Source organism: Eulemur rufifrons, chromosome 11 (genome assembly GCF_041146395.1).
Source record: "Eulemur rufifrons isolate Redbay chromosome 11, OSU_ERuf_1, whole genome shotgun sequence".
Classification (NCBI taxonomy): domain Eukaryota; kingdom Metazoa; phylum Chordata; class Mammalia; order Primates; family Lemuridae; genus Eulemur; species Eulemur rufifrons.
The window spans coordinates 1399344-1452185 of NC_090993.1; the positions used below are offsets into that span (position 1 = coordinate 1399344).

General features: G+C 41.0%; 2 protein-coding genes across 5 annotated transcripts in view; both read left to right on the forward strand.

Moving 5' to 3' along the window:
* Positions 1-9401: 9401 nt before the first annotated feature.
* On the forward strand, positions 9402-30602 carry FBXO28 (F-box protein 28). 4 transcript variants are annotated; one of them, XR_011235174.1, is made up of 6 exons: positions 9421-9687; positions 19684-19793; positions 22511-22649; positions 26927-27122; positions 28548-28644; positions 30131-30183. XR_011235174.1 is itself a non-coding variant. In XM_069484503.1 (5 exons), exons 1-5 carry the CDS (start codon positions 9421-9423, stop codon positions 30523-30525), a joined length of 1107 nt encoding a protein of 368 aa, XP_069340604.1. In that variant the 5' UTR covers positions 9402-9420; the 3' UTR covers positions 30526-30602. The 4 variants fall into 4 exon arrangements, 2 of the variants coding, with proteins under 2 accessions (XP_069340604.1, XP_069340605.1); XR_011235175.1 differs by having other exon boundaries at positions 28566-28644; XM_069484503.1 differs by lacking the exon at positions 28548-28644 and having other exon boundaries at positions 9402-9687; positions 30131-30602.
* A 15409-nt stretch (positions 30603-46011) lies between these two features.
* DEGS1 (delta 4-desaturase, sphingolipid 1) overlaps positions 46012-52842 on the forward strand; it is a 7789-nt gene continuing 958 nt past the window's right edge. The window contains exons 1-2 of the mRNA XM_069484597.1: positions 46012-46158; positions 49672-50414. Coding sequence (XP_069340698.1) covers positions 46077-46158; positions 49672-50414 — 825 coding nt within the window. The 5' untranslated portion in view covers positions 46012-46076. The remainder of the gene's footprint in view (positions 46159-49671; positions 50415-52842) is intronic.

A 52842-nucleotide genomic window follows, 5' to 3' on the forward strand; every position in this document is an offset into this window, starting at 1 on the left:
GTATCTTTAGCAGAGAGACCTGTCTGTCTGAAAGGACAGCCCCTCAAGTGACAAGTCCTGATATGACATTAAAAAGATGAGCAAAGTCTCTTTGAAAAGGAACTTCTGGAGGCTTACACTTGGCTTTTGTTTGATTCCCCTTTCTGCCGACCTCTACTTCCTGATTACTCAGCTGACCATTCCTCACCTATTTGTCATGAAAGTATGGAGATCATGGCAGGAGCTCAGTAAGCACCAGTCCCTTCCCTTCTCATCCATTTGGACCAACACACTAGTGTAAAGGCCAGAAGTGTAAAACAGGATGGCAAGTACCAGTTGCACAGGTAGAGCACTGACCGACTAGCCTGTGACTCTTCCAATGCACTCACCTGTGTCTGTGAGCTGTCAGAAACTCACAGGTAAAAGACTCATGTTATTTCCAGCTTTCTAAATTAATTTTCATTCAAACGTTAACAGATATTTAGGAAGCACTTGTTATACAGTAGCACTGCAGAAGAGGCCAGTCAAATATGAGGAAGAAAGTGGTAACTTTGTAAGGTGGAGTGAAAACAGCAACTAAAGTATCAAAGAGGATATCTCCTCTAACTCCAGTGATGTGAGAAAGAGAAGAAAAATCTTAGGAGGACACAGGAGTCAGAGTTCATAGAAGCCATCGATGGACAACCTGAGGATAGACCAGAATAACGAAATCAGGTTGGCAATGAATTCTGAGCCAAGGCCTTTTAAAAAAGTAGTTTTATGGAGACCTCATTGCATAACTGCTGGGGAAACAAAGGGCCGACAGCCAAGAAGGAAATCCCCACCTCCCTAGGTAAACCTGACTGTCAATACCCAAATTCGAAGAATGCTTTCCTGGTCTCCTGTGTTGTGTCATCTGAGACCTGCCTTTTCCAAACACTCTCATGTATTAGGTATCTGATTCAAGAGACAAATTCATTGACATTCTTAGTTAGTGGATGGACTTATGTCTGCTAATATTCATTGGCTGTTAGATTAATATAACATTATCTGCAATTCCTAAAGATTTCTCAGTTGTGAGCAATAGGGATTTACATCTTTTCTTTTTTTTTTTGAAAGGGTAGGTTTGTTTTTTACTTTAGTTTCATTTTTGCAAGATTATTATAGTAATAGGTCTTTGGCATTTTTACTAAGGGAAGAGAATCCTGAAAGATTTCAGAGCCAACTGTGTTTCCTAGTAAGCTCAGATACCAAAGAACCTAGGAAAGAGGCTTGGAGAAAATGAAACGTAAAGTGAGGTTTGGCATAGGGTTGAATGAGGAATAGCAAAGGCTGACATCATTCTCAAGCACCCAACAGCACAAAGAATTTCCTGAGCAATTTACCAAGGCAAGGGTGGCTTCCTTGGCTTTTTGCTTATAAAAATATGCTAGACACATCCTAGAAGAGTGACAGGGAAGTCTGTGCAATATTATTATTATTACTTTTATAACAGTAATAACAATCATGAGTTGTTTGAACTTCTATGATTTGCTATGCAGAATATAAACTAAGATACAAAAGAGTGAGACGTTTCAGCAAATCCATTTTTTAAGTCCTTGATTCATAAGGTGCAAAATGCTACCGCAAGCAAAAGCCCATTGGTCAAAATATGAAAAGATAATTGGTTGCAATTGCTTTAGAAGTCTGACTCTAAAGGAAATATAATCATCTTCTGTAAGAAACAGGCCGGTCTTGAGCTGCAGAGAAAATCAATTAAAAAAAAAAAAGAAAAAAAAAAAAAAAGAAGAAACAGGCCGGGCACAGTGGCTCACACCTGTAATCTTAGCACTCTGGGAGGCTGAGCCTGGAAAGATCGCTTGAGCTCAGGAGTTCAAGACCCCATCTCTACAAAAAAACAGAAAAATTAGCTGGGCATGGCAGCGTGCACCTGTAGTTGCAGCTCTTTGGGAGGCTGAGGCAGGAGGATCGCTTGAGGCCAGCAGTTTGAGGTTGCAGTGAGCTATCATGATGCCACTACACTCTAGCGACACAGCAAGACTCTGTCTCAAAAAAAAAAAAAAAAAAAGAAAACAAAAAGAAAAAAGAAAGAAAACAAAAAGGAACAGATTGCCAAAAGTAAACGATGAGTATGTTCTCACTTCCCAGGATGCTCCACATGTCACCTTTCTGGCAGGATATTGAAGGGATATAAAAGATAAAAGAGGCCGGGTGCAGTGGCTCATGCCTGTAATCCTAGCACTTTAGGAGGCCAAAGCAGAAGGATTGCTTGAGGCCAAGAGTTCAAGACCAGCCTGAGGAAGAGTGAGACCCCTTCTATACAAAAAAAAAAAAAAAGAAAAATTAGCTGAGCATGGTGGCCCACCCCCTCACACAAAGATAAAAGAGCACAAGGAAGTTGCAACCCAAGCAAACCCTGAACCATCTCCAGATACAGGCCGTTGACATATGAAAATGCCATTGCTATTTGATCATTTCTAAGAATATTTTTCATAACTTTCTTTTTATTTAATTTTTTTCAAAATCAGTTACAAATCTTCCTCATGAAAAATTCCCTGAAATAAAAAAATTTATTCCAAGCAACAGCACACACCGAGCCCCACAAATCACCACCAGCTGTACATCTCAGATTCTGATGATGTAGAGCAGAGGAAAGGCTGAGGGCTTACTACTGGAACTCGTTTGCCATCTGCAGAAATCACTCCCTGGATAAATCTTTACCCAGAGAAAAAGCATCCTCTTTGTCCCCAAAGCGAGACAGTCTAACAGCGCACACAGCTCTCTGTACCTCAGTTTCCTCGTCTGCGGTGTCCAGGCACAGTCACACGCGTGCCTTACTACTGGTTTTTTCCATTTCTTTTTTTTTTTTTCTGCCTCAGGACCTTTGCACCTACTACTGGGTTTAAAAGGGTGCTGCCAATATTCAGATGAACTCCACAGGAAAATCTTAGTGCTTGAGCAGTAACTACAACTTGCAGCTGTCCCCTTCAAGAATTAATTTCCCTATCGAATTACTTAAAAGCAAAAGGGCTCTGCAGATTCCCATTGGGTTTAATCCTTTCTAGAAGCAGGAAATGCCAGGATGAATTTAGCTGAAAGCCAATTCTTAAATGCTTGCCTGAGTGTCTGGGAAGGTTATGAGTGTTTCCCTGAGAATCTTTAAGAAAAGAAATTCAGGCCGGGCGCAGTGGCTCACGCCTGTAATCCTAGCACTCTGGGAGGCCGAGGTGAGAGGATGGCTTGAGCTCCAGAGTTCAAGACCAGCCTGAGCAAGAGTGAGACCCCCGTCTCTACAAAAAATAGAAAAATTAGCTGGGCGTCATGGTGTGCGCCTGTGGTCCCAGATACTCGGGAGGCTGAGGCAGGAGCATCCCTTGAGCCCAGGAGTTTGAAGTTGCAGTGAGCTACGATGACACCACTGCTCTCTACCCAGGGTGACAGACTGAAATTCTGTCTCAAATAAAAAAAAGAAAGGAAAAGGAAAAAAGAGAGAGAAATTTGGTCTGCAGAACCCAGTAGTGGGGAAAAAAAAAGATGAAATGAAAAGAAATTTCAGTTTCCTGAAATAGTCCAGGCTTCACGTGAACCTGTTATTCAGGAGAGTTAAACTAAATAACCTTTAAAAGTTTTTTTCCAACCATGGTTTTTTTTCTGTAAATTGTCTTAGGCTTTCCCCTCACCTCTCATTTCAAAGATAATCAGGAAGTCTCGTAGGATAAGGTTATTATATTCAAGTCTTGCCAAAAAAATGTAAGAAAAGAAGCTCCTATATGATCGGATCAAGAGGAACAATTATACTTCCTAAAAATAAAATGAGCCAAAGCTAAGAAAATGAGAAGGTTTATAAAGAAGGTGGTCAGTACTTCTTTTTTGGTCTCCTTTCATCACTGTGTGATTTACTTTAATGGTAGCCTGTCATTTCAAACCAGATGACTCAGTGGCCTGGTCATAGCTTCCAGAGCATTTCATCTCTGGTCACCCATCCGGCCTATGAAGAAATTGATATTTAGTCACTACAAAGAAATGCTACTCACCAATTATTATTCTCTGCCGTAACCTCCTGACCCTCGCCCAGTCAAAAATACTGGAGCTATTCTGCTTTTACCTAACCAGAAAGAGAAGAGAGAAGATAAAATAGGACTTCAATATTAGGGGGTTGTGGCTCACTTCTGACGGTCACAGAAGAAAAGCTGTTTTGAATTTTGCCCCATCAGTTCCTACAACTGCAACAGGGGAATTTATACTCATAACTGCCCTTTACCTATCTCTCAAGAATGAAATTGTTTTCCCCAATAAAAGTTTATGGGAATGAATTAATCGGTGTTTTGGGCAAGGGTGGTATGAGTATTGCTATACAGTTTGGTCCTTACATGGTTAACTAGAAGGAAGTCTGGCATTCTCAGAGCTATTTTCTAACTAAGTTAGCAGACCCTACCGAGAATATGATCCCCTCTCTGATCACACAGCCACAGTGACAAGTGACTGCCAAGTTTATGCCGATGTACTCCCAGATTTCTGATATGACCCAGACGGAGGTTCTCATCCCAGGGTTCTGAGCGCTGGCCACTGGGCCTGACCCTGGTTCCTCGCCATGCGGCCCTGCATGGCATGGAATGTCACCTCCTCTTGTGAACTGTAAGTAATAAATTCTTTCTTCTTTGAAGACAGTTGTCTCCCTGTCTGTCACTTTACCATATCTGATTAAAACAAAACCCCAAGTGTATTTTAAAACAGAGGATGAAGAACAAACTAGAGCATTTGGAACACTCATTGGCACATAGTAAACATCCAGGCTGGGCGTGGTGGCTCACGCTTGTAATCCTAGCACTCTGGGAGGCCGAGGCAGGAGGATCGCTCGAGGTCAGGAGTTTGAGATCAGCCTGAGCAAGAGCAAGACCCCGTCTCTACTAAAAATAGAAAGAACTCAGCTGGACAGCTAAAACTATATAGAAAAATTTAGCCGGGCATGGTGGCACATGCCTGTAGTCCCAGCTACTCGGGAGGCTGAGGCAGGAGGATCGCTTGAGCCGAGGAGTTTGAGGTTGCTGTGAGCTAGGCTGACACCACCGCACTCTAGCCCGGGCAACACAGTGAGACTCTGTCTCAAAAAAAAACAAAAAAAGAATACCAAATGTAAGTATCAGCCATATTCTTTGAGCTGGGACACAGCACCCAAGGAACAAGACCCCCTAGGCAGGGGCCCAGACTTCGGAAGGCACAGGTATGGTGCACTGGATGGCAGAGAAGTTGCTGTGCTGCTGCACTGGCAGAACTTCCTGGAAATCTGCCCTTTGGAATTTACCAGAAATCTGTCCCGTAGGATGCCAGAGAAAGCTGTTCACGGGGAGGTGTCTCACCAGAGGCACCTCACGGGAAGCCATTCAAGGGAGGAGGTGGTGCCAGGGGGAGCTGCTGGCCAGTGGGTGCTACGGACACCCATGCACTGGAGGGCTGGGGCTGGAGAAGCCGCCCCCCAGCCACAGGAGCCTGCCAGGCAAGCACCCCAAAACCACAGCAAAACCCCTCGCTCTTGCAATGTCTCTCCACAGCCCTCTACCGACGTAGCTTAACACTGTGCCATTCGATAAAGGGAAAATATTTATAGGGCCCATATGTATTTTCACAAAGCAGGCAAAAAGGGGGAATTTAGAGCTCAGAGGCAAGAAATTGATAACTGGCACAAGCATTTTATTTTATTTTATTTTTGAGGCAGGGTCTCATTCTATCACCAGGGCTAGAGTGCAGTGGCATGATCATAGCTCATTGCAACCTCTAACTTCTGGGTTCAAGTGATCCTCCTGCCTCAGCTTCCCAAGTAGCTAGGATTATAGGCACATGCCACCACACCCGGCTTATTTTTTTTGAGTGTGTGGAGATGGGGTCTTGCTATGTTGCCCAGGTGGGTCTCGAACTCCTGGGCTGAAGCAATCGTCCCGCCTCTGCCTCCCAAAGTGCTGAGATTACAGCTGTGAGCCTCCATGCCTGACTGGCACAAGCATTTTAAAAATAATTAAAAGCAAAAACAATCACCACTGGTCTACACAGTCATTTCCCTCATCTTCTGGATGTTTACATAGTTCATGCAATTTGTGCTTAGACGGAGTCCACCCAGCCTGAAGTGCAATGGTGTGATCATAACTCACTGCAGCCTCCAGCTCCTGGGCTCAATCAGTTCTCTTGTCTCAGCCTCCTAAGTTGCTGGGATTACAGGTGTGAGCCATCATGCCCAGCTGGCTTCATTTTTTAATTAAGAAAGCCACTGCAAGTATCCCGACATCATCAATCTTCTAGGTTAAGCTGAAATATAGCCTCCTCTGTGAAGCTTTCCCCAATCTTTCACATCAGAATTGACTACTCCTACTTATGTGTTCCCTTAATTTTTTTTTTTTTTTTTTTTTGAGACAGAGTCTCACTCTGTTGCCCAGGCTAGAGTGAGTGCCGTGGCGTCAGCCTAGCTCACAGCAACCTCAAACTCCTGGGCTCAAGCGATCCTCCTGCCTCAGCCTCCCGAGTAGCTGGGACTACAGGCATGCGCCACTATGCCCGGCTAATTTTTCTATATATATATTTTTAGTTGTCCATATAATTTCTTTCTATTTTTAGTAGAGACGGGGTCTCGCTCTTGCTCAGGCTGGTCTCGAACTCCTGACCTTGAGCAATCCACCCGCCTCGGCCTCCCAGAGTGCTAGGATTACAGGCGTGAGCCACCGCGCCCGGCCTTCCCTTAATTTTTGTTTACACACCTTTATGATGGCAGGAGAACATAGCTAGCTGAATCACTTTTCCAGAACAGTCCAGGAAATTAAACTTTTCTTTCTGAATATGCAACATCAGGAGAACTGCATGTGAGGGAATGAGGAGACACCACCAGTCCAGTCTGCCAGGTCAATGGAATCAATTCAGGGGTTCCAGGTGGTGACTGATATTGCAGCCAGATTCACATCTTTTCCAGGGTGGGGAACATTATTCACATCTTAGTATCTTCCCAGTGTCTTACCCCTTTAGCAATCAATAAACACTGAATCGAACATTTAGTGAACTACCTTTCCCTGGAGTCAAAGCTTTAAATTTTTAAAAATATATCTAATAATAGAATTTCAGACATTAGTCATGATAGGCAACCTCTCATTTAGTCAAAAGATGGGTCTTTAAAAATAGTTGACTGCAATCCGTAGAATCTCCAAATCTCTTTTCAGTTAAGATATGAGCTCACCCTTCATTCTTTCTAAATATATTGCACACCTGCAAACAAATTGAGAAAACAATGTCTGGTCTTGGCCTCCTCTTTTTCATATATAAAGCCCATCTTTCTGTGGAGGTGCCATTAAATAGGTTAAATCACCCCTCATCATACCCCACTACACCCAATCCCACCCTATCCCCCCAGCATACCCCCTGGCCAGGAAGGCAGTAGGATAAGGTGGGCCAGGATGACATACAGTGTCTGGGTTACAGCAAATTGACTTGAACACCTTTAATCACAAGAATTCAAAATCCCACCCATTTGCTGTCTCAGTTCATCCTCATATCAACTGTATGAGATAGAAGAAGGGAATAATATTATTCCCTTTTACAAACATGAAACTACTAACACACAAATCTTAAGAAGCCATGTGTCCATCCCATACTTGAGACCACTGTCTCACAAGGGTCCTATGATAGTTTGCTGACATAAAACCACATTCAGAAACTAGAACTCCTCCTTAGAGTTCAAATATTTGTTTTAGTTTCAAATATTTGCTTTCATTGGAAAGCATATCCAAAACAAGCATTGATTTTAATAAGGGAAACAAAGCAGCCATTTGCTCTGAAATTCTGTTTATAAAAAAAAAGTATAGGAAATATAAGGGCACAAATCCAAAATATATAAACAGGACTATCTGAATGAGCTGACTGGCAGGAACTGGTTTCAATCGTTCCCAGAGTTGTACTCTATTGTTAGATCGACTGATCTGTGCGTTAACTAGCTGACCACAAGTGGTGAGTTAAGGGAGTAGAAAGGCTTTTCTCATGCCCACTTGAAGCTGTCTGTGAAGAACAAAAGGCAAAGTGCATTAAAACAAGGCACGCCTGTACTTCAATGTGTCTTTCCTAAGATCAAGGCCATTCTTCTATATGACCACAATACAATTATCCAAATCAGAAAAGTTAATATGATTACAGTTATCTAATATACAGCCCACAGTCAAATTTTGCCAATTATGGCAATAATGTTCTTTAATAGCCATTTCACCTCTAATCCAGGATCCAATCCAAGATCACCCATAGTTTTAGTTTCCATGTCTCTTTAATCTCCTTTAACCTGGCATAAATCCTTAGTCTTTGTCTTTCGCAACATTAATAATTTTGAAGATTATGGTCTAGTCATCTAGATATATCTACCTCAAATGCAGGTTGTGCACTTTCTTGCAAGAACATCACATTATGTTGTGTCCTTTTCAGGGTGTCATAGTAAGGGGTACATAATGTGGGTTCCTCCCATAATTTGGTTCCTTTGGATATGATGAACCAAAATATGGTTAATTTGATCATCTGGTTATGATGGTGTCCACCAAATTTCTCCACTGTAAATTTATTTTTTTCATCTATGTAATTAATATACAATTTGTGGGGAGTTATTTTGAGACACTACAAATATTATGTTCCTCATGACGTTGTCTTCTAGTCTTAGCATTCTTTGATGATTCTTGTCTAAACCAACTGTTTTGTTAGGATATAATTCATGTATAATAAAATTCATTATTTTAAAATAAACAATTCAGGGGGTTTTTGCATATTCACAAGGTCGCGTAACCATCACCATTGTCTGATTCCAGAACATGTCATCACCCCAAACAGAAGCCCCGCGCCCATCAGCGCTCAGGCCCCTTTCTCCACTGCTCCGTCTCTGGCAGCCACTCACTCTCTGCCTCTCTGGACTTGCCCATTTCTGACATCTCGTAAAAACGGAACCACGCAATGCGTGGCCCTTTGAATCTCATTTCCTTCACTTGGCGTGTTTTCGAGGTTCGTTCGTGTTGTGGTTCAATCGGTATTTCGTTCCTTTTTATGTGCCGCAATCGGTTATTACTACGATTCTTGAAAAACGGTGAGACCCTAACTACATTTCCATCTCCACTTGTTGGGTGACATTACTCTCATCAGCCTTTGTCAGGACGCTCTTTGAGAAAACTTCACCAGTGAGATTCATTCTCATAAGCAGGAGTCCCTCGCTCTCAAGTAGCTCCCAATCTTAGAGGAAAGGGTCGGCGACGAGCACCTTTACTGCGGTCTCCAGGCTCTTCCCTCACCTCCACCTCGACAGCACCATGCTGGGCTCCCTCAGCCGGGCACCCCACAGGCTCCTCCTCCTTCCTCCAGGTGCCGCCTCCCCGGGGAGGGGCGGGGCTGCAGGAGGAGGAAGTGACGCACCGGAAGTGTCCCTGTTCCCCTTGCAGTAGGGGAAGGAATCAAACCCCCAAGATGGCGGCGGCGTCGGAGGAGCGGATGGCCGAGGAAGGAGGCGGCGGACACGGCGACGGCGGCTCCTCTTCGGCCGCCGGCTCTGCCCAGCGACAGCCCCCCCCGCCCCCACCCCCGCCCCCGCAGCCGGGGTCCCAGGCGCCCCCGACGCCGGCGCTGGCTCCGGACCAGCTGCCTCAAAACAACACGCTGGTAGCGCTGCCCATCGTAGCCATCGAGAACATCCTCAGCTTTATGTCCTACGACGAAACTAGCCAGCTCCGCCTGGTGAGGCCCCCGCGGGACCCCCGCCTCCCTCTCCCCCGGCCCGAGATCTGGGGAGGGGAGGGGAGGGGAGGGCGTTCCCCGGGGAGGGGCCCCCCCGCGAGCCCCGGCCGGCTCCGGGTCCCGGAGCGCGGCCCTCCCGGCCCGCACTCTTCCTCGGCGTCTGTTAGCAGGAGTGGGCTGGTTCCCCTTGCACCCTCGCTACGGGGCTGGGGGCGACATCCTGATGGAACTCCACCTTGGGGGGCTCCTTGCCTCCTGCCTGGGAGCTGGCCCGCGGCGGAGGCGTACCGGAGTTGGGCTGTCCACCTTCCACCCCGCCGTGCGTGGACCCCCGAGGGGGCTTGTCGCCTGCCTTTTGAATACCGCCTTCCTTCCTCCAGCCCGGGTTGGGGGAGAAAACTCAAAAGTAGGCAGATGATCCCAGCCAGGTTTGGTTTGTTTTGCAAGAATAACGTATTGTTCCCCCAACCACCCCAAGTTTCCTTGTTCGAGACGATAAAGTAGGGTTGCTCAGTTCCGCCAAAAACCTGGTAGGGGTTCTCAAGAATTAGAACGTGTTTCCGTGGCCTTTAACCCCAGCGCCCTAGTTGACCACTAAAGTGGAGCCCTGGGAATCGACCATCCCGGCTTTATCTCACTCTTGACACTTCCCATCCATAGTAAAGCTACTTGCCCCTTAACAGGGGCTTTTTTCTCTCGCAGTTCATTTTGTAACTAGTGATTTTCACCCACCCGCCAGCTTTAGGAGAGATTTATTTGTACCTTCAAATCACAGTAGTTCAGTCCGTGATTTTTAAAAATAATGAATTTGCCATTGGAATTTTACTTCACTCCAGAGGTTTGATGAAGTCTTAGTTTAGTCAGATATTTTGCGTCCTTTCAGTGAATTTATCTTGAAGTGGTAAAATTGAAGGAGGTGGACATTTTGAAGTGATTGCAAACCGATTCTGTGTAGAAGCGAAATCTGTGCTCGAGATTGTTTTTAAGAGGACAAAGACATATTTCTGAATGTGCTGTGTATAGCATTTTCTTATTAATCAATATGCCATATTTTAGGCTTACACTCCAGTTTAAAATTGATCATAATTGCATTCTTGAAGAAAATAATACTTACTTGTAAAAGAAAGCTTATAAATATTAATTCAAACTGATGGCCAATTTTTTTGTTGTCAACATAGCAGTTCAACCATGCCAGTGTGCAGGGATGGAAATTTCTGCAGTTGAAAATAGATATTTCAAAATTGATTCTTCCTGAATTTCCAAAACATTTCTTCTTAAAATTTCATGTAAAATCTTAAATATTCCTTTGTATTTTTACCAAGAATGGTGTTTGATCACAATTCACATTTTTCATTCATGGGGTTTGGAAACTGGGCATAACATTTGATTGAATTGAGCCATTCAGCCAGACAATGGCTTCTAAAAGCTTGGAATGTCCACAGTTCTGTTTTTTAAGTGTTGAGGAAAACTGTTTTTTTTGGTTGTTAGTCATTTGCTTTTTTAAAATTAAAATATTTTTGTTGAGGGGGAATTGTCCTAACCAGAAGTAAAACATGTCCTACCATTTATTAATTAATGGCATCTTTGTCAAGATATTCAGATGCATTCTTAATTTTTAAGCAGTTATCTCTTCTGGCCTTTTAAGGTTACAAATTTATAATTTTAAATGGTGATTTTTTTTATAAGGAGTCCCTTCTGTACCACAGCCCACCCCCAGGAAAAGATTCTGCCCCCAACATTCGCAAATGTGGTTTTTTAGTAATGGGGAACTGTTCTCTTATTCTTTACTTAAGGCTAATTGATAATTCTTAACTAGATTAAGTGGATAATCTTTTTGGAATTTGGAAGCGTCTTTGGTTTGGAAGGTACAATTCAGGTTAACATAAAAGAAAGATGTTCTTTCTTGCCACTAGGTGTCAGCTTTAATTTAATTATGATCATTTTCTGAAATTGGCAGTCCAGACAGTTCCTGGTAGATGATTCTTTCCATGCCTTTTCAAGTGGCCATTTACACCTAAAGAATTGTTTGCCAAAAAATCAAGGGACTTTAGTATATATACTGCTATCTGACACATAAACTACATAGTCCCTTTCATTGTAAGTATTTTTTTTAGTGGCATTAAGGCTGGATATGCTTGGAACGGAGCAATATTAATTAAGAACAGAATTAGTTTTCATAAAGCTAAATGGCAGCTATTTGGTAGCTGATGAGCTAGTTTATGTATTGTTCGGGTGTTTGGTGTTTTTTCTTCCTTACCAGTTTACTCACTAGGACTCAGGTCCTATTGTTAGCACCTAACTTAGGGGACAGGTACACAATCCATGTACTTATTGCTCTGTATTTTCTTTAAAATATATGCTCTAAGTAGAAATTGCTACAATATTTTTCAATTATTTGTGCAGTTTAGTTTATAATAGTCTTTGCTTCCTGTTACTATGAATAATCGAAATTTTACTCCCATCCAGTGTTTCCCAAGGGGCTGTCTGAATGCCTTATTAAATTGGATTTTTTTTTTCCTCTGGCCATTGACTATTGATCCAGAAATGTACCCAGAGCCTGGAACTCCTGGTTTTACAAAAATTGTTTCTTAAATATTTAACTACACCAATGTAAAATTATCTGGCTGAACACAATCTTTGAAGTGACAAAATGTGTACTTTGAATTGTTTTTCCTGTAAAACAGATAAATTTGTGCTGATACAGCTTTAGTATGTCACTCAGGCCCTCTTGACAGGTTTGTGAGAGACTTTGAAACAAGTGGCAAAGGTTAATAAGTGAGGTCCTACCCTTAGGGAGCAGATCAAAGCCAACTTTGAGCCTATAACTTTGCTCATGAGCACAATATCCTTTCCCACTGAAAAATAAGTACAGCAGGCTTTAAAGAGATATTTTGGAGAGATACTATCAAAGTTTTTCCTCTTTGGTTCAAGTGGAACACCTATAAATTTAAAAGAATCCTGTTAGTGCTTCAGAATATGAATTTGACTAAAGGTTAAGTTGAGAATTCTTATTATCTGGGATAAAGTTTTCTATTCAGCAACAGAATACATAAAATATGCTTTTGTCCCAAGATATTTCTCTAGAGCACTCTAGCTAGTTAAATGTTAGCTACTTATAGTTCCTTTTACATCTTTTCTTCAAATATGTTAGAAAATTCCAGTTAGAGAGTGGGGTGATTGGTAGGAAATATGAAGGAAAATGAGGAACCATGACTTCCTTTTGTTTTTAAGTAGGCAAGCTATCTTCCTCATATCTCATTCTGTAGCAAGAGTTCTCAAATTTTTGTATCAGGACACCTTTACACTATAAAAAGTTATTGGAGATTCTAAGAGCTTACCTTAGAAAATTCTAGAAAACACAGAAATATTCCATTAGCTATAAGAACAATAATGTCATCACAGGCCATGTTGCCTCTGGAAAATTCCACTGGATACCTGTGAGAGAATGAGTACAAAAAGCAAATAACTTCTTAGTATTATGAGACTAGTTTGGCTGTGCAGACCCCCTGAAAGGTTCTTGGGAACCCCAGGGGTTGCAGTATTACAGAAAATACACTCTATTGCTGATTTTTGGTTTTTTTCTCTCACCATCTCTTCGTCAGGCTGTTGAGTTTATTAAAGAGTACCTAAGTACAGGTAAGAAATTATAATCTCTTGGGGACAATTCATTGTTCCTGCTAATTCTGGTCTCACAAAGTGAAGGAGTTCAATCCATAACCTTGTCCACAGTATTGTCATTGAGACAGACGGAACACACCTCTCTTGAGTGCACTTAAAAAACCCCAGAATAACAAAAACAAAGAGTAAATATGAGAATGTTGAGGTTGATCCAGGAGGATTTAATTAGGAAAGACTTCCTCAAGATAATAAGTTTTTATTTAGCTAGTAAAGGTGGAAGAACATTCCCCGCAGAAAAAATAATGTATAAATGATGTGTAAAGTAATGAAGTAATTGGAGAAGGGTGACTTAGAGGGACTAAAATGAGCTTGAATTTGGGCGTGTGAAGTTTTAAATCTTTCCCCTCCCTACCCCCCCCAACTTTTTTATTTCACAGACTAGTTAAATTTAAACTGTTTTTGAGAACCCCCAGAGCTGACTACTTTTGGTAGGGGGAGCAAGTAAGGATATTAAAAAAAAACCAAAACAATATAATCATTTCATAAAAGAGGCACACTCTGGTAAACTCCGAGTAGTATAAATTCTTAACAAGATTGAAAGAAGTACTATATTAAAAGGATAGCCTATGTATATAAATCCAATTTCATGATGATTGAGGCTGTGAGCAAAAGATAACCTTTGATAGAAGTTTCTCCCAACCACCTATTTCTATCATCTTGCACTTCAAATTGATTGAAACAGACATCAAGCTCTTTAGTTTCCCAAATGTCTCCAGCCTCTCCAAGCACATTTTTTCCTGTTTCTCCTATCCTAGAAAATATCCCTTCCATATATATACTTTAAATGTTAGTACCTCAATGAAGCCTTCTATGATTTTTCTCTAAAATTTATTCAGGTTGTATTTCTAAGTTCCCATTGCATCATTACTGCATTTACTTATTACATTGGAATTATTGTTAGAAGAGCCTGTTTCCAACCAAATTTAAGCTTCACGAGGGTGGGAACACATCTTTTCATCATGAATCCTTACTGCCTTAGATAGTCTCTGATACAATATAAGTACTCAGTATTTGTTAAATGAATCAAGTAGTTCTTAAAACATTTCACTGCTTTTGAGTAAACAATAGAAAATATATGTCATTGTGAAATAAAAGTGTTTTCTGTATTATAATAGTGCTGAAAATCAGTTGTTTAATATTTACCTCCAACAGATTAGAAATATTTTTTTAATTTTTAAGCTTTTAGCTCACCTCAGAAGGTCTTTAACATGTTACAAGACCATTTTAAGAAAATGAATAAAGAAAACTTTTATGAGAATAAAGATTAACCGATAAGGTGATCTGAAGCCAGTATGTAATTAACAAGAGCCATTTACAATAGTGCATAAGGGCTCCTTTTGTTTTAGTCAACACTCAATTCCTTTCTTCTTCTTTTTAAGAGATGGGGTCTTACTCTGTTGCCCAGGCTGGAATGCAGTGGTGTGATCATAGCTCACTATAACCTCTAACTCTTGGGCTCAAGTGATCCTCCTGCCTCAGCCTCCTGAGTAGCTGGAACTACAGGCATGTGCCACCACAGCTGGCTAATTTTTCTTATTTTTTATAAATACAGGGTGTCACTACGTGGCCCAGGCTGGTATCAAACTGGCCCCAAGCAGTCCTCCTGTCTCAGCCTCTCAAAGTGTTGGGATTATAAGCGTGAGCCACCATGCCCAGCCCTCAATTCCTATATTAATGAGAATAATGGTAGACATTATCAAAAACTGAAAACAATCAGAAAGGTTTTCTATTTGACTTTTAGGGTACATTGTAGGAATCCTGGGAACAGACTTTTCTTCCTAATTATTTTGCTAAGGCTAATATTAAATTCATTTTCTTTCCAAGTGAATATCTAGGGAAGATACCCAGAGAATTCAAATTTTGTTGTAATTCTACCTAAAGATAATTGAGAATTACATATACATATATGTGTTGTATATGCACACACACACACACACACACACACACACACAAAATATGGTAATACAAGTGATCTTAGGCAATCCATAGAGGTAAACAGAATTTTTTATGGAGGATTAAAATATTCTTATGGAAGAAATGGCAAGTTGTATCCATATTTAGGTGAGAGAAATTAAGATGAGTTCACTGAACAAGCAAATAGGACAAGAGAAGAGCCAAATGGTTTTGGCTCATTCATTATTCATTTTTTAAATAATTTTTTCATCCATCATGAACGTTTTGCCACATTTGCTTTATCTCTTTTGCTTGTGTGCTCGCTCTCTCTCTCCCCTAATGTGTTTGTGCACGTATCCCACCCACATGATTAGTTTTACTAAACCATTTGAAAGTAAGATGTAAACAGAGTGATACAGTATTTTACCCCTAAATACTCCTTTTATGTAGTCAGTGTCATCACTTCCAAGGGATTTAACACTATAGTTCATACTTTGATTTCTCAATTATCCTCTAAACATCTTTTATAGTTCTTTGAGGGGAGGTGTCTTGAATCTAATAAAGGATTGGTCTCTTTAATCTAGAACATTGCCCCCACCTTTTTCATTCTTTCATGCCATTGACTTTTTGAAGAATGCAGGCCAGATGGCTTATAAAATGTCCTATGATTCAGATTTGTCTGTTTTTTTTTCCCCCTCATGAGTCACTTTAGTTTTATGAACTTTGGAAGAATTATAGGAAGATCTTGGTCTAGCTCCATTTGTCTAAACATTAGCAGTGTGGGGAGAATGCCTATTAATAGTCCTTAAAGTCCCTTATTACCTCAAGAAGTCCTACTTTTTAGACTGGTACCAACAGTTTCTTTAACAACAGAGACTCTAAGGATAATTATTGGCTTATCCTATGGATCACTAAGGACACAAATTAGAAGACCTGGATTCTCAGTTTGATTTTTGCCACTGAATAGTTGAATGACCCTGGACAAATCACATGATTTCCTAAGGCCTCTGTGTTCTCTCTTTAAAAAGAAAGGAAAGGTTCTGATCTTTAAGCTTCTTTCAGTTCAGAAGTCTAATAAACAGCCTAATCTTTAATACCAGCTTCTGAATTATTTGGAGAAAAACAAAAAGTTCTCAGTCATTTGAAAACTGTAGAGCACCAAATGAATACATTTTTAAAATTGGGTTTCATTACAATATTTCCTTGATTCTAAGATATAAATAGTTTCATATTTTAACCTTTTTGAAATCAGAATGCATCTTTTTTTTTTTTTTTTTGAGACAGAGTCTCACTCTGTTGCCCGGGGTAGAATGCCGTGGCATCAGCCTCGCTCACAGCAACCTCAAACTCCTGGGCTCAAGCGATCCTCCTGCCTCAGCCTCCCGAGTAGCTGGGACTACAGGCATATGCTACCACGCCAGACTAATTTTTTGGATATATTTTAGTTGTTTGGCTAATTTCTTTCTATTTTTAGTAGAGACGGGGTCTCACTCTTGCTCAGGCTGGTCTCGAACTCCTGACCTCAAACGATCCACCTGCCCTCGGCCTCCCAGAGTGCTAGGATTACAGGCGTGAGCAAAAATATTTTTGTTTTAATGAATTGAGATGTTTCTGTTAGTGATCAAGAGAATTGCATCTCATTTTTCTTGGTATTATCCATTGACTTTCGACTGTCAGAGTTGAGAATTTAGCCCTCTCTATTCCCCTGGTTTCACACACACAGACACTCCCTTTTTCTTCTTCCGATAGCACGGCGGAAGTGTATTTTTTTCCTCACATAAAGTTCAATACTGGTGTTTGTGGCAATGTGGTTATTCAGGATCAGGGCACTGGTTCTCAAAATGTGATCCAGGGACCCCAGAGGAGTTCCCAAGATCTTTTAGGGGGTCTGTAAGATCTAAAATATTTTTGTTACAGTATTAAGGTCTTATTTGTGTTTTTCACTCTTATTCTTTGACAAGTATATGTGGGTTTTTCCAGTAGCTATGTGACATGTAATGATGTCATCACACTGATAGCTCATGAAATGTGTGCTTATGTGTTCTTGTGTTTTCTAGAATTTTCTAAGGTGAGAATACATCCATAGATTGAATGCTGAAGCAGATATGAAAATTCACCTGTGTTCTATTAAACTACATATGAAAAAACTTTGCAAAAATGTAAAATAACACCATTCACTAAATATTTTGTTATGGAAAAAAAGTTATTTTTCTCTAAAAATATGTATGTTAATATGTATTGGGTTTATTGGCTTTTTTTTTTTCCCAGTAAACACTGAATAAATGTTGATAACTGGTTTAGTTTAATTAGAAATATATTCTGCCATATTTTAGAATATCACTTATTTTGAAATTGAAAAGAACTATTTTCCTTAATAACTTTTTTTGAGGTTGCTGTGAGCCAGGTGACGGAGCAACACTCTGTCCCCAAAAAAAAAAAAAAAATCCCAACTACATGGGAGGCAGAGGTGGGAAAACTGCTTGAAACTAGGAGTTGGAGACCAGCCTAGACAAGATAGCAAGATCCTATCTCTAAAAATTGAAAAAGATTAGCCAGGCATGATGGTGTGCACCTGTAGTCCCAGCTATTTGGGAGGCTGAGGTGGAAGGATCGGTTTTCATTTCAACAGCTGTTTGTCAAGCATTCATGCTTGGGTGCTGTGAGATGGAAAGAAGAATAAGACAGTCCCTAACTAATTGGCGAAGCCTTGGTAGAATTTTATCTCAGGGTCTTGCACCTCAGCATCCACCTCTGTCCAGTGAGAATTAACCTTCAAGTTGATGACTTTGAGTCTCTGTGGAATATCTCCGTGCTCAAATAGCATAAATATCTTATACTAGATATAATTAAGATAAGAAACATGCTGGGATATCTCAGAAATATAACAAATATGTGGAGCAAACTTTTCAAAATAACACTAAGGTAAAATTTATTAAACTAACAATTTTATATAGCACTTGGAAGTTCACCATGTGACTTAGCGTATTTTCTTTCATTTAATCCTAATGATATCCCTGTGATTTAGATACTATGTACATTTTACAGATGGCGGACACAGGCTTCCAAATGGTAGCTGACTTGCACCAGAATGCATATAGGTTGGACTCAAATTTAGGTGTTCCGAATTCTGATTCTGTGCTTTTTACTATATAAAAATACCATATTGCTTAAGGATTCCAAGTAGTTGATGTTCTTTTTTTTTTTTTTTTTTTTTTGTTGAGACAGAGTCTCACTTTGTTGCCCAGGCTAGAGTGAGTGCCGTGGCGTCAGCTTAGCTCACAGCAACCTCAAACTCCTGGGCTCAAGCGATCCTACTGCCTCAGCCTCCCGAGTAGCTGGGACTACAGGCATGCGCCACTATGCCCGGCTAATTTTTTCTATATAGATTTTTAGGTGTCCATATAATGTGTTTCTATTTTTAGTAGAGACGGGGTCTCGCTCAGGCTGGTCTCGAACTCCTGACCTTGAGCAATCCACCCGCCTCGGCCTCCCAGAGTGCTAGGATTACAGGCGTGAGCCACCGCGCCCGGCCAGTAGTTGATGTTCTGCTGCATGTGTTAAGATATTTTGGAGGGTAAAACATTATCTAATAAAAAGGCTTTGGTCATTATAAACTCTCCATAGTTAACCAAAATCAACAGAAGAAATAAATAAGAATTTGTGAGAGGTTAAACTTAAATTTAGATCTACATTTTTGGCTAAAAGGGAATTTTTCTTTTTTCAAACCATTAAAAACCTTTAAATATGTTGTACTGATCTTCAAGACTATGGTCTCTGACCATAATAGTGGGAATACGTTCAGAAAATTCAACATCCCTGATCACCTAAATACAAATCTGGGAACGACACCAATTGGACATCAGACTGAGGTGGGGGGTGGGGGAGGGGATGGGGGTATGCCTACACAATGAGTGCATTGCGCACCGTTTGGGGAGTGGTAACACTTGAAGGTGCTGACTCGGGAAAGGGGGGGGTGGGGAAAAAATATGAAACTGTTGTTTTTAACTTGCACTGTTCACTTAATAATTTATCATGAATATTTCCCATATTATTTCATATCATTGTACAAGAAATAATGTATACATTATGAGGACATACTGTAAAAAAAAAAAAAAAAGAACTAAAAGAAACTAGTTCTTTTAGTCAACAAAGAGGTAGAAATTATAAAAAAAAAAAAAAAAGAAAAGAAAATTCAACAAACACCTGAAGTAAATGATACTTTTGTGCCTACCCTTTATATTAATTTCTTAATAAGATATCACAGGCGTTAACATGGTATAAGGAACCCACCCACAGATGCTGATTCAAAGATTGAAACAGCACACTGGGGAACAACACTAACACTAAATTTCAGTCGTCAGTTATGGGTCTCAGTTAATTATTAATTTGGTTATTGATTTTTTTTTCTATTCTTTCTTTCCATAGGTTTGTAAAAGAATGGACTTAGTCTGCCAGAGAATGTTGAATCAGGGATTTCTGAAAGTAGAGAGATACCATAATCTATGTCAGAAACAAGTTAAAGCACAACTCCCAAGGTATGTTATGACTAGCAATGACAATAATTTACAGTTGAGGGTTTTGTTTGTTTCTTGATTTTTTTTTTTTAATCTCAGAGTTTACATCGTCATTGATTTTCAAGTTTTTGTAGCAAAAGGCACACAGATCACAATGTGATTTCTACTGTGGTTTGTCCACTGTCACCATTTTGTTGAATATTTTACTGGAGGTTCTAACAAGGAAATTAGGCAAGAAAATGAAATAAAAGGCATCCAAATGGGAAAGGAAGAAGTAAATCTCTCTCATATACAGATGATATGATCTTGTATATAAGGAACACACTAGTTGATTATTAAGGCTGATAAGTTCAGCAAGGATATAGGACATAAGATTGATCTACAGAAATTAATTGTATTTCTGTATACTAGCAATGAACAATCTGAAAATGAAATTTAAAAGACAGTTTTATTTACAGTGGTGTCAAAAAGAATAAGATACATAGTAATAAATATAACAAAAGAAGTGTGAGAACTTACACACCAAAAACTACAAAACATCATTGAAAGAAATTAAGGGAGACTTAAATAAATGGAAAGATATTCTATGTTCATGGATTAGAAGACTTCATATTGTTAAGATGGCAGTACTCCCCAAGTTAATCTAAACATTCAGTGCAGTCTCTATCAAAATCCCAGCTGTCCTTTTTTTTTTTTTTTTTTTGCAGAACTTGACACACTGATCCTAAAATTCTTGGGAGAATATAAGAGACTGAGAATAACCAAAGCAATCTTGAAAAAGGAGAATGATGTTGGAGGACTAACACTTCACAATTTCAAAACTTACTACAAAGTTATAATCAAAACAGTATGGTACTGACAAAGGAATAGACATCTAGAGCAACAAAATAGAACTGAGAGTCTGAAAAATAAACTCTTATATTTTTAGTTGATTTCAACAAGGATGCCAAGATAGTTCAATGGGGGAAAGAATAGTGTTTTCAACAAATGATGCCAGGACAGCTGGGTCTCTGCATGTAAAAGAATGGAGTTGGACCCCTTCCTCACACCATATACAGAAATTACCTAAAAAGGGATCATATTCAGGCCCTGCATTCCAGCGGGGGGGGGGGGGGGGGGAATCATAGACCTAAGTATAAATGTCAGTCCTACACTATAAAACCCTTAGAAGAAAAACAGAGTAAATCTTCATGAACTTGGATCAGGCAGTGGTTTCTTAGATATGACACCAAAAGCACAAATAGCAAAAGAAAAAAGCACACAGATTGGACTTCCTCAAAATTTAAAACTTTAAGCTGAGCACAGTGGCTCACACCTATAATCCCAGCACTTTGGGAGGCTGAGGCAGGAGGGTCACTTGAGGCGAAGAGTTAAAGACCAGCCTGGGCAACATAGTAAGACCTTGTCGCTACAAAAGATTTTTTAACTTTTGTGGCTCAAAGGACACCATTAAGAAAGTGAACAGAAAACCTACAAAATGGGAGAAAATATGTGCAAATCATACATCTGATAGGGGACTTAAATCCAGATTACACGAGGAACTCTTACAACTCAACAATAAAAAGACAACCCAATTTAAAAGTAGGCAAAGGATTTAAATGGACATTTTTCCAAAGAAGATACACTAATGGCCAATAAGCACACGAAAGATTCAACATCATTAGGGAAATGCAAATCAAAACCACCAGGAGATAATGCGTTACACCCACTAGGATGGCTAAAATAAGACAGACAGAAAATGTTGGGGAAAATGTGGACAAATTCGAATCTTCATGTGTTACTGGTGGGAATGTAAGATGGCGTAGCCACTTTAGAAAACAGTTTGGCTGTTTTCAAAAAGTTAAGCATAGAGTTACCATATGACCCAGCAGTTTCACTGCTAGGTGTATACCCAAGAGAAATGAAAACATACGTCCACACAAAAACTAGTACACAGATGTTTTCAGCAGCATTATTTACAAATGGCCAAAAAGTAGAAACAACCCAAGTGTCCATCAGCTGATAAACAGATAAACAAAATGATGTAACGGAATATTATTCAGCAATGAAAGGTACATGCTACAACATGAATGAACCTTGAGAACTGTGCTAAATGAAAGAAGCCAGAAACATAAGGCTATATAGTACATAGTTCCATTTATCTGAAATAAGCAGATCCATAGATACAGCAAGTAAATGAGTAGTTGCCAAGAGCTGGGAGAATGGGAGTGACTGATAATGGTTACGGGCTTGCTTTTTGTGGGGATGAAATGTTCTAAAATTAGATAGTGGTAGTTACTGTACAACTCTGTGAATATACTAAATACCACTAAATTGTATACTTTAAAATAATTTTATTATATGTGAATTATTTCTCAAATAGTTAAAAAAGTTTAAAGGTACTGTATTTTATGGGCAAAGACACCTAGTCTCTTGCCTATATGTCCATGTGTAAACTTTCATTTATATAATTTCTCTGATTCTAATAGTCATTAGGCTCGATACAGCCAAAAAACAAAACAACAAAAAAAATTCTTTTTTAAAACAAAGTTCTTTCCAAATATTTTGTCACTGAATACTAGTTGTTGGCAAGGATTTCTGGGCATAGTGATTCATTCCTCATTACAGTTAAATTACAACCCAATTGTAGATTTCTAAACTAGCATGTAAAAGGCTATTTCATTAAGGCATTTTGATTGCTTAACATTTTAGTCCCACGGTATTGCTTTAATGGTTGCTTTTTTAAATTATTGTCATAGGAGAGAATCAGAAAGGAGAAACCACTCATTAGCTCGTCATGCAGACATTCTCGCTGCTGTTGAAACAAGGCTGTCACTATTAAATATGACTTTCATGAAGTATGTGGATTCAAATCTCTGTTGCTTCATCCCAGGAAAGGTAAAACAGAATTGCTTACCTAGAACAGCCAGATTACCCTGTGTGAATGTATTATGAAGTTATAAAGTGATTTTTGAAATGTTAGAATTGTTCCTGCTTCTCTGAATGAGTTTTTATGAATGGGTTTCTTTAGCTTCTGTACAGTTATCAACATAAATATATATCATTTATGTGATCTTCATATTTGAAATTCTAAATAAGAAACATACAGTAGAAGTCCTAATATTCTTTAGAGAAGTTTTTGTTAAGTGTTCATACTCAAGAAAAAAATTTTCAGCTTTTACCTTTTGTTAAGAGGGTAGACAACATAGGTATTGTCCCTGTCCCTGCCTTCAAGGTTGTTATAATTTGGGGGAAGTGGAATAGGAGGGACAAACTGGGTTTTATTAAGTCAATAAGAACCCCAGCATTCAGCAGGCTACTTGTATCTTCAGTAGTACCCCAGTTCTTGAATTAAGTATAAATTCAGATGAGTTTTGTCTGTATTTTTTTATATGGAAGTGGTAGAAATTAAAAAGCTCATTTTGCTACTTGGTTGATGCTAGCAAAAGATTCCCTTAACATGGTTGGAGCTAATTAATACCTAGTCAAATTTGAATGTTCTCTTTTTGTTATATCCATAGATAATTTACATTGGCAATATTTAATATGTACTTTCTCCACTTTCAGTTTTCTTTGACATTTATTCTGGGAGGGAATTTCATTTCTTATAATTTTATTTGAAATATTCTTTGGTATATCTCATTTTTCCTCACATAACCTACAAATGCTTTTTGTAGGGTACTATAAAAGGGTGACCAGTTAAGAAACTTTAGATTCTGATTCTTATGCCAGATTTTATCCAAATCTGATTTATAGGCCTTAACTCTTAAGTGTTCCTGAAAAGTTTTTGAACCAGTATAGGTTTTATTTTTCTTCTGCAAACATGCACTTAACTGGAAATCACCCCCCAAAAAAAAACCCAATAATTTTTATTTTTATTCAGATATGTGTCCTATCATACTTAATTCAGCTTGGGTTATTTTTTTTTTTTTTTACGTGCCTTCTTTGAAGTTGGGAGAGGGAAAAAAATAGAAAAAAAAAAGTGCCTTCTTTATTGCTTACATATTGTCTAAAACAACATCATGTATACTCAGAATATTAATTTTTATATAGCAGGTACTTTGTAGCTTACTTAGACTAAATTAAACTGCTAACTTAACATGGTTTGCAGTATTTGGATTGTACTTTTCATCCTTAAACTTTTCACGTTCTTTCTTTAAAACATAAGGATGTGACATTTAATTTCCACATGCTGACAAAAGAACATTATACAAAATAATTTTCTTTCAGTCTGACATCTAGTCTTGGTTTAGTATACGATTTCTGTCATAGGTTATTCTTGTCTTCCCCAAGATCTTGCCCCTGGGTTACACTTAAAAGTTCAGGAGCTTTTATATTAATACTTTGTTAAGATTACTCACTTTTGAGGTCTTTGTTTTCTTTTTTTTTTTTTTTTTTTTTTTTTTGTTGAGACAGAGTCTCACTTTGTTGCCCAGGCTAGAGTGAGTGCCGTGGCGTCAGCTTAACTCACAGCAACCTCAAACTCCTGGGCTCAAGCGATCCTACTGCCTCAGCCTCCCGAGTAGCTGGGACTACAGGCATGCGCCACTATGCCCGGCTAATTTTTTCTATATAGATTTTTAGGTGTCCATATAATGTCTTTCTATTTTTTGTAGAGACGGGGTCTCGCTCAGGCTGGTCTCGAACTCCTGACCTTGAGCAATCCACCCGCCTCGGCCTCCCAGAGTGCTAGGATTACAGGCGTGAGCCACCGCGCCCGGCCTGTTTTCTTTTTAATAGCAAGACACATCCCACCTTATGCAAACTTTTGTGGTATTATGTAGAGTATATCCATTTTGTTAAATTTAGGTTTAGGTCTATAGAAAGCATTTTATTTCACAAATTACTTAAGTGAATCTGGTAATAATGACAAGTGATAGCGATGTTATAGTTTAAATTAGATTGCCAGATACGTACCAGAATTTTGGACCTTTAAACTAGTAATTGGAAAAAAGGTTATTTTTAAAATATTCTCTGGTAGAGCAATCATATTTACTCTTGGTAGGTTAAAGATGGCAGATTGAATATAGATTTTCCTCTAATTCCTCTCAAAAGCTCACTCAAATAGAAATGAGCTCATTTTAAAAAGGAAAAGAAAGAAAGCCACATGATTGATGAGATCAGAAGAGACAATAGCAATAAAATTTGGCAAGCCGGAAAGTAGAGGGACAAATGGGAACTGAGAAAGTTAAATTCTAAACTGGCAGCGGGGAAGCCAAGAAGTAACCCGGTCTGCACAACCGAGAGCTCCAGGCCCCTGTGAGAGGGGGACTGAGAACAGGAGGGTTGGTGGAGAGTCTGTATTGGAGAATGATTTAAACCTACAGGTCCCCTCTCCAGTTTCACTGAGTCCCTTCTACTCAGTGAAAACCAAAGGCTCGCTCACTGGAGGAGTTAAAATGGGGTCTCTTGACAGGAAGACTGCATTGATCGTGAGGACGTTAAAGGGAAATCGGTGTAAAGAATTCAGGGATTGGGAGGTTGCCACTGTTACCTAGGGCAAGGATCAGTGGGCTTCTGTGGTTAAAGGCAAGATAGGAAAGACGTTTGGCTTATGGGCCATATGGTCTCTGTCACAACTTTGCAACTCTGAGAAACAGCCAGGGACGGCACGTAGTAAATAAACGGGAATGCCTGTGTTCCGGCGAAACTTTATTTACACAAATAGGCACAGGCCAAATAGAGCCATAGTTGGCCAACCCTGACTACCACATTGATATTCCATTCATCTTCTCTCAGAACTGAGATGTTACAGATTATCGGCTTACTCCTGTTATGTTTCTTGAATCTTCTGTCTGACATGTGGGAGCTGCACTTTTTTACAGTTAAGCTCATGTCAGTATCAGCAGTTCACACATACAGAGGCACAGCTACACGTAACACTGGGCAACCAGCCATTCTGAAAAACAGAAAAATGAAAAAAGGGCCAGGCGCAGTGGCTCACGCCTGTAATCCCAGCACTCTGGGAGGCTGAGGTAGGGAGGATCGCTTGAGCTCAGGAGTTTAAGACCAGCCTGAGCAAGAGCAAGACCCCATGTCTACAAAAAATAGAAAAATTAGCTGGGCCTGTTGGCGTGTGCCTGCAGTCCCAGCTACTCCCCAGGTACTTGGGAGGCTGAGGCAGGAGGATCACTGAAGGCCAGGAGTTTGAGGTTGCAGTAAACTTTGATGACATCAGTGCACTCTAGTAGGGCGACAGAGCAAGACTCTGTCTCCAAAAAAAGTAAAAAATAAATAGAAATGAAAAAAGACATGGACAGTCCCTGTTCTTAATCATTGCTAGTAGCCCAGGTAACCCTTTTGTTCTTAGGGAAACACAGCAGTCTCCAAAAGTTAGGGTTTTTACATCGTGAATGACTGTACAGTACTGAAGCTGGATTTCCCTGAACAGACTTAAAATCTACATGTTAGGTATTGCTGGTTTTTAATGTTTTGGGAGAGAAAACTGGTGGTGGTGTATTTTTTATTCCTTGTTTTGTAATTTCAAATTTACAAAAAATTGCAAGACTAGTACAAGGGATTCCTGTATATCTTTTATCCAGATTTAGCAATTTGCTTTTGTCCCGTTTGCTCTTGTTCTTTATATATACATTTATGTTTTCCTGAACCATTTGAAAGTAAGTTGGAGATACTGTGCTCCCTGATGCCCAAATCAGTGTATTTCCTAAGAACTAGGACATGTTACTTAACCACAGTACAGATAGCAATTGGGGTTTGGAGGATTAAAAATAATGATTGGGTTGGGTTTGGGCAATCTCCAGCCTCTACCCCGGCTCCCGTAACAGAATTTAATTTCTTAATTTAGTCCTCTAGTTTCTTTAGCAATTTGTATGTCCCTGTTTGTGTTACTATCACTTGTCTACACATGTATCTCCCCAGTTACACTGTGATTTCTTCTAGGGCAGGAGCTATGTTTTATTCATCCTCATTTCTTAGCCCTAGCACAGTACCTGGTTCCTAAAAGATGCTTAATAAATATAAGTATGAAGTATTGTAACAAGCCCAGAAGCCATGTGTTATAGATGATAATTTTATCAATGGCCAATACATCGGTTAAATCACCCATAGGTCTCTACAGGAATTGCAGAACAAGCAGTCACTTCCTATATTTAGGTACTTTCTTTTTAAAAAAAAAAAAAAAAATCGAAAGTGCTAATGAGAATTTATTATTTTAGGTGATTGATGAGATTTATCGTGTGTTGAGATATGTCAATTCTACCAGAGCCCCTCAACGAGCTCATGAAGTACTTCAAGAATTAAGGGACATTTCTTCCATGGCAATGGAATACTTTGATGAAAAGATTGTTCCAATTCTAAAGAGGAAATTACCTGGATCAGATGTGTCTGGAAGACTCATGGGCTCTCCTCCAGGTATCTCTTATTTATAATATGCTCACTTTATAATAATGTTTGTACATAGTTTCATAACTTGCTTCTTTTTTTTCCCACTTAACCATACATCTCAAACTTTTCTGTGTCAATAAATATTTATTTGCAACATCACTTAATGACAGAATGGATTATAGATTAGAACTGTTAGGAACATTTGTTGTTTCTAGTTTTACAATATTTAACCTATACTCTGAAGAACAATCTGAACAATCTTATGGCTAAATCTTTGCACATATCCACAAGTATTCACTTATAAAAAATTTGTTAGGCCGGGCGCAGTGGCTCACGCCTGTAATCCTAGCACTCTGGGAGGCCGAGGCAGGTGGATTGTTTGAGCTCAGGAGTTCGAGACCAGCCTGAGCAAGAGCGTGACCCCGTCTCTACTAAAAACAGAAAGAAATTAGCGGCCCAACTAAAAATATGTAGAAAAGATTAGCCGGGCATGGTGGCGCATGCCTGTAGTCCCAGCTACTAGGGAGGCTGAGGCAGTAGGATCGCTTGAGCCCAGGAGTTTGAGGTTGCTGTGAGCTAGGATGATGCCACGGCACTCTAGCCTGGGCAACAGAGCAAGACTGGTGTCTCAAAAAATAAAAATTTAAAAAAAAATTGGTTTCAAGTAGAATTGTGAGTGAAAAGTTATATATAGATGCTCCTTGACTAACAATGGGATTACATTCAGATAAGCCCATTGTAAGTTGAAAACATCATAAATCAAAAATGCATTTAATGCACCTAACCTACTGAACATCATAGCTTAGCCTAGCCTACCTTAAACATGCTCAGAAAACTCACTATAGCCTGCAGTTGGACAAAATCATCTAACAGAAAGCCTATTTTATAATAAAGCATTGACTGTCTCACGTAATTTATTGAATACTGTACTGAGAGAGAAAAACAGGATGGTTGTATGGGTACTCAACATACAGTTTCTACTGAATGTGTGGCACTTTTGTAACATTATAAAGTCAAAAATATCCTAAGCCAAACCATTTTAAGTTGGGGACCATCCATCTGTATGTTTGATTTATGTTTTTGATGAGTTAATTCATTTTTTAAAAACCAGTATACTAGCTAAAACCCAAAAAACTCTTCCATGGAAATAGTCAGTGAATTCAGAGTGTCTTAATGCTGCTCTAAAAGATAGGACTTCATCTGTGGTAGCTATTTTGCAAAAGATCCTAGAGATTTGATCCTCGAGATTTCAGCCCTTATCCTGCTAACAGACTAAATTATTCAGTGGCCTAAACTCTTTAAGTTAGGAAGAACTATTTAGTAAAACTTCTTGTTTTGTTCAGAGTAGTTAACTCCCTGTAATACTCAGTGGGGCCACTGAGTGGCTCTCTGTCGGTTAATAATAAAGCCTACACGTACGTCTAAGCGTTAATGCATCTGTTATTTATTGAGTACCTGTCGTGCGCACAGCACTGTACTGAGTCCTGTGGAGACTAAAAAGAAGTGTAATACGTGGTGTCTGCTCTCGAGGATCTTACTGTTTCAAAAGGTAAGACGTATCCAGACTCAGAGTTAAGTTATCACAGGCAAGAGAAATGTTGTAAGGCAGCGTCCAACTAAATGCCAGATGCGTAGCTAAGACAAAATCTTAAAGTAGATAATATCACTGTGGCTGATCCTCATCTGAGCCTTGGTATGTGAGTAGAAGTTGGATAAGGACAAGCAGAGAGGGAACAAAGAACATGTCAGTCAAGGAAAACATAGTTACCGAGATACGCAAGGAGAAAATTAGCATGATGGGTTTGGGGTATGAATGGATCCACCTGGGTCTTTTAGAAAACCTTCAATAGATAAGGTTAAAAAAAAAAAGATAGGTTCCTAGTTTAAACTGGTGGTTTTTATGCCCATGTTACATTTTGATTATTCCTAAAAGAGAACAGGTCCAAAGCCTTACTGCACCATGTCAGAAATTCTTCATGATCATAATGTGTGATGTAGCCCACTCTTTGATAGAGTCTCCTACTGTTTGGCTAAAGTTGAAGCCTTTGCCTATATAATTAGGTGCAAAGTGAACTTAAGAACATGATACAGGTTGAGTATTCTTTATCAGAAATTCTTGGGAGCAGAAATGTTTCCAATTTCAGATTTTTAGATTTTGGAATATTTGCATCACAGTTACTAGTTGAGCATCCCTAATTCAAAGATCCAGAACGCTCCAGGGAATGTTACCCTTGTGCATCACGTCAGCTCTCAAAAAGTCTTAGATTTTGGAGCATTTCAGATTTCACATTTTTTGGATTAGAGATGTTTAACCTATAGGTCTGTACTTTTAACTTGAATGTTTATGCTTATTTATGTGAATAAGATAGAAAACAATTCTAATTTTACTATTTGTATTCTTACTAGGTCCTAAAAATGTTCTATAATATTTTAAATCCAAGTTTATGCCATTAATGTACTTCTTCATTTTCTGGCATTCTCCGCAGGAGAATCAGAATTTAAACTCATTAATAGTTAAAACAATGTGTCTGATTAACCCATTAGACCAAGTGGATTGCAAAGAAGAAATTATCAAAAGTTGATATCATAAGTATATCCCATTTTAAAATAAGTTTAACTGGCCAGGCGCGGTGGCTCATATCCCTGTAATCCTAGCACTCTGGGAGGCCAAGGCAGGTGGATCGCTCGAGGTCAGGAGTTCGAGACCAGCCTGAGCAAGAGCGAGACCCCATCTCTACTAAAAATAGAAAGAAATTATCTAGACAACTAAAAATATATATAGAAAAATTAGCCGGGCATGGTGGCACATGCCTGTAGTCCCAGCTATTCAGGTGGCTGCGGCAGGAGGATCGCTTGAGCCCAGGAGTTTGAGGTTGCTGTGAGCTAGGCTGACGCCACGATACTCTAGCCTGGGCAACAGAGTGGGACTCTGTCTCAAAAAAAATAAAAATAAAAATAAAAAATAAAAAACATTAGTTTAAGTATTATTGGTAGGGAACCATTTTAAGTGACCCTTTTAAACTACTTCTCCACAGTTCCGGGACCATCTGCAGCGCTGACAACAATGCAGCTCTTCTCCAAGCAAAACCCCTCAAGACAAGAGGTTACCAAACTCCAGCAGCAGGTTAAAACGAATGGTGCTGGCGTGACTGTTCTCAGGCGTGAAATTTCTGAGCTTCGCACCAAGGTGCAAGAACAGCAGAAACAGCTTCAAGACCAAGATCAGAAACTGCTAGAACAGACCCAGATCATAGGTGAACAGAACGCACGGTTGGCAGAGCTGGAACGCAAACTCCGAGAAGTAATGGAAAGTGCAGTGGGAAACTCCTCAGGGTCTGGGCAGAATGAGGAGTCTCCTCGGAAACGGAAAAAGGCCGTGGAAGCCATAGACTCTCTTAGGAAATCTAAACGTCTTCGGAATAGAAAGTAAATTGGAATGTGGTTCTAGCTCCAGAGGAAGACATGGCTGAGTGGCTTAAGCAGTTACGCGTGGCAGGATACTGTGAGCAACAAGGTGTCCCCTAAGGCTTCTAGGCTTCCAGAACCCAGCTTGAACTCTTGCCATTGGGACAGTCTTTTCCCGCTTCTCCTGGTTGAACTGATGCACAGAGTCTTTTTACTTTGCAATAGATTTGTACTAACCAGACCTGTTCTATCATGTTTTGAGGAGTTAACTTTTTTCTGTGCAGATAATGTTTAAAGTAAGTTAATTTGTTTCTGCATATATGCACATTACGTGTAAGGATCTTAAACCCCAGTCTTGACAGACTAGAAGTTAAGTTTAATACAGAAAATGTCCTGTTCACTTGAAAGAAAAGATCTACTTTTTAAATGGACACTATCTTGTTTTTTTTTTTTAAAGTTGTCTTTTTGTTATAAGTGACCTTTGTCTGGAATGTCTGAAGAGTACTTAATGCTTTTTGGTATTGAAGGTAATGGGTAACTAAAACGGACTTGCGTAGTACTGACTGTAGAAGGAGCCTCTACAGTATTGACTATATATTTTTATAAACTACTGGCAAGGGACTTATCCAGTTGTTATATACATGTTTTCAATTCTCTTTTGGGGCCATGTCCTACATTTGCATGGATGGATGCATGCGTTGCCTAGTCAACTCACTTAAAAAGCTCTTGCACTGATACTGATCTTGAACCTCTATACTTCTCCACTTTTTACAGCAGCATCTTAGTTTATTTAAGCACTTAACATCTTCCACCGCAACAGCTTGCCTCTAGAGGAGGAATTGTTGGTCCATTTGTCCTCCAGTTTTATAGGAACAAGAGACTCTTTAAAGCCCGTTGCTTTATCTGTTCTCTGTAAGGTTCAGGTACACTGGCTAAGGCAGAACCCCAAATTCCAAGGCTCTTTTTATCACTAGTGGACCTCTGGGAGCTAGCACTCTGCGTCTCACCACTGTGTGTGCCCGTTGATCAGATGTGAGTGTGTAGGGGACCTGACTTATAGGATGTAGTTTTGCCATGGAAGGAAAAGTTCGTGGAAGAAAATTGTACCATGAAAAAAGCATTTTGATTATTTCATTTCTGGGGGATGACCTGAAGAAAGCTTTTTAATATTAATTTCGAGCTTTTCTTATCCTACAACTTTAAACAAAAGCTTTAATTTCATTTGCACTCCTGTTTTGAGCTTGTAACTGGAAAAGCATGTCTTGCACTGTTCAGCCTTCTGAGTGGTCACTTTAACAACCTCCAAATTGTGTACAGTGGTTACTTTCCCCAGCTGTATATTTTTTGAGACATTTAACTATCACTGTCCTGGTTTTATTTTAATGTACTAAATTATGTAGTTATTTGACTGTTAAGTTCTTTTAAAGAACTGTTGCCTTGGGCTTCAGTTATTTAAAGTAAATTTAGGTATAATATAGAAAATTATCCCTTTCCAGGTGGGAGTTTGACACCTGTATAAAACCTAAGGTTTTGGTAAGTACCTTAGTTAAATAAAAGCACAAGGTCATCACCTTTTTTTATCCGTCCACCATGACATGGTTATGCATCCTTTCGATTAACCTCACCAAATGAAACTTTTTTCTATCCATTTTTAATTATTGTCCTTACCTAATATTGTCCTTAGGTTTTGGTCATTTCTGTGTCTAACTTTGAAATTCCATTTAAAATGTAGTATGTTTTCAATGAAAAACCCTAAAGTAACATCCAAGTGTTTCATGGTTTGTTGGGAAGGTAATTTTAAAATAAAACAATTTCCAAAAAACATTTGTCAGCCAAGGTCATCCATAAAAGTCCCCGTCTGGAACTCATTTTCTCAGCAGTTCTCATTTTTTTAATCATAGGATTTAGCCATATTATCATAACTTTGGAGGCGGCCTACTGGAATACCCATGGCCTTTAATAGTCTGCTTTTCTGGTAATAGGAAGACTTTTTTTTACAAGTATCAAAGTATATATTTACAGGTTTACAAACTGTGATCCTTATTGCATCAAAGGGATATAGCCTCAGATTATTTCTTTCATAGTTGTTAATGAATTCTTAAGTTTCCTGAGTTTCCTTTTAAACTACATCTAGATATGCTAGATGTGTGCGTAGTCTTCCGTTAGTTAACATGAGTAAATGGCTTTCAGAAATAAGCAGTCACACCATAAGAAGGTAGATACTCTGTTCCAAAATCCAAATTTTTACAGCGTACGCTTGTAATGACCTGTCCGTGAAGCTAATGAGTTGCACTTGTCAATACATGAACGTTCCATAGAGTAGAAGAACGGAGCACTACCGTTCAGTTGTTCAAGTCTTAAATCTCAGACTAAAACATTTTAGGATGTCGTCTTCACCATTTATTAGGACAGTGATTTGAGAGCCGTTCTGCTTACTAACGGATAGCATAATGGCATATTTAAGGCTTGACAAATCACAAATTATTTTGATCAGCTAAAACTGACACATGTTAGAGGAAAACTGTAGATTAACCTCCTGAGAGACCTGTCCTGCCCTGCATTTTACATGTTATTTGAATGCTGTGTGTGAATGTTGTATTGTCCTAATGCAACATTTCTCAAAGTATTCCCATCGTCCTCCTTGGCTGCTTTTCAGAGGAGACGTCCCTATTTTAATGGGTCGTTCCCGCGTATAAATTTATTGTGGTACAACGCTACACACAGGCATGAAAATGTGGAAAGGCACGTATAAGAAATGAGGAGGACTGGCCCCAGCCCGAACCCCAAGCGGATCCTCTGCTTCTCTCTCACCGGGACTTGGCTTACTTGGTTTTCACGTATTCTGAGGTTATAGAACCTGTTTTTCAAACTCCTCGTTTGATGTACGGAGCCTGGAAATAATGGGGCAAACACAAATGTGTCCAGAATAATTATACTGTTTTAAAGATGATTGGGGTGCCATCAGGTCTGAAGCCACTGGTTTTGGAAGCAACTTTTTTTGTAAAACGTGTTTTTTGGAGTACTGAACTTTACAGGGGTTTGCCTTAATCTCTACTGAGTAGTTTCAAGTTGTATGCGCTATTATTCTACGTGTTAAAATGTTAAAATATTCTATGTAGCCCCAGAGGTGGGTAAAACAGAGTATAAGTAATGCCTAAATAAATAAGCTAAAAGGTGTCACTACAGCTGGATTTTTGAGAGAGAATGGACATATAAAAATAAGGCTATGTGTAATAAAAATAATGGCACCTTACAATTGCACTATTTTATGCATTATTTTATATGCCATTTCATAGCCTGCACTTTAATCTCCAAAGAAACAATGTGTGATGTCCCAGTTGTTCCTTATTATTAATAAACTTTTTCTTAAGACAGGGCATTTAATTCTATTTTACTATACTGAATTAGTTTCTTGGAGGTGGATTCCTTTTTTGAGTTCTCTATTTCCTTAGCCATAATATTTTCTAGGATCTGGGAACTCCCTATCTTACCTATTTCCAACAGTGTATGACTTTAATTTAATGTAAATCTCATACTTGGTGATCAGCACATTCTTATATCCTGCTCTAGCAATGAGTACCCATTTATTACACTTACCAAACCCTCTAAAAATATATGCTGTGAGTTAAGATTTGAAGCCAGGAATAAAAAGCATTCAGAAAGGAAACGTCCTGTATGATACGGTCTCTTGGAAATGGCTGATTCGGACAAGAAACCCAATTTGATATGCTGTCCAATTCTTTGACTTGGGATCTATCTGAATTGCTTTAGAATACAAAAGGCTAACTTAGAACTATTTTAAACTTCGATAGCCTGCCATATGAGGTGAATTATTTTCAAGAAATACTAAATCTATAAAATGAGACTAGCAATTAATTGCTGCCTACCGTGGTTTTAATTTTAATAGCAACACACTTATATTGGTGATAAATATGACAGACTTGAGTAATGTTCTTTTTGCAGATTCCTAAGAATCTTGGTTAAATTTCTGAAGTTCAAAAATCCAAATTTTTTCTCTTGTGTCTGAAGAGAAACCATGAGATTGAGAACCATATTGGTAATCTGTTAGGTCCATTGCCAACGTATACCGGTCCATATTCAAAGCTATACCTAAAGGTTAGAAGTGTTTAAAATTCCTTTATGTGGTACCATGTCTGTTTACCTATGCTATTGAGCAACGATAAATTCTTAGTTTACCTTCTGGAATTTTAATTGTTATAACCTAATCAATCATTGGAAAGTGAAAATCACCTCCCGGTCACACAACAGGGTACGTAAATAAATGTGTTGTTACCAGTGCTACTTGTTTTCTTTGTATTTCATGCACAAAAGAATGTGGAGCTCTGTTGCTAACATAGCGTATTATGGGCTGCTGTCTTCTGCAGCACCGTATTGTGTGTTTTACACGGTGTGTGTTGTGGTCCTCACAGCCACCTTGTACATCAGAATTGACTCTCCTTGGAGGAAGCTGAACTCAGGCTAAGGAACCTGTCCACAGTGTCACGCATGCAAATGACTTAAGTGGGATTTGACTCAGACCTCATGAGCTTGCTACTGCACCACTTTCTAAAAAAGCTGGGACAGTCAACCTGTCACCTTCATATAAGGATGATCATTCCATACGCCCGCCAGATGCAGTCAGTGCCAGAACCGCCAATGCTAAGAGCGGCATGGGAAAGGAAAACAGCTGGGCTTGCGGGAAGCAACTTTTAAAGGTTTTTGACAGTGGATTCACCCTAGGTGTGCAGGTGGACGATGTTTTAAGGCTTCTAGAACCTGTAGCCTTAACTAAGAGGCAATCCTAGCAGATGCGGTCCGAGGCCACTAACAGGTTTAAAGTCACCTTACTAGAATATATGCTGCTGGTCAGTACAAAAGTAGTGACCACCGATTCTTTTGCTCTGCCAGGGAAGAATACTGGTTCTCTTCAAAATTTCTTCCAACTCCAAAACTAAATACTCAAAATTTTAATGAAATAAAATCATAGAAATCAATTTCACCGATTTCTTAAAGGTGTAACCATGATAGGGAATTACTGAAAAAATTGTCTGGGGAAGAACAAACTTCTCTAATAAGTGCCTTAACCCCATCCTTTCCACAACGTAGATGTTCAGAAGAGATCACACACAACTTTGTGCTGAAGGGTGACGGTGACAGAGTGGTATCAATCGTCCCAACACCATCTCTGCACTCTAGTCATTCAGATACCTGCCCAGAAAAATAAAGGCGGCTGCTGTGTAGACCAGTCTTCAGAAGGTAGATCCGGGTGGAAATCTTTATTTTCATGTTCTCCGGGTGGTTAAGTTGCTGTGTAATGCATTACATTGGTAGAAAACCAGGATCTTGACCAGTATCCTTGTTTTTCTTTAGAAACAAAAATCCTTCATGAACTTCCTCATATGAACCCCTGAAATGATTCTTACAGGCTCCATTAAAGACAATGTTCTTTCCAGAAAAGTGTCCCAATTTGCTGGGATACACGCCTTTGGTTTTTGGTGAATCATTTATTTCCTCAAAGCAAAATTAAAGTGCCAGGCACGGTGGCTCACGCCTGTAATCCTAGCACTCTGGGAGGCTGAGGTGGGACGATCGCTTGAGGTCAGAAGCTCAAGATCAGCCTGAGCAAAAGCCAGAACCCCTCTCTACTAAAAATAGAAAAAATTACCCAGGCATGGTGGCACCCACCTGTAGTCCCAGCTACTTGGGAGGCTGTGGCAGGAGGATCCTTTAAGTCCTGGAGTTGGAGGCTGCTGTGAGCTGGGCTGACACCACGGCACTCTAACCCAGGCAACAGAGTGAGACTCTGTCTGAAAAAAAAAAAAAAAAAAAAATTATTAGAGTAAATTGTAAAAAGCAAAAATTGGAGTGGTAAGTGTTTGAGCAAAAAATACAAATAACTAGAAAGGACATACAAATGAAGGATGAACTTCCCAAAATTCAATAAATTCTCTTCCTAGAAACACAAGTAAATACCTTTCAACTTTCTCAACTTTTCTTTTGTGTGCTTTTAGATGTTTTCCCCCTTTGAATTGGACAAAAGTCAATTTTGAATGAACTGATTTGTGTTTGTGAAACGCCAATGTAAATAGTAAAATTGGCTCCAGGAATGCAAGACCTAAAGGTGGACTGTTCTGTGTTAAGACAAGGAACACCCCTCCCTTCTTAAGGACAAGCAAAAGAGGATTCCTTGGTGGGGGCGGGGCGCAGCGGGATAGCGGGGAGGGGGGCAGACTGCTCCGTAGACAACCAGTTTCTATAACTGCCCTAGCTGCCTTGCGCTCCCAAAGCAGTGCTGAATTGCGGCTTGCGTCCACCTCCTAAGAGGGCAGATGAATGCCAGGGGGTAACAGCGTGTGCCCAGCACAAGGTAAGCATGTAATAAACAGTGGTGGTATCTACGGATGCAGGTATGACTGTGCAGAGACACAGATGTGCACACATGCACACACACTCCACAGGTGGAGGGATGCACGCGTGGCTGGTGGTCTCCAAACGCAGCTGTTCAAGGAGCTGACAGTGCACTGGCTGGCCGCATGGGTTTACCTCAGTCCCTGCTCTAAGCACACTTAATATTTCAGAGTGTGTGTGTGTGTGTGTGTGTGCGCCTCCTGTGGGGTGTCTGTTTTCAGTCCATCTTAACTTCGGCATCTATTAGAATCCTAGAACAAAAACAAAACAAAACAAAACCAAACAAACAAAAAAAACCTTGGAGAAGATTTAAAGTAACTGAAGCATCCCTGGAGTGACGGTGATTTGCGTAAGGCCACACACCTTGGTAACGGGAATTCACAGGACATTTTGCACTTCCCCATACAGCCTAGAGAGCCACAGGGGAGAAAACCGGTTCTTGGAGTGCTCCTCTGCCTGCAGAGCTGGGGGGCCTGGAGGAAGGAAGGGGGACCTCGGGCTGCGGCTGGTAGAAGGAAAAGAGGAGCCTCTCCAAAACTCCCTGCACCTTCAGATGCAGCCCAGGGTGCGGGGTGAGCTTACACGCCCTGGAATCTATACATGGGCTCCTCATCCCGGCTCCACCGTCACCAGCTTGGGACTCAGCGTCCCTGAGGCTCATTTTCATCATTCGTAAAACAGTTCCTGCCTCACAGGGTTACTGCAAAAATGAAAGAATCCCACCGTCAGTGCCAGCACCCGGGACGTAGCGTGTGCCTCACAAACGTCCTAGTATGACAAACTGTCTGGTAGAGGGACAGCGTGCACAAAGCAGCTTAGCTGAGTTTTCCTGCTGCAGATTTTTCTCTCTGGTGAAAAAGCACAGAAGCTCCCTGTGGAGCACTGCCTCTGGCGGTGTGGCCCACGCGCCCACAGCCTCTGAATCACCTGGGAGCTTCTTTGAAGTGGAGACTCTCGGGCCTCCTTCCAGAATCAAACTCTGCACTGTAGGAAGATCACCAAGGGATGCCTTGGCACATTAACATTTGAGAAGTGCTACTGTGGGACAAATCTGTTATTTTGCAACTAAATGCTGTACAGCTCTTAGCTCCTCATCTTTGTCACATTAACAAAGAAAATGGAGAGGGCAGGGGGAGGGGAAGAGGGAGGAGGGGAAAAGAGAGGAGGAAATGAAAAAGTTGGCACGTCCCGGCTATTTGAGACCAGCAGAGGTCAGGACCGTCAGCCAACCCCAGCAAAAAACAATCTCATCGCCTTTGGTGTCATCAAGGAAATTTCTATTAAAATTCCCAGCAGTATTAGACCAGTCACTAGCATTTGAGAAGAAAGAAACTATAAAAAGTATCAAAATATCCATTAAGGAGACGGGTTTCATCAATTGTGATATATCCTCACGATGGAATACTAAGCAGGTTTAAAATGAGAACATTCTTTATATGTTAATATGGAAAGATCTCCAGGAATGCTAAGGGACATAACAAACCGCAGAACAATATTACAGTATGCTAACTTTTGCGTGAAAAAAAAAAAAAAAAAGAGGGAAATAATATAGAGTCCTGCACTGGTTGACAACGTTTTGGTCAACAATGGACAAAACAGTGGTCCCACGGCATCAGAATAGCATATTTTTACTGTGCCCTTTCTATATTTAGATATGTTCACGTTCACAGATACTTACTGTTGGGTTACAGCTGCCTACAGGATTCAGTACAGTCACATGCTGTACACAGTTGTGGCTTAGGAGCAGCAGGATGTACCATGCACCCTGGTGTGCAGTAGGCTATACCATCTAGGTTTACTTATGTACATTTTAGGGTTCCGGGATGTTCGCACAAAGAAGAAATCACCGAACAGTGTCTTTCTCAGAAAGCATCCCTGTTACTGAGTAACTCATGATTGTATTGCTATCTGGTCACATGAATATGCATAAACAAACTCTAAAAAATGCACCAGGAATTAATAACAGCAGCTATAATTTGCAGTTGGACAACAAGCAAGGGGAACAGGAGTCGGGATCACCAGACGTCTTTTGTGTCTTTTCCTATTTTTGAACCATGGAAATGTATTACCTATTAAAAATTTAAAGTAATTGCCAAAGACTGAAAGCTTGTGTTCCCCCAAACTTTGTATGTTGAAGCCTAATTCCCAAGATGAGGACAGTAGGAGATGAGGCCTTTGCGGGGTGATTAGGTCATGAGGGTGGAGCTCTCCTGAATGGAATTAATGGCCTTACAAAGGAGGCCCAAGAAATCTCCTCCACCCCTTCTGCCATGTGACCTTATAACCACAAGATGGGCATCTATGAACCAGGAAGCAGACCCTCACCGGATACTCACTCTGCCAGTGCCGTGCTCTCGGGCTTCCCGGCCTCCAGAGCCGGGAGCAACACATCTCTGTTGTTTACAAGCCACCCAAGGCTATGGCAATCGGGACAGCAGCCCACGGAGCCCACGTGGACTGAGACATTAACAAAAAGAACACACAAGTCATGTTCTTCCTTGGAAAACGGTACCCATGTGCTATCACTGAGTCTTAGCCCAACTGATGTCAGTAATGACGGAGAGAAAAATAAAGGACTTCAAAGGAACTCATGATGCTGTTGTCCTCATCTTTTTTAGCATCATATCGGGGAATGGATTAATAAAATGAAGCATACTCATTTTTAGTGTGTGGTTCTTTAATCTGAAACAACACAACATACCCATGTAACCACCACCACGATCAAGATACAGGATGTTTTCATCACCCCGAATGGGGCACTTTGTTCCTTCCTAATAGATCCCTACTCACCCCAGCCTCAGACAACCAATGACCTGCTTCCTATCACTATGCAGTGGGTATGTCTTTCCTACAGTTTCATATAGAAGGAGTCATATAGGATGCATTCTTTTAAGTAAGTCTCCTCTCGTTCCGCATAATGTTTTTGAGATTCATACATGCTGATGCTGCAGGTTTTGTATTTTGCTCCTTTGTATTGCCAAGCAGTCTTCCACCATGGGAATATACCGTGATTTGCTTGTCCTGGCATCTTCTCATGGATATGTGGGCTGTTTCTAGCTTGGGGAGTGCCGTTATCAGTAAATCTGCCATGAACGGTCACGTCCCAGTGTTTGTGTGAATACGTGTTTTCACTTCCCTAGGGAAAGTACCTAAGAGTGGGCTGGCTGAGTCATAGAGACCAGTGTATGTCTAACTGGATATGAAACTCCAAACTGTCTTTCAAAAGGATCACAACATTTCACATGTCTATCAAGAATGTATAAGGATTCCATCCTCATCAAAATTTAGGATTGTCAGTACATATTTGTTTAAATTTCAGCCATTATAGTGAGTGGGTGGTGGTATTTCACTGTGCTTTAAATTTGCATTTCTCTCATGACTAATGGTGACAGGCAGCTTTTCACGTGCTTATGATGTGACAAAAGCCATATTCCAAAAATGTGATTCTGTGGTCCTTTACTACAACAGTGCACATTGCCCAGGACAAGAAACAGGAATGACAGATCCCAGAAGTCTGTGGGCTCCTCCAAGATCACATCCTTTCCTTTCCCTCCCCTGTCCTGAATTTGGTGTCATCATTTCCACATTTTTTTGTTAGAGTTTTTAGCAGCGATATGCCAGACAAAAGTGCAGCCAATGCTGTGCTTATAAATGTTCGACAACAGGCTTGCAGGGGAGGGAAGAGGCCATGATGTGCAGGAATTACTGATTTCTGTGGTATCAATACTCCTACTGTGGCCAATTTCGAGGTACTGAAGTGATGTCAACTGACTCGTAAGTTCTTGATGATTTCACAATCTGTTCTCACAAGCTAGCTCCAAGACATCACTGTTGATAATTGCAAGATCTTGGGAGTGTAGCGTTGCGATCATAGCTCACTGCAACCTCGAACTCCTGGGCTCAAGGGATCCTACTGCCTCAGCCTCTCAAGTAGCTGGGACTACATGTGCACAACCACGCCCGGCTAATTTTTTTATATTTTAGACATGGGGTCTTACTATGTTATCCAGGCTGGTCTCAAACCCCTGTGCTCAAAGGATCCCTCTGCCTTGGCCCCCCAAGGTGCTGCGATTATAGGTGTTAAGCACCGTGCCTTGCCAGCTACAAGATTTTCACAAAAACATATTTAAAGCACATATGGTAAAAACAATTTTTGTTATTTATTTTTGAGACACATTCTCACTCTGTCACCCAAGCTAGACTGCAGTAGCATCATACCTCGCTGCAACCTCAGACTCCTAGGCTCAAGCCATTCTCCTGCCTCAGCCTCCCAGAGCACTAGGATTATAGGTGCCTGCCAGCACACCCAGTTAATTTTTCTACTTTTAGTAGAGACGGGATCTTGCTCTTGCTCAGGCTGGTCTGGAACTCCTGAGCTCAAGAGATCCTCCCACCCTGGCCTTCCGTGGTGCTAGGATTACAGGTGTGAGCCACTATGCCTGGCCCGATAAAAGCAATTTTTTAAAAGAAAAAAGGTACTGCCAAAGGTTTATTGAAATTCATAATATTTCAAATTTCCCAATCCTTCCTCAGCATGTTGGGTTAAATGAGGTGCCTCTAAGCGAAAGAGTCCAGTTTCTATTGATAATCATTTGATGAGCTGGATACAGCTTTTCTGCTATACTTCCCAGATACTGGGAAGAGGATGTTGCTAATGAATGGGTAACAGACACTTTGGCCACCCGAGTGGTGGCCCATTCTTTTCTTTCAACAAATTTAGAAAGAAATTAAGTGAATTATCAGCTGAGAGATACTTAAAAATAATTTTATCTTATTTTATAGTTATAGGGTCTCTGGCTGGGCACAGTGGTTCTGGTCTCTCATCCTAGCACTTTGGGAGACCAGAGCAGGAGGAGTGTTTGAGGCCAGGGTCTCACTCTGCCCCCAGTCTCTGGTGCAATCATAGCTCACGGTAACCCTGAACTCCTGGGCTCAAGTGATCCTCCTGCCTCAGCCTCCCAAGTAGCTGGGACTATAGGCGTGCACCACCACGGCTGGCTAATATTTCACTTTTTTGTAAGGATGGGGTCTCACTATGTTGCCCAGGCAGGTCTCAAACTCCTGGCTTCAAGTGATCCTCCCACCTTGGCCTCAAAAAGTGCTAGGATCACAGGTGTGAGCCACCATACCTGGCCCTAAAAGTAATTTTTAACTTAGTGCATCATGATGACATTTATGAAAAGTTAAGGAATTGATGACATCGGTATAATAAAACTGCCATTTTCTTTTACTTATTTACATAAACAGGGTTTCTCAATCCTTACACCTATGAAAATGAAAAATAAGAATAGAACTATTTGCACTGTCTCAAATTACCGTTAGACATTTAGCCACAGAGAAGTGAGCTTACTTGAAAAAATTAATTGTAACTCAACCGGAATCTATAAATAACTCAAGCAAATCAGCAAGAAAAAAATCAACCCATTACAAAGTGGGCAAAAGACATGAAAAGAAACCTTTCAAAAGACGACAGACTGGAGGGGGAGGGGCTGAAAAAAAAGAAAAAGAAAAAGAAGACAGACTAATGGCCAACAAACATGAAAAAATGCTCAACATCTCTAATCATTAGGGAAATGCAAATCAAAACCACAATGAGATATCACCTGACTCCAGTGAGAATGGCTTTTATCAAAAAGTCCCAAAAGAACAATGCTTGCATGGATGCAGAGAGATAGGAACACTCATAACACTGCTGGTGGGACTGCAAACTAGTACAACCTCTGTGGAAAGTAGCATAGAGATACCTCAATGAACCAGAAGTAGACCTACCATTTGATCCAACAATCCCATTACTGGGTTTTTAGCCAAAGGAAAAAAGGACATTTTATAAAAAAGACACCTACACCCAATGTGTATAGCAGCACAATTCACAATCGCAAAGATGTGGAAACCACCCAAGTGTCCATCAATACACGAGTGGATTAATAAAATGTGGTATATGTATACCATGGAGTACTCCTCAGCGATAAAAAATGGTGAACTAATACCACTTGTATTAACCCGGATGGAACTGCAGACCATTCTTTTAAGTGAAGTATCACAAGATTGGAAAAACAAACACCACGTGAACTCACCATTAAATAGGAACTAACTGATCAACACTTACATGCACATATGGAAATAACACTCATCAGAAAGCAAGCAGGAGGGAGGGGTGAGGAGGGGATGGGGAAATTCACACCCAACAGGTATATTAACTTTGACTCAAAGGGTACAAAAGCAATTTATGTAACCAAACGTTTGTACCCCCATAATATTCTGAAGTAAAATTTTTTAAAAAATCAAATAAATGAAAAAGGAAAAATCTATGTGGAAAAACACATTGATTTCAAAAGTATGTCTGCCTGCATCCAAAAGCTACTTCATCTGAGATTTCCTAATATCATTGAGGCCTATTAGGAGTCACCATGGCTTTTCACAGCAGACTGGATAGTGTCTTTCCAGCTTAACTGGTATGTTTGCCTCAATGCATATATATTACTTGCAAGAGTGAGGACAAGATGTGAAAGCTAGATAACCCATCAAGAATTTTTTTTTAACTCTAAAGCATTTTATTTATACCTCTGTTGGTTTACTTTCTTGTACATACACATTGATAACTTTTTTTTTCTTTTTTTTTAATTTCAGCTTATTATGGGGGTACAAAAGTTCAGGTTATATATATTGCCCATGCCCCCCCATCCCCCCCAGCACATTAATAACTTTTAAAAGTCCAAACTAGCAGGATTGATGCCCTCATTCTCCATGAAGAAAAAAAAGAAGTAAATAAATAATAAAAGTCCAAACTATAGAAGTGTGGCATGTCTAGGTGTAATTAAAATAGTTATCAATCCCAACAACAATCCTGTAGCTCAAATACTTTTCTTTAGAATGTCAAAATCCGCATTTTTTCCCAAAATCTGCATTTTTTTCGATTCAAATGTGAAAGACACAAAGGGATTTAAGGAAAAAATTCCTTCCCAACCCTCTCCCCTAGACTCCTACTTGCTCTTACAATGTAACCATTTCTTGAGTGTGTTTCTAAACATATTTTATGCACTTCCAAGGAAACTCGAACACAGTCCTCTTCCCCTCATACCTGGTATTTTGCATTTATTAGTACATTCTGGTCAATGCATATTAATACATAGAGAACTTCTGCATTTGTAACATTGTATGGTTAACTGCACGCACCATAATTTATTTGTTTTTGATTTAATGTTGTGTGTGTTTTTTTTTCTTTTGAGACAGAGTCTTGCTCTGTCACCCTGGCTAGAGTGCAGTGGCATCATCGTGGCTCACTGCAAGCTCAAACTCCTGGGCTCGAGCCATCCTCTGCCTCAGCCGCTTGAGTAGCTGGGACCACACGTCCTGGCCACACCAGCTAATATTTTTTTCTATTTTTAGTAGAGACCGGTCTCCGGTCTCGCTCTTGCTCAGGCTGGTCTCCTTGAACTCCTGAGGTCAAGCGATCCTCCCACCTCGGCCTCCCAGAGTGCCAGAATCACAGGTGTGAGCCACCGAGCCCAGAGTGCTGTAACTGTGGTTCTGGTATGAATCTCTAAAAGATGAGAACTCTTAAAAAAAAAACAAAAAAAAAACAAAACTATAACCATACTACTATTATCACGCTTAAGAAATAACAATAATTTCTTAATATCTTCACATCCAATTGACATTTGAGTTAAATGACTTCATAGGAATGTTCTTAAATTTGACTATTTGAATCGGAATCTAAATAAGGTCAACACGTTGCGATTGGTTAATATGTCTTTTAAACGCCTTTGAATCTACAAGTTTCCCTTTTTTTTTCCCCCTCGCATTTTATTTATTAGAGAACCCAGGACGTTGTCCTCCGGTGTTTCCCACCATGGGAGCTTACCGATGGCGTCCCTGTGGCCAGTTTAACATGCTGCTCTGCCGTTTTTATTTCCTGGACGTTAACCTTGGGATCTAAGGGCTTGATCAGATTTGTGGTGTGTGTGTGTGTGTGTGTGTGTGTGTGACACGCAGCGAGTCCTTTTATTACCAGGCACACGGGGTTGGTTAACGTCTTTGCAATCTCAGTGGAAGCTGCTCTTTGGTTCAGAAGTGGAAACCGATTATGAAACAAAACTTCCCCTCTCTCAGGAAGAGGCTGTGTTTGACAGCTCCAATGACAGGCGCAAGGTTGAGCAATCACCTTGTAAGAGAAACTAGAAGAATTCAAGCAAAACAAGCAACTCCTTATCATTTCCCCCTCTCTCAACAATAGTGTTTTCTTTTTTCGTGATTAGCTTTTAATTGCCACACACGCCGCGTTTTTGTTTTTTTTTTTCCTGAGGTATTATTTCCAGAAGGCAGCCAGAAATGACTCAATGAATAACCTGCTCTTAAAAATTAAACAAGGCCGGGCGCGGTGGCTCACGCCTGTAATCCTGGCACTCTGGGAGGCCGAGGCGGGTGGATCGCTCGAGGTCAGGAGTTCGAGACCAGCCTGAGCAAGAGCGAGACCCCGTCTCTACTAAAAAAATAGAAAGAAATTATATGGACAGCTAAAATATATATAGAAAAAATTAGCCAGGCATGGTGGTGCATGCCTGTAGTCCCAGCTACTCGGGAGGCTGAGGCAGGAGGATCGCTTGAGCTCAGGAGTTTGAGGTTGCTGTGAGCTAGGCTGACGCCACGGCACTCACTCTAGTCCGGGCAACAAAGCGACACTCTGTCTCAAAAAAACAAACAAACAAACAAAAATAAAAAAAAATTAAACAAAACTTGGAGCCGCTGCCAGGTATTACAGCCGAGGACCCCGTCACCCAGCGGAGCCGCGGCCATGCCGGCTGCTCCGCCCCCTGAGGCGCGAGGGCCGCGGCCTTATCTCGCCTGACGCCTTTCCTTCCTCGCTCACCTCTTCCCGGGCTCCCGGCACAGACGGGCTGGAGGGGCCGGGCCCGCAGGAACCCGGCATCCCGGCGGGCGGCCCGGCTCGGCGCCGCGGCATCCCGTCCGCCGCGCGCCCTCCGCCCCGCGGCCCGGGCGGGCGAGGCCTGCGGGGCGGGGCCTCGGGACTCCGCCCCGGCCTCGGTCTCCTCAGCCGGCCGGCCCTCGGCAGGCGGACTCGCGCCGCGGAGCCGCCGCCGCCGCCTCCGCCTCGCAGGGCCGGGCCGGGAGCCAGAGCCGGGAGCCGCCGCCGCCGCCGCCGCCGCCGCCATGGGGAGCCGCGTCTCGCGGGAAGACTTCGAGTGGGTCTACACCGACCAGCCCCACGCCGCTCGGCGCCAGGAGATCCTGGGTGAGGGCCGGCCGGCGCCCCGTTATGTGCGCGCGCGGCCTCCCGCCGCCGGGGCGCGCTCTCCCCGCGCCGGCCCCGCGCGGCCGGGGGCTCCCGCGACCCCTTTCTGGCCCGCGTCCCGCCGCCCGCCGGCCGGTCCGCGCCCCAGAAACCGCGGCGCGGCGCGGGGCGGGCGCCTCGGGGGACCCGGGCCCGCCGGGGAGGGACGTGACCCGCGCGTCCCCCCGCGCGCGGCTCCGGCTCTTCCGCGAAGAGGCGCGGGCGCGTCCCCGAGCGCCGGCGTCCCCGCCGGGCCCCCGCAGGCCGGTTGGCACGAAGGGTCCTCCGGGCTGGGCCACCCTTGGGTAGCTCCCCCCGCTGGAAGATTCCAGCACTCCGGTGGGAGCCGTTTCCTCCCCCTCCCGCCCTCAGCCCCCAGCGGGCCGGGCAGGGGGTGACGGTGACGGGGCCGGGGCGGGGGCCGGCGTGGCCGCGGCAGGGCGTGGCGCCGGGGCATCGCGGGGCCCACACGCGGTGTCGCACGCCGGCGGGCGACCCTGGCCGGGCGGCTGCTCTGCGGCCCCAGGCCCGGGGAGGGGGCTGCCACCCGGCCGCGTGACCCCGGCGGCTTCCCGGACAGGGCGAGTCCCGGTGCGTTGGGGCCTCTCGAGCCTCGTGTCCCCTTGATCCTCACGACCAGCCTGGGACGCAGGAACGGCAGATGCACGGGTGTTTTCTAATCCACCCTGGTTTGGTGGACGAAACGGCAGAAATAGGGAGGACTTGCCAAATAGGGAAAATACGCGGCTTAGCCTGCCGGTCCCCTGACTGCTAATTTAGGGCCCTTTACCCCAAACTAACTGGGCCCTACTCAACTCCGGAGTATCTGGGGCTTCTGTGTTGTATGGCGAATTCTGTCACCTCTCCCAGGTGACTCTTGATGCTCTGCTACGTGGACTGCCTTGCAAACACTACCCAGTTTAATCCACCCTGCCTGGAATTGGGCTAGGTCGGTACTGTTCCTATTTTAAAAGATGAGAGGTGAGAACAAATGAGTAAATGCTAGAGGTGGATTCTAATCCGGGTTAGATTGCCTCCAAAGCAAATGCTTTTTAACCTTTGCTGTTTCTTCAAAAACCGAGGAAAGTCATGGTGGTAAAGTTGAATATGAGGAATTCTTTCTCCTTCGTAGTATTTCCCTAGTTTTTCTTCTCGACATCCATTTGCCCAGTGAAAAGAAAAAGCAAGTCCCTGATTTCTGCATTGGTATCTAAAGTTAGAAATGCCATGTTTTCTGTAAATAGGAGTTAGGAGATCTCATTAAAATACTACATGTGCTTTTAGCCAAAAGGCTGAGAAGCAATTAAAATATATTTGAAGACTGACGGTAAATTGGGATCGTGAACCTTTACAGTTGCTTATTAATGGAAAGCCCTTTAAAGGACTTGGGGTTCTTGGATTCCCTCCTGCTGTTTTGCTTTGTTTTGTTTTTGATAGAGACAGGAGTCTTGCTGTGTTGCCCAGGCTGGAGTGCAGTGGCCTTCACAGCCTAGACCTCCTGGGCTCAGTCCTCCTTTCTCAGCCTCCAACTAGCACCTGGCCTGCCTTTCTCTCTTAATTTGTATGTTTCGCAACTCACTTACACATACTTGATATGAGATAGCATATGATACATTTTATCTATGCTTTATCTACATGTTGTGTAGGAACAATCTAGTGTCCACCCTGGCAAAAACCAATTATTTACCTGTCCATTCAATATTCAGAAAATCAAGGGAGGAAGAAGGTGTTTATTGATGCTCATCTCAACACTGAATCTTTTTGCTACAAACTTATTACCACTGAACCATTTCACTTGGAAAGTGAAAGGACTATATATTTCTCAATGAAAATACATTTTCCATGCAGGTGTAAATACTGCCCAGTGTTCCATTTCAGGGTAGGAGATGGAATAACCTTAAGGAAGATAAGAATCTGGAGATTTGTTTAAATTACACTTAGATAAGAGATCTTTCTGAAATTTGTCACTTTTTTTTTTTTTTTTTTTGCAGGGTGGTAGGGGCATGGGTATGTTTAACAACCAACATCTGGCCGGGTGTTGAGACACACACCTGTAGTCCCACCTATTCAAGTTTTTTTCTTTATGTTTTTTAATTAGAAATGGAGTCTTGCTCTGTCACCTGAGCTAGAGTGCAGTGGTGTCATCGTAGCTCACTGCAACCTCAAACTCCTAGGCTCAAGTGATCCTCCTGCCTCAGCCTCCTAAGTAGCAGTGACTACAGGCATGCGCCACCACTGCTGGCTAATCTTTATTGAGAATGGTCTCACTATATGGTGCCCAGGCTGGTCTTGAACCCCTGGCCTCAAGTGATCCTCCCATCTCAGCCTCCCAAAGTGCTGGGATTACAGGCATGAGCCGCTGCATCCAGCCCTTTTCACTTTCTTGATGAAAGTATCATTTATAACAGAAGAGTTTTTGATGCAGTCCAGTTTATATGTAAGACTTTAATAGTTTTCTTATATTTGGATCTGTGGTCCATTTTGAGTTAATCTGTGTGTATGGTGTAAGGAACGGGTCCAGCTTCATTCTTTTGCATGTTGATATCCAGTTGTTCCAGCACTATTTGCTGAAAGGCTGTTCTTTCTCTGTTTATATTGGTACTGTGTAGTACTGATTTTTATATACTATTACAGCTTTGGGAAAATTCAGTACACAATTACTTGCAGAGCCAGGTGTGGTGGCACATGCCCATAATCCCAGCTATTCAGGAGGCTGAGGAGGCTGAGGCCTCCTATTGCTTGAGCCCAGGAGTTTGTGATCAGCTTGGGCAACATAGCAAGACCCCATCTCTAAAAAAAAAAAAATAAAAATAATTAAAATAATTACTTGGAGCATATTCATTTGTCTGTGAGCTGTGAATACCAGTTTCATGATTTTAGGGTACCTACAAAATGGGCCAGGCGCAGTGGCACGCGCCTGTAGTCCCAGCCACTCAGGAAGCTGAGGCAGGAGGATCGTTTGAGCCCAGGAGCTTGAGGATGCTGTGAGCTAGGCTGATGCCACGGCACTCTAGCCGGGATGACAGAGAATCTGTCTCCAAACAAAAAAACAAAAACAAAATATATATTATATTCTGGCCTTTGTCAGATGTGTTAATCAAGTTTTATATAAGGTGAAGATGCTATACTTCTGTCTAAACATAAAAATAATATATTTTAGTACAAAAGAATGTGGAGCTTCTAGATTTTTTTTTTTTTTTTTGAAAGTAGAGAATAGGAAGCTTCTAGAGTTTGAGGCTAATTTTTCCTGCACAAACTCTCGAACTGTTGTGACACATGGTATTTTGTATCTTTACTATTAGCACATTCTCCTTCCCTGTAGGAGATAAATATTTGATAAAGTCTGTAAGAGAGGGAATATTATGATTTGAAGAAGAAAAAAATTTAGTGTGCTAAGTTAATTGGTATTGATTGTAATTGCTAAACCATTATGTACTTTTCTCAGTTGATTTTTTGTTTGTTTTTTCTTTACAGCCAAGCATCCAGAGATAAAATCCTTGATGAAACCTGATTCCAACCTGATATGGATTGTAGCTATGATGGTCCTCATGCAGTTGGCTGCATTTTACTTAGTAAAAGACTTGGACTGGAAATGGGTCATATTTTGGGCCTATACCTTTGGCAGTTGCGTTAACCACTCAATGACTCTGGCTATTCATGAGATTTCCCACAATTCCGCCTTTGGCCACTGCAAAGCCATGTGGAATCGCTGGTTTGGAATGTTTGCTAACCTTCCTATTGGGCTTCCATATTCAATTTCCTTTAAGAGGTATCACATGGATCATCATCGATACCTTGGAGCCAATGGTATCGATGTGGATATTCCTACCGATTTTGAGGGCTGGTTCTTCTGTACCACTTTCCGAAAGTTTATATGGGTTATTCTTCAGCCTCTCTTTTATACTTTTCGACCTCTGTTCATCAACCCCAAACCAATTACTTATCTAGAAATTATCAATACTGTGACTCAGATCACTTTTGACATCATAATTTACTACTTTTGGGGAATTAAATCTTTAGTATACATGTTGGCAGCATCCGTACTTGGTCTGGGTTTGCACCCAATTTCCGGACATTTTATAGCTGAACATTACATGTTCTTAAAGGGACATGAAACTTACTCATATTATGGGCCTCTGAATTTACTTACCTTCAATGTGGGTTATCATAATGAACATCATGACTTCCCCAACATTCCTGGAAAAAACCTTCCACTGGTAAGTAAAAGATTTGATACAGATGCTAATTTCTGATGTCATACAATCAAAATTAGTCTTGACTTGCTCGGTTTAAAAGGAATCTAATATATTTTGTCAATCTGAGTTGCTCATCAAAAAAATATACAAAGGTCTTGCTCCGTGGCTCATGCCTGCAATCCTAGCACTCTGGGAGGCCGAGGTAGGAGGATCCCTTGAGGTCAGGAGTTCAAGACCAGCGTGAGCAAGAGTGAGACCCCCATCTCTACTAAAAATAGAAAAATTAGCCGGGCATGGTGGTGCATGCCTGTAGTCCCAGCTACTCAGGAGGCTGAGGCAGGAGGATCTCGTCATCCCAGGAGTTTGAGGTTGCAGTGAGCTATGATGATGCCACTGCACTCTACTCAGGGCAACAGAGTGAGACTCTTGTCTCAAAAAAATAAAAAATAAAAACAAATCAAAAAATTAGCAAAAATATAAATACCACATCTGCCAGCCTAATTTTATAAAGGGTTCACTCTTGGATCCTTAAGGTTGATATTTACGCTTAGGGTTTAGATGTGTTGGAAGATCTGCAAAGTTTGCTAATTTGTAAAGGAATTCAGGAATAAAAAACTAAATCCCTCTGTGAAGCAAGCAACAGCTCAAGTAACCTTCATCGCTATTAAGCTGAATGGGCTTAGCTAAGATTTGTGTGTTGGTTTATCATGAAATACAGATATCTTACATAACCTGCAAAATGAATGAACCTCAGTTTCTAATACTATATTATTAATATAATCTTCTTGAGGGCAGGGACTGTGTCCCTTAACTGTAGACTTTTTGTATATTGTTTGTGGAGTAAATAAGACATCTTAACCCTCATCCTTTTATCCTCTTCAGAATGATCATTTTCCTAACTTCAGTTGTCCTGGTGAATTCTCTCATTACCTTCCCTGTCCTCAAAATATGTAGCTTCTCATTCTGTTATCAAAAAAGGTTTCCCTAATTTTAAAAAGGATAATGTGAATGAAATGCGATATTAGTTTTTCTTGATTCTTTTTTAGCTATGATGTTAGGGCACCCTAGCCAGGTATTTTATGCTATCATACCCACCCAGTCAAATTTTATAGATTTCTTCTTAAGGTTTTTTTTTTTTTTTTGTAAGATAGAGTCTTGCTCTGTCACCCTAGGTACAGTGCAGTGGCATGATCACAGCTCACTGCAACCTCAAACTCTTGGGCTCCAGTGATCCTCCTGCCTCAGCCTCCCAAGTAGCTGGGCACCACCACACCGAGCTAATTTTTTTCATTTTTTTTAGAGGTGGAGGGGTCTCACTATGTTGCCCAGGCTGGTGTTGAACTCCTGGCCTCAAATAATCCTCCCACCTTAGCCTCCCCAGTAGCTGGGCTTACAAGTGGGAGCCAAGCTCACAAAACACTTTTTAAATATGAATTTTTCCATTTGCTCACAACCTTGTACGTAGACAAACATCTAGGGATTTACTATATCAGTGTTTAAAGTTGAATTGGACACATGCCTAATAAATTCCCTAGGTTTTCTAACTCCTAATATTAAGGACTTCATTGATATTTGACTTTATGTCTTTAAAAAATACACAAATTACAAATGTTATTGTATTATGATGTATTTTTAGTCTTCAAAGAGTGTCTTGATGCACAGGCTTATTCAGGATCTAAACTGACTTTGTCATTAAATTTTTTGGAAAGATAGTGTCTTTTCCAGCCATTAAAATAAATTGATTACTGCCAGCTTTGCCATCAATTCAGTGTGGAGTATGATCTGGGTTTATTGTATGTGTGGTCTGTAGATCATCCTTATTCATGAAGGAATTTTAGGAAGTTTTCAAGGACTGTGATCAAAGGTAGGGCCCCTTGGTGCGTGTGCGATTTGGTATCGTATCACTCTGTTTCTTTTGATTGGGAGCACCCACACCAAAGGCCTGTGTTTGGCCTCAGCTGTTCCTTGAGGGGTGCCTATTAATCTAGTACTACAGAATCAGAAAATATTACTAAATTGAAGCAGTAATTTAAATTTTAACTTTTCCTTTCCGTCTCTTTTCACTATTTTGGATTCTCCTTTTTTGTTTTCCTTTGAGATTTACTAGGATAGTATTTTTTTTTTATTCTAATTTACCCAAGCTGTGGCCATGAGGATATTAGGATAGTTTTTTAAGACATTTTCAACTTGGGATGGCGGAACTGCACACTTAATAAGTGCTTAATTTCTGTCTAATTTGTATGCCACAATCTATTAGTATTTTTTTAAGTTCCCAGATGGCAAGGGTCAGGTGCTACCTGACCTACAATGCCATCCATGTAGTACATTCTTTAATAATAAATCAGGTTAATCGAATTGCATATATTTGTTGTTAATTTTACAAATAAATCAGATGTTTAGGGCCTCAGAGCTTGATGGGAGAGTCGGTAATACTAGAGGGCCGAGTGTA

What these genes read in the sequence shown, in the direction of transcription:
- FBXO28 (XM_069484503.1), top strand. Translation starts at nt 9,421, where the DNA reads ATGGCGGCGGCGTCGGAGGAGCGGATGGCCGAGGAAGGAGGCGGCGGA. An exon ending in GTTAAAGCACAACTCCCAAG is followed by an intron (nt 19,794 to 22,510) that starts GTATGTTATGAC and finishes TTATTGTCATAG; the next exon opens with GAGAGAATCAGAAAGGAGAA. An exon ending in ACTCATGGGCTCTCCTCCAG is followed by an intron (nt 27,123 to 30,130) that starts GTATCTCTTATT and finishes ACTTCTCCACAG; the next exon opens with TTCCGGGACCATCTGCAGCG.